This window comes from Camelus dromedarius, chromosome 17 (assembly GCF_036321535.1).
Source record: "Camelus dromedarius isolate mCamDro1 chromosome 17, mCamDro1.pat, whole genome shotgun sequence".
In the NCBI taxonomy this organism is placed as follows: domain Eukaryota; kingdom Metazoa; phylum Chordata; class Mammalia; order Artiodactyla; family Camelidae; genus Camelus; species Camelus dromedarius.
Window position 1 is genome coordinate 37,447,487 of NC_087452.1, and position 60,948 is coordinate 37,508,434.

Genomic DNA, 60,948 nt, shown 5'->3' on the forward strand with positions numbered 1-60,948 from the left:
CCAGCAGGTGGTTGTGGAGGCCCTGAGTTACCCTGTGATGGCCTGTTTGCTTCCCAAGTGATGAGATCACCACATCCTGACTCTGGTGAGCCCTCTAATGGTCAGCAAGTTCTTTCTTCTGTCTAGCCACTGCCTCCCTTGTTTTGACTTAAGCCAGTCCAAAGGCACCTGGTTAGCTGTCCAGGATGCTAGACCGGGATGCTAGGCCAGTGGGTGAAAAACAGGCAAACTTGCAGCTGTTAGGGAGAAAGTGGCTCCACGGCTGGCCACATTCTCTGCTGCCCCCTTGGAGAGGTCACCTCGCCTCAAGGAAGCAGTTTGGTCAGAGCCTCTGAGGCTTTCTGTCTCCACTTTGGGGCAAGTTGAGCCTCACCTAGAAGATGGGGTGGGCTCTGCCCTGTCCCATGCCAGGCCAAGGCCAAGGACAGAGGGCAGGCCTGGACGGCTGGCCCCGCAGATTGGCAGTGGGGAGGCTCTGGGCTGGGACACATGGGGTGGCTTCAGTTGGATTCTCCACACCATGATCCCCACGGCCTTGGGTTCCAGGGTCTGTACAGCAGGAACAACCCCGGCTCAACCCAGACCCCGCTGCACTTCTGATGTGTGTGTTGCTAGTCGAGCGCACAGGGTCCTCTGCTCAGTTTCTGTGAACCTGTTGTCAGGGGTGTTACAGAACTAGCCTTGCCCTGTGTCCTGTGGTGACAAGTGCTGAATTTGGTGACCTCCCTGCCCAGGGCTGTGGCCAGGCCTCCTCACCGTTGCTGGGCAGAGCATAGAGGGCTCGTGCTCTGGAGCCCATGTGTCTGGGTTTGAGACCCAGCCTCCCCACTTCAGGGCAAACTGAGCCTCACCTAGAAGACGGGGTGGGCCCTGCCCTGCCCCACTCAGGGGGCTGCAGCCAAGACTGTGTGGGACGTAAGGCCCTGCCCTGGCAGAGGAGGACTTCTAGGACTGGGGACTCACTCCAACTGCCCTGTGTGCTGAGACGTTGGGCCCAGAGTACCTGCCTCTCCTCTCTCCCTCCTCTGCCTCCTGGAGGCCCCTTTGAGGGCTGCCTCCCAATCCTGCTGCCTGTCCCACTGCCTGAGAGCTGATGGGTTAGAGTGGGTGGGCTGACCCCTGTAAATAGGGGCTTCTTGGTGTGCTACCCCCATCCTGTTCCCCAGGGAGACTGCTGTGTGGGGACAGCCCCCGCCTGTGCCCAGTGCCATCCTCTGTTCCATGCCCACCCGGTGGAGGGGCTAGCACACCTTGCTGGACCACCTCCAACTTGGCTGGGTGTGACAAAAGCCTGGGATGGAACATGGTGCTGTGTGAGTCCCAGAGTGGGGGATGAGGGTCTGGCCAAATGGGCTGCACCTTGAGCCATATGGAGCTGGACATCACCCCCGTGGGCCCAAGACGTGATCATGCACAGTTTTGACTGGGATGCAACCTGTGGGAAGCAACCAGGGCACTCCCAAGTCCTAAAAGCCGCCATGTGCCTGCTCATCACCTCCTGTGGCTTCCCAGAGACTTTCTTTGCTCGTAAGCCCCGAGTGTTCCTCTCTTGCTGGTTTATGCCAAGGCAGGTCACACTGCAGGGCCCAACCATGCAGACACAGGGCTGCAGCAGCCATTCCTTCCAGAACACACTCAGGCTCTGCTGACCCAGAGAAACGTGTCACGGAGCCCGTGCACTTTATATACTTAGGGGAAGAGGTGGCCTGCTGAGCAGCCAGGAGGAGCCACACCTGGCCTCATCCCCTAGGCTGGAGGCACAGCTGAGTCAGGGTATTGGTCTGGGTTCAATCAGAAGACACAATCCACATTTAAAGATTTGTATGATCAGGCACCTAAGATGGCTGCTCTCTGTACATCCCCTGCTCCACCAGTCCCTGCTTCACCTGCTCCTGCTCACATGACTGACCTTCCCTCTTAGCCTAGAGCCTGCTCAGTAAATGCCCCAGTACTTGCCCTTGGGACCAGCTGGTGATTGTTCTAATCAGAACGTTCTCCACTAAGATAGGTTAGCAAAGGGGCAGTGAGGGGCGTGCTCCTCTGCCGGTTTCCCTGGCAACCAGCGAGCCAGTTTGACGTCATTTCCCCCTGTAAGTAAGTTCCGCTTCCGCTGGGCGGCAAGACGCCGCCGCCGCCGCCTCCAGGTCCTGCCCGCTGTCTGCCGCACGCAGTGGGGTGTCGCTCCAGGACCTTGCTTCACACATGTAAGAGTCCCCTGTCCATTAAGCCACTGAAGTGTTTGTCGCTGACCTTGGGCTCTCTTTTAGGGTTTGAGTCTGGGCAAGTACAGGGCTTGCCGGCCTGCGGGGTGCGGCCCAACGACTTGGATAAAAGAATGACTAAGATGTAGTAAAACTCTATGTGGTCCGTAGGGCTGAGGGAGAGGCCCCGGGAGGAAGGAGAAGCTTGGAAGGGGTCCCCACTCGAGGCCCCGTGTTCAGGCCTCAACGGGTGCAGAGAAGTTGGCTGGGTTGCCTCGGCCACGGCTTTCCAGCCACTGGGTCAGCAGGAAGCAGCTCTCTGGGGCACAGACCAGGTGCAGGCACGTTAGCAGATGGCCAGGCCTGTGGACAAGCAGAGCAATTAGGGCGCCAGTGTGGGCAGGAGGCCTGGAGTTTGGAGTTTGCAGTTTGCGGGTGTTACTGAGGCCAAGCTCATACTGCTCATTGCATGACAGGCCAGTAAATGGAGGGATGAGGTGTTGGGGCAAGGAATAGGGACTTTATTCGGAAAGCCAGCCAACCAGTAAAATGGTAGATCAGTGTCCCAAGGAAGTATCTTCCCTGAGTTAGAATTCAGGCTTCTTTTATGCTAAAAGGGGAGGGCGTGGTGTTCATTTCTTCTTTCCTGCAGCCATTCACAGGTGGGCCTGGTCAGAATGTTTCCTGTGAGGTGAACAAAGGTATTTTAGTTTAATGCTCATTACCTGGGTAATCTCTGGCAGGGCTCCCAGAGATTTGCCATTATGTATAATTTAAGCTTCTAGGCCACTTCCTTTCAGGATTAACTCGTAGCAAAAGCAATTGAATACAAAAGCTAAAGTGAAAAAAACAGATCTGATACGGAGCCAGGTTTGTTCTCCTCTGTTGCATTGTGAGGGACAGCAGGCCCAGCCAAGGCCATGTGTCCTGGGCCTGTGGCTGGGAAGGTCTGCACCAGATGCCATTACACCACACTCTGACCAAACCACCCTGCAGCCTCCAGAACTAGCAGAAAGGCCCCTCTCTCTGCAGTGTCCCTCTGAGGCCCTTTACTGGAAAGGCTTGCCTTGATGCTCACTCTGAAGGACAGAAACTTAAAGGAATCCTGTTCATTACTGCAGAGCGTGTGTGAAGGGTGGGTTGGAGGCTGAGCAGCAATAAAGGGGGAGCTGTCACAGAAGGCCTACACACAGCTCTGTCCTGGAACCCATCCACCAAGGAGAAAAGCTCCCAGCAGGCAGATTAGAAAAGTGAGAGGCTGGAACGAACCCAAGTGCCCAGTGAATAGTGCAGGCTGGGTAGGGGCTGGGGTCACAGGAGACCCTGTCTTTGGGGGTGTGAGTGGAGGTCAGATAATGCCAGGGTCTCAGGTGGCCTAGGCACAATGCCCACAGATGGTGGGTTCTCTCTGCAGAGTCATTCAGGGGCAGAATGAAAGCAGGCGGGGTTTGTAATGGTGATCCTGTCACCAAGTGCAGTGGATTGAGTGGTGACTCCAAAGGTTACGTTCATGTCCTCATCCATGGAACCTGTTAACAGTACCTTCTATAGCAAGTTACGTGATTCAGTTAAAGATCTTGGGAGGAGGTGCTTGTCTAGATTATCTGATGAGCCCTGCATGCAGCCACATGCGTTCCTTTTTTAAAAAAACTTCATAAAGAAGTTTAATATACCAGCTGGATTCGTTGAACTGGTATCCTATGCCATTTCTTTACTACCATTGGGTCTTCTCAGTGATAAAATGCCACATTTAAAAAAATGGCTTCTGATTTTTGGAAACTTAGTCACAGCAGGATGCTACATGCTCTTAGAGCCTGTCCCAGTCTTGCACATTAAGAGGTGATGGACCTCCAGAAAGTGAGACACTCAGGCAGCTTTTAAGAGAACAGGTTTTTGTATTGATAGCAGCGGCTTCCAGTAACTTAGGTTCTGTGATGTGCTATTGTATCCTTGGATCCTTTTTTCCTCCAAGGAGGCTGAGAAGAAAGGAGCCAGCAATACAGTTATGGGTATGATCTTTAGATGTTACCCTTTGTTGGACTTGCTGGCATCTTTGGCATTGGGAAAATATCAAGTACATATTGGAGCAAAATTTATGTTTGTAACAGGATTGTTTGCCTCAGGAGGAATCACAGTTCTCTTTGGTGCACTGGACCAAGTTCTAAGAGGACCAGTGTTCATTGCTATCTGTTTTCTAATGGAAATAACTGGTTCAGTAAGTTTTGCTGCAGCAGTAACTGCATCTTCTTCTGTCCTTACAAAGACATTTCCAAACATGGTGGCTGCAGTACTGGGAAGTCTTGAGACTTTTCCTGGACTGAGACCAATGCTGGGGCTTCCTTTAGGTGGCCCCTTGTGTCAGTCCTTTGCCTATGCAGGGCCTTTTATTTTTCTGGGATACACAGTTCTACCCATCAACATGTGCATTTTACATATTTATGGGTCTGATCCAGGAAAACACTTAAAAAGGATGGGAGCCTCTCATACGATAAAAAGAGAAGAACACTCTGATGGATGAAGAGGCCCAGGGGCTCCCTTGGACTTGAGGCCCTCAATTCCAGTTTCCCCACAGGAGCCCCGGGTAACTTGTGACAGTGGGGTACAAGGGGAATGGGAATCCGGGAAAGGCTGCCTCTTTGGTATTTCAACTGGTATTGAGTAGTGCTATCAACTCTTTGGGGAGAAATGGCCGAAATGAAGCCCTGTCAAAATTTATTAGTACTGTCTTTAGTCCTTCAAACACTTGAACAATTGTGAAGATCTTTAAGAAAAATAAAATTGAATTTCAGGTCTTGTCACTGCCATTAAAACAAACTAGACAGGAGACTTGGTTTTACCTGGGTGTGTACTTGAATATTCCGTACCTGAGGTGTCTGACCACTGTCACTGTGCCAAACCAAAGAGCAGCTGCAGCGAGTGGGTCCTCAGTGTGCACCACTTAGAGGTCAGATTCATCTTTGCTTATGGATGGTTTTTTAAAAAGCCTTTTACATGTCTAGTGGTTATGATCCAATGTGTCATAAGTTAATTTAACTGTAAGTTTAGTTTAAATCAAATATGCAAAGTTGACTTGAATTTTGAAAGCAAATTTTGACCGTTTACAGGATTGTTTAAATTACAGTTTCCCAGACATGTGAGCTTTCCCTTCGGTCATCTTGCAGATGCATATTAAGGGCTTAGTGTTAGGATCTGCATACTTGGGGCACTAAAAAGACAAATGACTTATAAATACATTTTGCTTATATTTTGTTCTAGGACTGGCACTGCTGTCAGTGGAAAGTATTTTTTAACTAATCTATTATTGATAAATTAATTATATTTTTGCATTTCAGCTAAAATGAGGACCATAGCTAATATTCTATAAGATACAGTTAATCTGTAAACCTGAAATTCATGTGTTTCATATGCTCTGAACTGTATTTTCCAACTTAAATTAGAAATGCAGTATAGATTTGGAAAAGTCCATATTTTTCTAGCAACTCCACTTTATATTACTTTGTTGGGCTACATATAGAAGGAACTATTTTTATTAAAAGCTAAGAGAGCTGTTAGTTAAGTTTGTCGTATTTGTACATGATTGCAGGTGAGTCCTCATTTAAAGAAAAGATGGGCACTATTTTAAAGTGATCTTTAATATATTTTTATATAAATGAATTTGAAATACAGTTTACTTTGGTCTTTTCTTATCAAGTCCCATAAATCTTGTATTTGTATCTCATAAGTGGAGCCATGACTTAATGTTAACTCTGCTTTTTCTTTTGGGTGGCATAACCTACATTAACATGAAGGCTGAACATTTTTAAACTTTCTTTTCTAGAAATAATAACAATGATTTACTTTATTAATAAAAAGGTACTTTTTTGTTGAGCTTTCATGGGCATTTATAGATGAAGGGAAACAAAGGTTACATGTACTATAGAAATACCGGACACAGTCTGAAGTGGTTAAAGCCCTTTTGAAAAAATTGTCCCCTGATTTGGACTGCCTAATGCTCTTCAAAGTGTTAACAAACCTGCTTTTGTCTCTAGCATAACCCAACAAGTGTCTAAAATGTTGCAAATTAACTGGGTACTACATTCATCCCAGAGATCACAATCAACAGGAAAAGCTGAGAAAATGAATCATACATTAAATAGGAGTGTTGCTAAAATATGTCAAGAGACAAATTTAACTTGGGATAAGGCTTTGCCAGTTTCCCTGGTACAGATTAGAGTGACGCCCAGAAGTAGGCTTAAATTAAGCCCCTTTGAAATATTGCGTGGTAGGCCATTCATTCCAGGCATCTCCCCACGCAGAAGAATCTATAAATGCTCTGAAAGTCCTAGCACTTGCCAGTTATGTTGAAACTTTGTGCACTCTACTAACCTCTGTTCATGAGTTTGCCTCCAACAGGTCTGTCTATCCAACTGAAATAGCCTTACATCCTTCCCAACCCGGAGACTGAGTCCTGCTTAAAACCCGTAGGAAACAAGGGTCTGAACATCAGCTGACTGCAAGGTGGACAGGACCACACGTGGTATTATTTACCACGCAGTCGCCTGTCAGGTTAGCTGGGGTAAAGCCATTGTCTCATCACAAGCAGATTAAAGCAGCACCACCATCATCGGAATCAGAAAATGACCCAACTCCTGAGAGGCCTGGGCAGCGATGGGTTTGTGAACCCTTGGAAGACGTAAGGTTACTCTTTAAAAAAGATAAATATTAAGATTATAATTTCATTGTAGCTGGAAAAACGTCAACCTACTTGTTTAATCTTGTTCAAGTAAAGAGCACAGGGAAAATAGTGTAATTATGGCACAGCCTCAAAGATTTGTATTGGGAACTGGAACGAAGAACCTCAAGTTCAACAAAGTACTGAGGGGTTTCATCAAGTTCAAGTAGATAAAGAAGGAAAGAGGGTTGTACGACTGACTAGAGATTCTAAGAAATGTTCCCTGTCCAAGGCTGATCAGTTCCATACAATGATCAGCCCTCATCGACCCTGTTCAGCAGGAGGCAGTCACCCCTTTTCCCACAAGATTGTGGGATGGACATTGATGGAGGGGAATTGTAGAAAAGAACAAATCTGACTCCATATTAGATCTGTTCCTTTGACTTTAACCCTGTGCTCTGTTTCCCAGGCTTAGTCTTGCTGGTTCTGCACCTTTTGTGAAATAATGTAGCCTATAGGCTGAAATTATAGAGGATAGTCTATTCTCAAGGCTCTGACCTCTAATATATTAACACTTTCCCATTTATATAAGGATAACAAGTTGCAGAATAGAAAATAACATTTGTTTTGTTGGAGGTTTACAGGGACACCATGACCTGACCCTTGTGGACAGCTGCAAAAACAGAGGATTCAAAGAAAAAATAATTCCTACACCAAGAAGTTTGCAACAACCAAGCATAGCCCCTCACACTTTTAGTATAAAAGGAGCCTGAATTGGATGGTTCTCCAGGACATTAGTTTCCCATTTTCTCTGTTTGCTGGCTTTCTGAATAAAGTCACTATTCCTTGCCCCATCATCTTGTATCCCGATTTATGGGCCTGTTGTCCTGTGAGCAGCATAGGATTGGACAAGGTAACAATATCATATGGTATTTTTCTTTCTCTTTTTGGATTACTTCACTTAGGTTGTCGATCTCTAGGTCCATCCGTGTTGCTGCAAATGGCATTGTTTTATTCTTTTTTATGGCTGAGTAGTGTTCCATTGTATAAATATACCACAGCTTCTTTATCCAGTCATCGGTTGATGGACATTTAGATTGTTTCCCTGTCGTGGCTGTTGTATATCAGGCTGTTATGAACATTGGGGTGTATGTATGTTTTCGAATTAGTGTTCCCTCTGGACATACGCCCTGGTGTGGGATTGCTGGATCATATGGTGTATCTGTTTTTAGTGTTTTGAAGAATCTCCATATTGTTTTCCATAATGGCTGCACCAAACTACATTCCTTGTAGGTGGGTTCCATTTTCTCCACACCATCTATAGCCTTTATGGTTTGTGGATTTTTTTCTTTTTACTTGAAAGAATCTTAAAAATTTAACTTCAGTTTCTGAGGTAAAATGTTTTATAGTCTTTCAACTTCAGTAACAATATACAGCAGTATCAGATACCCCTGGCATAAATATGTATATGATACATATATTTCTATAACATTACATCATGTATATTATACATATTGATGCAAAATTGGAAGAGTGTATACAAAGGGGGACATCTAAAAGGCACTGCTGAATGGAGTTAAGATTCCTTACATTTTGTGTACACAACACAGTGTATTCTGCTTAAGTGGATGACTAGTGAATTCAGCTCTCACTTGTGAATTCTCACTTGTGGACGTTTTAATGATAGCCATTGTGACTGTTATGAGCTGATACTTCATTGTAGTTTTGATTTCCAGTTCTTTGATAGTTAGCGATATTGTGCATTTTTTCATGTGGCTATATGGCATTTGTTTGCCTTCATTGGAGAATTGCCTATTTAGGTCTTCTGCCCATTTTTGGATTGGGTTCTTTGTTTTGTTTTGTTTTGTTTTGTCATTAAGTTGTATAAGCTGTTTTATATTGTGGAAATTAAACCTTTGTCAGTCACATCATTTGCAAATATTTTCTGTCAGACCTTACGTTGTCTTTTGATTTTGTTTCTGGTTTACCTGGCTATGCACAAGCTTTAAAGTTTGATTAGGTCCCCTTTAAAAATTTTTGCTTTTATTTCTATTGCCTTAGGAGAATGACCTAAGAAAATATTTGTATGATTTATGCCTATGTGCTCTTCTAGGAGCTTCATGGTATCATGTCTTATTTTAAATTGTTTAAGCTATTTTGAGTTAATTTTTGTGTAGGGTATAAGGGAGTTTTTATTTTTTATTTTTTTTTAATTTTATTTTATTTTATTTTATTTTATTTTATTTTATTTTATTTTATTTTATTTTATTTTAATGTTAGGTACAGTCAGTTACCATATGTCAATTTCTGGTATACAGCATAATGTTCTAGTCATGCATATACATATATATATATATATATATATAAAATTTGTTTTCATATTCTTTTTCATTAAAGGTTACTACAGGACACTGAATATAGTTCCTTTGCCAAACAGAAGTAGCAATTAAAAAAAATCTCTTTTTATGTATAGTGGCTAACTTTTCAAAAATTTTAACTCCCAAATTTATGCTTTCCCACTTCTTTCTCCCAGCAATCAAGATTGTTTACGATGTCTACATGTCTATTTTTGCTTGGTAGACGACTTCATTAGTGTTTTTTTTTTTTTTTACTGTAGAGTTAACATATGAGTGTTACCATATGGTATTTTTCTTTCTCTTTCTGGCTTGCTTAGAGTGACAATTTCCAGGTTCATCCATGTTCCTGCAAATGACATTATTTTATTATTTTTATGGCTGACTAGTATTCCATTATATAAATATACCACAACTTCTTCACCTAGTCATCTGTCGATGGATATTTAGGTTGTTTCCATATCTTGGCTATGGTATATAGTGCTGCTATGAGCATTGGGGTGTACGTATGTTTTCGAATAGAGTTCCCTTTGGATATAAACCTAGGAGTGGTATTGCTGGATTATGTGGTAAGTCTGTTTATAGTGTTTTTGAGGAATCTCCATCCTATTTTCCATAATCGTTGCACCAAACTACATGTCCCCTCAACAGTGTAGGAGTGTTCCGTTTTCTCCACATCCTCTACAGTATTTATGGTTAGTGTTTTTTTTTTTTTTCTTAAAAGAATTTTTTAAAAATTTAACTTCAAATTCTGAGGTAAAATACTTCTTATTCTTTCAACTTCCATAAGAAAATGCAAAGGTGTCAGATATCCCTTGGAAAAATACATATATGATACATATATTTCTATGACATTATATCATGTATATGTAATATGTATATGCAGAATTCAGAGAGTTTTTAGAAAAGGGTACATCAAAAAGGCACTGCTTAATGGAGTTAAAGTTACTTACAATTTATGTACATATACACACTTTATCTGCTTGATTGGGTAGCTACTGACAAGCTTTCACTTGTCAGTTTTCATTTGTGGACATTTTAATGATGGCCATTCTGACTGGTGTGAGGGGATATTTCATTGTAGTTTTGATTTGCATTTTCTGATAAATTAGTGTCATTGTGCATGTTTTCATGTGCTTCTAGGGCATTTGTTTGCCTTCACTGGAGAATTGGTTTAGGTCTTCTGCTCATTTTTGGATTGGCTTTGTTTTTTTCATTATGTTGTGTAAGCCGTTTATAGATTGAAGTTAAACCTATGCCAGTCGCACTATTTGCAAATATTTTTTTGCAGTCCGTAGAGTTTTCATTTTGTTTATAGTTTACTTAGCTATGCACAAGCTTATATGTTTGGTTAGATTCTATTTTTTAATTTTTGCTTTTATTTCTATTGCCTTGGGAGAATGAGCTAAGAAAACATTGTTAGGATTTATGCCTCTGCTTTTCCAGGAGCTTCATGGTATCATGTCTTATATTTAAGTCTTTAAGCCATTTTGAGTTAATTTTTTTGTATGGTATGAGGAAATGTTTAAAATTCATTGATGTACTTGGGGCTGTTGTGCTTTCCTAACACCATTTTCCAAAGAGACTATCTACCTTATTATGTATTTGTGCCTCCTTTGTTGAGGATTAATTGGCTGTAGCTCTGTGTTTTTATTTCTGGGTTCTCTATTTTGTAACATTGATCCATATGTCCTTTTGGTGCCAATACCAAGCTTTCAGTAACTAGCTCTGTAGTATTGTCTGAAGTCTGTGGATTCTGCCTCCAGCTTTGTTCTTTTCTCTCGGGATTGCTTTGGTAATTCTGGGTCTTTTGTGCTTTTAAATACATTTTAGGATTATTTGTTGTAGTTTTATGAACAGTGTCACAGGTAATTTGCTACTGATTGTATTAAATCTGTAGATTGCTTTGGGTAGCATCTCCATTTTAACAATATTAATTTTTCTAGTCCATGACCATGGGTATCATTCCATTTCTTGAATCATTTTCAGTTAACTTTATCAATGTTTTAAAATTTTCAGCATATTAATCTTTCACCTCCTTGGTCAGTTTACTCCTAAGTATTTTATTAATGCTATTTTAAAAAGGATTGTTTGCTTTTCTGATATTTCATTGTTATTGTAAAGAAATGAAAAAGATTTCTATATGTTAATCTTGTATCCTGTTACCTTGCTTAATTTGTTTATCAGTTCTACAATTTTTTGTATGGAGTCTTTAGGGTTTTCTATGGCATCATCTGTATATTTTACCTCTTTTCATGTTTGTATACCTTTAATTTTTTCTTATCTGATTGCTATGGCTAAAATTTCCAATACTGTGTTGAATATAAGTGGAGAGTGTGGGCATCCATGTTTTGCTCCAGATTTTACTGGGAAGGGTTTCAGCTTTTCCCTCTTCAGTATTATGCTGGCTATGCATTTGGCATAATTAGGTTTTATTTTATTTATTTATTTTTTATAAGGAGGTACTGGTAATTGAACCCAGGTCATCATGCGTGCCAAGCACACACTCTGACACTGAGCTATACCCTCCTCCTATAAATAGCTTTTATTATGCAGAGATATGTTCCCTCTGTACCCACTTTGGTAAGAGTTTTTTTTTTTTTTTTTTTTTACCATGAATGGATGTTAAATTTTATCAAATGCTTTTTCTTCATTTGTTGAGATGATTGTGTGGTTTTTGTCTTTTTTGTTGATGTGGTGTATCACATTGATGGATTTGCTGTGTTGAACCATCTTTGTGATCCTGTTTGAATCTGACTTGATCATGGTGTATAATATTTTTTAGGTGTTGCTGGAATTGGTTAGCTAATATTTGTTGAGTTTTGCATCTATATTAATCAAAGATAGTGGCTCATGATTTTCTTTTTTGGTAGTGTTCTTGTCTGATTTTGCTATCAGGGTGATGGTGGCTTCATAGAATGACTTCGGGAGTGTTCCCTCCTCTTCCATCTTTTGGAAGAGTTTGAGACGGATGGGTTGAAGTTCTCCTTTGTATGTTTGGGAGAATTCCCCAGTGAAGCCATCCAGTCCTGGACTTTTGTTTTCAGGGAGGTTTTTTGTTGTTGTTGTTTTGTTTTGTTTTTTAATTACAGATTTCATTTCACTTCTAGTGATTGGTGTGTTCAAATTAGCTATTCTTGATTCTGTTTTGGTGAGTTGAATGTTTCTAGAAACTTGTCCATTTCTTCTAGGTTGTTCAGTTTGTTTTAAAATTGTTCATAGTGTTGTCTTACAGTTTTTTAAAAATTTCTGCAGTATCGATTATAATGTCTCCATTTTCCTATCTTATTTTGTTTATTTGTGTCATCTCTTCTTGGTGAGCCTGGCCAAAGGTTTGTCGATTTTGTTTATCCTTTCAAAAAATCAGCTCTTGGGGTGATTTATTTCGTATTGTTTTTAAAATCTCTTATTTATTTCTTCCCTGATCTTTATTATTTCTTTCTTTATGTTGACTTTAGGTTTTGTTTGTTCTTCTTCTAATTCTTTTAGGTGTTTAAGTTAGGTGGTTCATCTGAAATTTTTTTTTTTTGAGGAAGACCTGTATTGCTATGATCTTCCCTCTTACAACTGCTTTTGCATCCTGTAGATTTGTTTCATTGTATTTTCATTGTGATTTTTCTAAAGGTATTCTTTTCTCCCTAAACAGAGGCCTGGGGATTGAACCCAGGGCCTCGTGCATGCTGAACACATGCTCTAACACTGAGCTGTCCCCCTTACCCCCTCAAAGTATTTTTAAATTTCCTGTTTGATTTCATCATTGTAGTATGTTGTGTAGTCTCCATGTAATTTTTTCCCCTTGTTTCTTTCTGTGTTTGATTTCTAATTTCATGCCATTGTGGTCAGAAAGATGCTTGAAATAGTGTGTTCTCTTAAATTTATTGATACTTGTGTCCCAGTATGTAGTCAGTTCTACAGAATGTTACATGTGCACTTGAAAAGAATGTGTGTTCATTGTATTGGATGTAATATCCTGAAAATATTAAGTCTAACTGTTGTGTCATTTTGGACCTCTATTGCCTTAATCATTTTCTGTCTGGAAGATCTGTCCATTGATGTCAGTGAAGTGTTAAAGTCTCCTATTAATTATATTCCCATCAATTTCTCCCTTTATGTGTGTTAGCATTTGTTTTAAATATTTAGGTGCTTCTATATTGGGTGCATATATGTTATTAAGCATAATAGTCTCTTCTTGTATTGCTCCTTTTATCATTATATAGTGTCCTTTTTTATCTTTCTTTATGGCCTTTGTTTAAAGTCTATTTTGTCTGATACAAGTATCGCTACCCTTGCTTTCTTGTCATTTCTATTTGCATGAAATATCTTTTTCAGTCTGTGTGTCCTTTGTTCTAAAGTGGGTCACTTGGAGGCAGCATATTGTAGGCTCTTGTTTTATTAGCCAATTTGCCACTTTGTCTTTTGATTAGAGGATTTAGTCTATTGACACTTAAGGTAATTATTGATAGGTATACATTGCCTTTTTAAAGCTTATTTTCCAGTTGATTTTATATTTCTTCTTTGTTCCTTTTTCTTTTTGCGGTTTGATAGTTTTCTTTTGTATTATGCTTGAGCTCTCTTCTTTTTTGTTTTTGTGAATCTGTTGTATGTTTTTGATTTGTGGTTACCCTGGATTTCGAGTATGTTAACCCATTACTGTATGTACTTTGCTTTAGACTGGTAGTCATATAAGCTCAAGCACATTTAAAAAAAAAATTAAAAACCAAACATTTTCTTACTCCCCTCCTCCACATTTTATGATTCTTGGCATCCTATTTAAACATCTTCATATTTATCCTTTAGCCATTCATTTTAGTTATAATCACTTTCACACTTTTAAAAAAATCTATGTACTGGCTTATTTAAGTGATTTACTTTCTTACTGTGATTTTTTTCTTTCCTATAGATTATTCTTTTCTATTTGGAGAAGAGCTTTTAGTATTTCTTTTAGGATAGGTTTAGTATTGCTGTATTGTTTTGAGTTTTTGCTTGTCTGAGAAACGTTTTTCTTTGTCCTGTTCTAAATGATAAGCTTGCTGGGTGTAATATCCTAAGTTAGACTGTTTTCCCGTTCAGGACTTTGAATGTATCTTGCTACTTCCTTCTGGCCTGCAATGTTTCTGTAGAGAAATCAGCTGATAGCTTTATGGGGATTCCCTTGTAACTACCTCCTTGTTTTTCTCTTGCTGCCTTTAGAATCCTCTCTTTATCTTTAACTTTTGCTGTATTGATTACAGTATGTCTTGGTGTAGGTGTTTTTGGGTACATCTTATTTGGGACCCTCTGTGTTTCCTGTACTGGGATGTCTGTTTCCTTCTTTAGGTTTGGGAAGTTTTTAGGCATAATTTCTTAAAATACACTTTCAATCCCCTTTTCTCTAGATTTGCACACTTTATATTGGCACATAGATCTTGTTTGTTGCTTTCACTTTTTTTCCCATCTTTTTGTCCACTGTCCTGATTGGGTGATTTCCATTATTTTACCTTCCAGATCACTTATGTGTTCTTCTGCATTATTTAGTTTGTTTGTAATTCCTTTAGCTTGGTTTTCATCTCAGCAACTGAGTTATGTAATTTGTTTCTAGTTCCTTGTTACAGTGATCTGCATTTCTATCAATAGCCTTTCTTAATTCCCTCAGTATTTTTATTACCTCCTTTCTGAACTCAGGGTCTGATAGACTGGAGAAGTCTATTTCATTGTTCTTTCAGGGGATTTCTCTTGTTCTTGTAGTTGGGAGTGGTTCCTCTGCTTCTTTATTTTACTTACATTTCTCTGACTCTATGAATTTAGGGGTAACATTATCTACTGTGGTCCTGAAGGGCTGTTTTTATGTGAGAGCATCCCTGTGTAGACTGAATGAGTCTAGTATTTTTGGTGTGAGGGTTCTTTTTAGCATGGATGACTGCCACGTCTTTCCTCCATCTGTGGTGGCTGTGATCCCCTTGATGCGGGTATGATCGGTGTTGTGGTGAGCCTGCACTGGGTGTTGGGCAGGGCCTCCTCTTTGCTCTGTGGTTGTCACAGCCCTGTTAGGGGCTTGGTCTGCCTCCCAGTTGTTGCGGTAGAAGCCCCCAGGTCTGGTTCTCAGCTGTAGTGAGAGGTAGAAGGGACCGGAGCACTTCTACTGGGAGAGGAGCCACTGAGTATTCCTCCACAGGAGCTGTCCACGGGGAAGTGTGCTCTGTGATGTTGCCTGTCACCTATTGCGGGAGCTCACAAAGTACTATTGTTGGCATTGCCCTTGGCCCACCTCAGCTGTAGGAAAGAAGGCAATTGGCCTGGATGTCCCTCAGATGCTGTGCTCACAGTGCAGGTTCAGATCCCCCATAGTCATGCCCCCAGACCTGCCATGGAAGCTACGGGAGTCAGTGCAGACCCCAGCCCTGCTTCTGCATGCACATGTGCCCACAAAGCCTGCCACTGCTAACAATGGATGCGCCCCAGCCACTGGAGCACCAGTGATCTGCTCAGATGTCCCGCAGGTGCTTCACTGAGAAATACGCCAGCAGCATAAATCCACCAAAGTCAAGCAGCCTCCAGGAATCGTCTCAGATTTCAGCTGCATCTCTGTGTGGGCAGTCCGCCAGCACTTGCATACTCCCAGAGCTCATAGTGGCGGAGCCATACCTGCTGTGAGCACATGGAGAATGAGGCTGCTGTGGTGGCGGTCGGCCCCTCCCTGAGCATGCATTGACAACAGGGCTTCTGTGGTGGACCCAGGCTCCCTCCTGTGTACTCTTCCAGGTGCAGCCTGGGACACAGTCCAGTCTCTCTTGGGTGTTGCTGTGCATCCAGCCCTGATCCTCTCCCCAGGTCTGTCATCTGAAGCCTGTTTCAGCACCCAGCCCTTGTGCACACCAGCAAGGTGGCCAGGAGCCCCTGTACTGGTCTCTCTGTTCTGCCTGCTGCAAGCTGGCTGCTACCCTCACCTCTGAGGCTCCCTATCTGTCCCAGCTGATCTCCCAGCTATTGAAGGGGTTCCCAGGCTGAGGGAACCTTTCTGCTTTCACAGCTCCCTCCCGGGGTACAGGTTCTGTCCAGACTCCTTTTTTGCCTTTGTTTTACCTGATTATGTGGTGATCTTTCTTGCAGCTTTGATTGTATGAGGTCTTCTGTCAGAGTTCAGTACGTGCTCTGAGAATTGTTCAACGTGTAGATGTATTTTTAATGTCTTTGTGGGAGGAGGTGAGCTCCACGTCCTGTTCTGCCGTCTTGATCTCTGCCCCGCAACATGTCTTATTAGATGAGAGTGGCAAGGAGTGTTTTGAGGTACACACAGAGGAAGAGATGATGTGATCAGACAGGCAGAGACTGAAGTGATGTGGCCACCAGACAAGGAACACTGTAGCCATCGGAAGCTGAAAGACGCAAAGAAAGGAGTGGAGGAGGTTCTGGAGGGAGTGTGGCCCTGCTGACACCTTGATTTTGAACTTCTGGCCTCCAGAACTGAGAGAATAACCTTCTGTTTTAAGCCACCCAGTTTGCAAATTCTTACATCAGCTGCTGGAAACAGATACACCAAGGGAGGATAAATGATGCTCAGTGCCCTGTTCCTCAAAAGCAGAATATCGCCAGCTCGGTCCCTGCTGTGTCCCAGCATTGAGGACAGGGCCTGTACACAGTAGGTGCTGAGTTTGTGTTGAATGACTAATAAGGGAAAAATCTTAGGAAATCTCTTAGGAAAGATATATCCCAAAGTTCAAAAATCCTGCTTTTTTTGGTGCAGATGAAGTGAGGTACCAGGGCAGGTGTGTTCGTGGATGGTCTGCGGGGACTGCCTCTCTGTCGCCTGGCTCTTCCTGAGGGTGCTGTGCTCGTCCTGCTGACACCCGCTCAGGTGAGTGCCTGGGGCGGTGACGGAAAGAAAAACCACTTCCTGAAGATTCTGAGGGTGAAATCCAGTGCCCACCCCCATTTGGGCCGCACCCTGTGCTGGGGCCAGCTTCCCCCAAAATGAGCTGCCGGGATGGACTTTGGGACACACGTACAAATGCTGCTTCCAGAATGGTCCTCATAGGCACTTGTTGGGGTCCAGCACACGCCCTGGCCCGGCTGGAGTGGGGAGAACGGGGGCTGCCTGGGCAGTCTGGCTGGAGGGTGAGGCCGAGGCCACTGCCAGCTCACTCAGGAGGAGCAGGAGGGGTGCCATCCTCCTGGTTCTCACAACAGTCCCCAGAGGGGAGCAGTCAGCCCTGCCTCCTGCTGATCCTCGTGCACCAGCATGGCCAGCACTGACCCCAAGGTCACGGCCCCAGCTGTGGTCCCAGCCCCCATGGGGCGGTGCTGCTCAATGGGCCCATCTAATCTTGACTTGCTCTGCCAACCCCTGGCACTGGCTTGGGGGTGCACTCCCACCAGAGCCGGGGGTGCTTCTGCCTGCACAGGCCCCTCACAGCCCCCGGGATGCCTGGGTTCTCACCCCACCTCTCTAGCCTGCAGCAGGCAGAAGGGCCTTGGACAAGTCTCTTCCGTTTTGGGCTTCAGTTTACCCATATGTAACATTGGTTAGCTTATGGAAAAAAATCCCTAAAATGCTCTGTAACAGGCAAGTCCCCACAAGGGAAGGGTTTTGAGGGACCAGTACAACTAGGTTGCAGTAGCAGGGGTGTTGAGGAAAGAGGGTTCCAGGGCGTGCTCCACCCAGGTCTGCTCCACCTCCTCCTTGTCCAGCTGTTAAGGAGCGCAAGGGGGCTGGGCTGGCAGCCAAGGACCAGCCAAGGGAGGATTCTGGCTTCCTGGGACAGACTCACTGAGGCCAAGGGAAGGGTGGGTTAGAGGTTCCAAAGGTGAGCTAGCTCATGAGGTAGCCCTGGTCCCTCTGGCTCCACATGCCTATGCCTCAAGGCTCAGGGAGGCTGCCTGGAGGTGGAGGCCTTGAGGAGAGAAAGGAAGTCTTGCAGAGACCTGTCTACAGACGTGGCTCTGGACAGATGCCTCCCTCACTGGACAGCCCGGCAGAGAGCACGGCCCCCAGGTGACCTCAGGTTTCTGACCTGAGGCTTTGAGGTGAGAGAGGTCTTATCCTGTGCCAGTTTTCAGTGATGGGAAAGAATTTTCCAGAATTTTTGTTAGATTGGGAGAGGAAGTCAAACAGGCATGAACAAGTCACCAATGCTTCTTTCATAAATTCCTTTATGTTGCACTAGTTGTAAACGATTAATGAGTAACAAGAGAGGACAATGACCTGGTTAACATATTATGCAACAATAAATTCTGAGACAAAGTCCAAAAAGTTACGGAGGATTCTATATTAGTTGATTTTAGAAATGGCATAATCCAAACCTATGTTTCAGTAAGTTTTCTTATGTAACCTTAAAAAAACTTCTCACACTCATCATCTGGCTCTGGAAAATCTTTGTAGTAATAACATTTTTACATTAGGGGAAAAAATTAAGTACAGTTGTTAAGCACAGGTTAAAAGGGATGATAGGCACAAACTATAATTACAAATCAATACTTACTCGAAACTCTGAATTTAAACCGTTTAATCAGTGTTTCAGATAAAATTAAAACAGGCTTCAAGAATGGTTTTTAACACCTTTCTTTTGTAATGCACTGTGGAAAATTCTTATTTCTTCAGGAGGAAGAGCCTCAAAAATGGTGTCACCTTGTCCTCTTGAACATGCTGAAGCAGTTTTGGATCTGGTAAAAGAAACACCTGTAGAGAGAGAAGCCCTGTGTTTACAGAGCTTGGGGCTGGGCTGGGCGCGGTTTTAGGGCAAGGGGTGACTTGGAGGGGCTACACCCAGTGTTCACATCACTGGCAGGAACAGGAAGCCAGGGGCTGAGAGAGGTGACAGAGATCCTGAGTGGTCTGAATCATTGCAACTTGACCCTACTTGCTGGAACTCTTTGGGAAACAAAGATTTTCCTGAATAGTGTTTATTGATGAAAATGAATGAATCACCTTATTCAGTGACTCAAAAAAAAATGCACTATTTGTTGGTTTCAGGCTACCAACAGTTACAGTATCTTAATGGATAGGAAAACTTCAAGTTCACTGTCACTGAGGATACTTAGACTTTCTTAGACGGCTTGTGACAGTGTCAATATCATATACCCATTCAATTGCTTTTTCCTGTCTACTCCTTAGGCAAAATTTGGTTAATGAATTTCTGCTACCCATCAATCATGTATTTTGGACATCAGACTGTCCACTACTGGCTGCAAAGTACACGTGTGTATCAACACATGTGATGTGACTGTAGAGTCCACGCTGAATTGTGTTACATGTGGGCATAAGTTCCCTGACTTCAGAGCTCTGCTGAACGAGACCTGGTGATACCAACATTCATACAAATAAAATCTCTTTTACTCAGTAGAATCCCCCATTTCATAGAACCACTGCACGTGCTCTTTCATTCTAACATCTTTTCACTCAGTCCTGCCAATCAGATAAGAACCACCAGAAGACTGGGAGATACCACCTTTCTAAAACAAGTTTCCTAGCAGAATTTATTTTTTAAGAAAATGTCTACTTTTAAAGCAGCAGTTAGAAACTTTGTTCTTATAACATGTAATACTGTTATATCAAATTGTGGATTTAAATAAGTTGAAGAGTTTCTTATTTCTTTAAAAAATAATACAGATTTCTGTGTTACTTAATGGTTTCTCCATTCTTCCAGTTCCAAGGAATACAGAGGTCTCCGTCCTGCATAACGGAGTAAAAGTGGGAGACACAGAGGTGCATCCCTTGCAGGTAAGGCAGGGACTGTTCCAGAAGCCTCTTACAGCAGTCCACCATTTGTATACTGGAAACGCTGGGCTCCTTGTAAAACTTCTCCAGAGAAAATTTCTTCGTTGAAGCCTGCATCAGTTCGTTTTCAATGACCTTCAACCTGTCACGTTAAAAACAAAGATACTATTGCCACAAGCTAGAGCCAAATAAAAGAACATAAAACGTAAAATACATTTTTATATAGTGGCGCTATAACTTTCTACTTCCACCCCTGAAAACGGTACCCGCAAAGCCCAAGTGACAGGCTCAGAGGACGTGCCCACGTTACCATGAAGCACCTATTAAGTTATTTCCACATGTATCTCCACAAGTATTTGTTAAAGCTGTTTTTAGCAGTAATGAGGTAAAAATAATACATTGTTTAAAAGGCTCTTCTGCCCCGTGAGCAGCAGCTGGTGACTGAGGAAAGCAGGAGCTGAGAGCAAGACCCCCAGCTGCGGGGGCCGCCCGGAGTCCAACCCTGACCCAGGGCCAGCCGGGCAGCGCCTCCCCTCTGTGGGGCCACAACGGCCCCCGCTCCACAACGGCTTCAGTGAAGTTAGGCCCGCAGAGTAAACCGCTCAGAGCTGAGCTCAGTGTCTTCAGTACTTTCGTCAGCAGGTGGCAAAGGTCTATGATGTTTGAGTAAATGGTTCTGTCCCCCCAACCTCGGGACATGTGAAAGACGACCCCGCCTTGTCCCGTGCTCACAGGAGGACCCGACCAGCTCTTGCAGCACCTGGGAAGCCATGGAGAAGGTGAGTAAAGCAGAACCGCCCGGGCAAGGGCTCCCAAATGGGGCTGGCTGCAGGACTGCATGGGTTGGAAATGCCTCAGAGGCTCCACGGAGCCACCCTTACTCTCTGCACAAGAGAGAAAAGCAAGCACCATAGCATATCCGTTACCAGAAAAATACCCGAAAACAGAAACGGTCCTTGCAGCCCGTCTGCAAGGCAGCCAGCATACTGAGTCCCTTCTTCAGCAGGACCCAGAACCCTGTCCGGGTGGGTGCTCTGGTTTTTCCTAGAAGGTTACTCCTCCTACACAGTGCTGCTTAGAGAGTCAAGCAGGCGGACAGCAGTTAGGCCGGACAGGGTTCTCAGTTTATTCTCAACCAGGATTTGGCAGGAAGAACCCTAAGGTACCATCAGTGGTAGGGGTTGCCAATTTTTTTCTGTAGAGGGCTTTTTTCCCTTGCTTAAAAAAAAAAAGAGGGGGCGGGGGAATGGCTACTAATTATCTGGCTTAGAAACGAGAGCCCAGCAGCGCCAACTACAACGACACGTCTTCCTACTGACCAAGGAGGGGCCACATTTCCATTCCTTCCACGAGAAGCCTCCGGCCTCCTCCCTGGGTTTCCCTGATCCATAACCAGGAGGGCCCGGCAGCCCCTGGGATGCCATGTTGGGGGAGCGCGGGTCTGGGAGGCGCTCAGGCGCTCTTCAGGGCCGGGCCCCGCACAGGAGACACAGGGAGCAGCCCTTCCCTCCTTGGGTGCCTCTGCTGTCTGCAGCAGACTAATTAAAAATCTTAAAAAAAAATTGCTTTTGGCCTTCTTTCTGGTTTCTTTGCTTCAGTATGTTCGTACCACAAAAAACAAGAGGAGAAGGGAGACAGCCTGAACAAGAGAAGCATCGTGCCTCTTGAGTGCGGCTGGCGGGACGTCCTCCCGCTTCCTGCGGATGCTGAGAAATGGCCAGGCGTTTCCTGGGGGTGACCTGTCTCTCCCTTGACACAGTTATGTCTGCTTTTTTCAGTGAGAAGTTGCACTACTGTCTTTGACATCTGAGTGTGAGTTCCACGATGGCATCTGCCTGTTCCCACTGTCTCTTGTTCGTGACTTACAAGTGCTTTCTGGAGTTCCAGTCCAGGCGGTGGAGCAGTAGGACCACGAGCTCGCCTCTCCTCGCGACTACTGCAAAACCACAACTGGCTGCTAAACAACCACTGGGGAAAAAAAAAGACTGGAAACTAACAAAAAAGGTCTTCAACTGGAAACAGAAAGAGGGAACCACAGCAGGACGGTAGGAAGGGCACGCTCGCTAAATCAGGTCCCATACCCTGGGGTGGGCGACCCACAAGCTGAGTAATAAAGTCGCAGAGGCCTTCCCACAGGAGTGAGTTCTGAGCTGCACGTCAGGCTCCCCAGCCCAGGGTTCTGGCACTGGGAGAGACCCCAGGACATCTGGTTTAGAAGGTCAGTGGGGCTGAACTCCAGGAGCCCCACAGGGCTGGGGGAACAGAAACTTCATCCTCTTGGGAAGTGTACACGCCGGGTCCAAGGGCAGAGGCAGTGATTTCACTGGAGCCTGGGCCAGACTTGCCTGCTGATTTTAGAGGGTCTCCTGGGGAGGTAGGGGACAAGGCCTCACTCACCAGAGGTCCAGGACCAAGCTCCACCCAGCAGTGGGCAGGCACCAGCTCCTCCTGCCAGGAAACCTGCATAAGCCTCTAGTCCAGCCTCACCCACCAGGGGGCAGATACCAGAAATTAGAAAACAAACACTGGCCTGACTCTACACTGGGACCAGCTGGACCCTGGCCCTTGGGTGACAAGAGAGTGTACTGCTGGACGTCTCCCGCAGAGTGCCACCTCTCTCCAAGGCCGAGAAACATAACTAAGCTACCTAAAAATACAAATAGAAAGATAGACAATATGAGGTGGCAGAGGAATATCTCCCAGGCCAAGGCACAAGGTAAAATCCCAGAAGTGATGAGGAGATACACAATTCATCTGAAAAAGAGTTCAAAGTAATGATGGCCAAGATGTTCAGAGAACTTAAGAGGAACACAGATGCACAGAATGAAGTTTTTAGAAAAGAGCTGGAAAATATAAATACCCAAACAGAACTGAAGAATAAAATCACTGAAATGAATAACATACTAGAAGGAACCAAGAATAGACTAAATGAGGCAGAAGAATGGATCAGGGAGCTAGAGGACAGATTAGTGAAAATCACTATCGCAAAACAGAAAAAAGAATTAAACTATCCTCATTTCTTTTCAGAGAACTCTGGGACAACATGGAGTGCACTAATATCTGCAGTACAGGGGTCCCAGAAAGAGGGGAGAGAGGAGACCTGAGAAAACTTTTGAAGAGACAATATCTGAAAACTTCCCCAACCTGGGAAAGGAAACACCCAAGTCAACCCAAAGAGGAACACACCAAGGCACGGTAATCAAATTGACAAAAATTAAGGGTAAGGAGAAAATATTAAAATTGGCAAGAGAAAAGCAACAAATTACGTACAAGGGAACTCCCATAAGGTTACCAGCTGATTTTTCAGCAGAAACTCTCTATAGGGGGTCATGATCTATTTAAGGTGATGGAAGGGGGGAAACTTAGAACCGAGAATACTCTATCCAGCAAGGCTCTAGTTCAGATTTGATGGAGAAATTAGAAGCTTCACAGATAAACAAAAGCTGAAAGATTTCAGCACCACGAAACCAGCTTTACAATAAATGTTAAAGGAACTTCTCTAGTCATCAAGCCATGAGAAAAGAGAACAAAAAGAAGAAAAAGAAAAAAACAAAAGACATACAAAAGATTGCTTTGGCAGTTTGGGGTCATTTATGGTCCCATATGAATTTTGGGATTGTCTGTTCTAGTTCTGGGAAGAACGTCATTCTGACAAGGGCTGTGCTGGGCCTGTACGTTGCTTTGGGCAGCGTGGCCATGTTGATGATGTGGATTTTTCCAATCCAAGAGCACAAGATGTCTTTCCATTTCTTTGTATCTTCAGTTTGCTCCATCAATGTTTACCATTCCCAGAGTATAGGTAACCTCCTTGGTTAAGTTTATTTCTAGGTATTTTGTTGTTTTTGATGCAATGGAAATGTTTATGCCAGTTATAAAATTCTGGTTTTTGAAGTGGAAAAAAAAAAAGTGAATGAAGGGCCACAAATGGCAAAACATCAAAAACAAAAAGCTACAAAGTACTGTACAACATAGGGAATACAGCCAGTATTTTATAACTATAAGTGGAGTACAACCTTTATAAAAATTTGTGAATCACTGTATTGCATGCCTGTAACATATAGTACATCAACTATACTTCAACTTAAATATGATATTGTAAAATAAATACATTAAAAAAAGTACTTTCTGGGCACCTAAATACTCAATAAATGTTAGCTGACTACATGAACATTTTTTTTTAATTGAAGTATAGTTGATTTACAATGTTGTATTAGTTTCAAGTGTACAGAAAAGTGTACTATATATATATACACACATTCGTTTTCTGATCCTTTTCCATTATAGGTTATTATAAGCTACTGACTACAGTTCCCTGTGGACGGTCCTTGTTATCTGTTTTACATACAGTAGTGTATATGTTAATCCCAGACTCCTAATTTATTCCTCTCTCCCATGAACATTCTTTTAAATGTTTATTTCTGCTATATGAAAATACTGAAATTATTTAACCATTTTTATATTTTTGTACATTTCTACTGTTTCCAATTTGTCTAAGTGATTTTTATATGTGAAATAGGGAGCAGAGGACAGGAGAAAATATAGAGTTACCACCGAAGCCGACAGCAAGGAGAGCCCATCCAGGGACAGATGACTTCTCTCTTGGCCCCGGTGAGCCCAGCTTATCACCCTGGACATGAGAGCTGGAAGAGGTGTGACCAGCTCCCGAGGAGTAGATTCCACAGAGGGCGCGCTTCCTACCTTCCGCTGGGCAGCAGCAGTAAGAGACAGAGCGACAAGTCATGCGGTCTAGATGGGGTCTGGGGCCTGTGGGGTCCAGATGGATGCGAACCAGACATTAGCGTGGAATTGTGGCTTTTAAACTTCTTGGCAAGCTGAGGGTCCTGCAGAGGTGCTCAGAAGGCCCCCTTGGGGGGATAGCCTCTAGTTCCTTTCCTCTGTAACTAGAGCACCTGTGAGCTTGTCTCTTGTTTATAAATTGGGTTTCCAGTTAAGAATGCACTTTAAAGAGATGCAGCTAAGAACTGTCTGCAAACTGCTCTCAAAGAGCAAGTGTCAACTCAGGAAAGGGAGCCACAAGCCAGCGGATGAAATAAAGGAGGCTTTACCAGGGAGGGAGCACCGGGTAAAGGAGGAGAGAAACAGAGGGAAGGGAAACTCAGCCCAGAGTCAGAGGTGGGGCAGAGGGAGAAGACTAAGAGGGAGGGGAGGGGGGAGAAGCAGTAACCAGAGGGATGCCTTCCCCACGTCCTTATCAGCCTGGGCTCCTCACCCAACTCCCCCTGCAGTCCACTGACTGCACTCACATCTCCTGCTAGAAACAAATTCCAGGAGGCTGGGGACCAGGCCCTCATCTTTCTACCAGCAGTGGCTTTGACAGTCACAGCAAACGATGGCTGAATGAATGAATGCATGGTAACCAAACCTCCTTAGGCAACATTTAGAAAAACAACCCTCTTGTGAATTTAATACTGTGCCTTTTCTTTGTAGTAGGTACATAAAACATTATGAAGTATCACCCTCCTGCCTACAAAACTGACTATGATACATGATTCCTTCAAAGATACGAAGAAAGCACTGCTTATGAACAAAAAAACTTTTTCACTTCTGGACCTAAACAATTCTCCAGTGAAGACATACAAATGATCAACAGGTACATGAAAAAATGCTCAATATCCCTAATTATCAGAGAAATGCAAATCAAAACTACAATGATGTATCACCGTATACTAGAATGGCCATCATTCAAAAGTCCACAAATGATAAATGCTGGGGAAGCTGTGGAGAAAAGGGAACCTTCCTACACTGCTGGTGGGAATGTAGTTTGGTGTAGCCATTATGGAAAACAGTCTGGCGATTCCTCAAGAAACTCAGATTTAATGTATGATCCAGCAATCCCACTCCTGGGCATATATCCAGAGGGAACCTTAATTCGAAAAGATACAGGCACCCCAGTGTCCACAGCAACACTGTTTACAATAGCCAAGACATGGAAACAACCTAAATGTCCATCCACAGATGACTAGATAAAGAAGTTACAGTATATTTATACAATGGAATACTATTCAGACATAACAAAGAATAAAATAATCCCATTTGCAGCAACATGGATGGCCCTGGAGAATGCCATTCTAAGTGAAGTAAGCCAGAAAGAGAAAGAAAAATACCATATATCACTTGTATGTAGAATCTAAAAAAAAAAAAAAAAAATCAAACTTATTTATAAAACAGACCGACACAGAAAAACTTATGGTTACCAGTGGGGGAATGGGGTAGGATGTGATAAACTGGGAGCTAGAGATTTGCAGATACTAATATATAAAACAGATAAACAAGTTCATGCTTGGGAACTATATTCACAGGGAATATATATAGCACAGGGAACTATATTCAGTATCTTATAGTGACTTACTGTGAAAAAATATGTATGTATGTTCATGTATGACTGAAGCATTATGCAGTACACCAGAAACTGACACACTGTAAATTGACTATACTTCAATTAAAAAAAATACATATATATATATATATATACACAAAAAAAAACCTTTTCACTGCTCAATTTAATGAAAATGCAGATGAAGCTTGCTTTCTAGCAGTAGTTTTCAAAATCTTAAGCAGTGAAAATTTGTTAATCAAGTAGTAACTGATTTCCCCCCCTTGTTGCCCCCCTTTTCCATCTGGAGAATTTCTGATAGTCTTATCTTTCATTCTGCTCCTGAGCTGACTTCTGTAGGAACAAGCCCCTCTTCTCAAATTGAGGTACGTGATGGTTATGCAGTCTGAGGTTATTATACTGAGAAAATGGCCACATCCAACCCCTGGCAGCACAGGGTGGGGAATAAACAAACACGGAATATCCATGAATCAGTTGATTTCCTAAGTTTAACAGTTTTAACGTCCCATACTTACGAGCTTTGAATACCTCAATTTTTAAAGATTAGACTGAAGGACAAGACAGGAGGGGGGCTAACGGCACTCACTCTTCTTTCCTTTTCATCTTCTCTCTGGCCTGCTGGGCTTTGGTGAGAATAAACCACTGCAGGTTTGCTGGATCGCAAAGGATCGGGATGTTAAAATGCCCAAGCTCGTGCAGGCTTGGGGCGTATCTGTCACTGCAATCAAACAGAAAAGAAGAATCACTAAGCCCTCCAGCCCCTAGTCCACCCCTAAAGAATCAATTTTGTCTGATTAATGGAAAAGGAATTCATCAAGAAAACCAATTTTAAAGGAAAATCCACTTTAAAAAGCAAAACTGATGGGAAGTTTTGCTGTCCCCAGAGACACCCGATCAGGAAGACCACACATTCATGGCCCTGTGACCTTTCTCATGGTAAGGCCTGTATTCACAATCTCTATTTACAGGATGTTCTAGTGACTTGATCTTTCAGTCCTCTCGAGTGTTGCCAACAGAGGCAGACACTCCTTCAATTCCAAAGAGTCACACACAGAATTATAAAAGCATTTAAGGCACGTTACACTCACAGCTGATCTGAGTGAATGAATAAAAGTAATTCTGGTTTTAGATACTTACCTGTTAAGGATCATCTGTAAACCGTGCAGACTTCGGGGGTGGAAAGGAACTCTGCTTTTCAGCAGTCTGTTATAGAACACGTCCAGGAGGGAGTAATACTCTTCAAGTGTCAACACTGGCTGTAATTCTTCAATATAAACAACTTGGATACCACCTAGAAGATAGCTTATTTGGTCTTCCAAAAGCATCAGCCTCCTCTGCAGGTCAAAGTAACTTGGTAATCTTTCAAAAAGCTACAGTGTTAAAAAAAAAAAAAAAAGGCAATATTTAGTTTTGTTACTTTAATAGCCAAAATTTAAGACTCCAATAAATGGTATTGAGAAATTTTAACAAGAAAATTATTTTCCTAAAAGAAATGTTTAAGTGATAAGAAAAAGACTATGTAATGCTGGAAATACTAATATTCAAAACAAACCACTGTAAATTTTAGGAATTTTTAGATAGGAGTTGAAGAGCCTGCAGGAAAAAAATATGTTCCAAACAAAAATAAGTCCTAATATTTATTCAGGTAAGAATCTTAAATGAGGTTAGAAAGATTAAATGGTAGAATAAAGAACGGTTTTAGAAATAAAGCATATGTATTTCAACTCCAAGCCTGTTTTTCTTTGGAGTTTAATTCAGCTACATTCATTTATGGAGCCCCTACCAGATACTTTTTAGCACCCAACTGGGCCCTTGGTGTGGAGAGGTTATAAATGAGTTCATCAAGGGGAGTGGGAAGGGATAAACTTGGGAGATTGAGATTTGCAAAACCACTATATATAAAAATAGATTAAGAACAAATTTCTGCTGTATAGCACAGGGAACTATATTCAGTATCTTGTAATAACCTTTAGTGAAAAAATATGAAAACAAATAAATGTATATATATGCAAGACTGGGCCACTGTGCTGTTCACCAGAAACTGCCACATTGTTTCAAGATATTTCAAGAAAAAAACAAAACAAAACCCCCAAACCCGAGTCCATGTCCCTGCTTGCCAGGGGCTCAGGGTCAGGGTGCAGGGACACAAAACAAACAGCACTCAGCGTACTCGGCGCCAGGTCAGGGGGAAGGGATTGGAGGTTCAAGCGAAAGTTTCTAAGCAAGTCTAATGCGATCGATATGAAAAGACAAACAGGATTTAGAGAAGCGTAGATGCTTGTGGGAAAGTTTCAGGGGAAGAAAACAGCACGTGCCATCGTGGAAGCACACACAGGGACAGCAGAGGTGGCTGCTGTGGCCGGAGGGGCGGGGCTGAAGGGGCAGGCAGCGCGGTCAGGGAAGGGCCTGGTGCGCTACGTCAAGGGCTCAGATTTCACACAGAAAGCTGCGGTTAGACAACTTCCAGAGGAGGTGAAAGGGATCAAAAACTCTGCAATAATAAGAGCAATAGTATCAAAATTCTACAAATCATTTATAATATACTTCTAACACTTTGCGAAAAATTACCACCTACTTTTCAATTTTTCTCTCAATGGGTTATTCGTGTGTAAATGGTAACTACATTGTAAAAACTTTTGAGAGAAGTGTACAGCCATAGAGCTTTCATCCAGTTTCCCCAGTGGTGACATCCTGCAAAACCATATACTGTCACAGCCAGGAAATGGACGTGGCTACAATCCACTAACCTCATTCAGATTTCATCGTCTTACTTGCACTTGTGTGTTTAAGTGTATGCAGTTTTATCACGTGTGCGGTTGCATGCCAGACCGCAGGCAAGATGCAGAACGGTTCCGTCACAAGGACCCCTCCTGCTACACTTCCACAGCCACGGACACCTCTGCTTCCCCTCTCCCCGACCCCTGGCAACCACTCCCCCCACCCCGATTGTATTACTTGAAGAGTGTTACGTAAATGGACTCGTACAGCACGCAATCTCGGGAGACTGGCTTCTTTCACTCAGCACATCCCCCCGGGCTGCTGCTGTACCGGCAGTTCACGCCTCCTGTCGCTGGGTGGTGGGCTGCTGCAGGAGGTGCCAGTTTGTACCACCTTCAAACACTGAAGGATATTAGGGTTTTCCCCCTAGTTTTTGGCCACCATGAACATTAGTGTACAGTTTCTGTGTGAACATAATTTTTCACTTCTCTAGTGGAAACGCCCAAGAGGGCAGCTGCCGAACCACGTGGTAAGCAAGTGGTTATAAGAAACTGCCAGACTCTTCCAGAGAGCTTGTGCCATTTTACATTCTCAACAGCAATGGATGAGTGAGATCCAGTTTTCTGCATCCTTGCCAGCATTTGGGGGTGTCATTATTTTTCATTTCAGACATCCTGACAGGTGCACAATGATATCTCACTGCAGGTTCAATTTGCATTTCTCTGCAGCTTTTCATGTGCCTCTGTCATCTGTATGTGCTCGTCTGTGACATATCTGTTCTTGTCTTTTGCCCATTTTCTAACTGCATTTTTTTTTAATTGTTGAGTTTGGAGTGTTCTTTACTTAGATATGTAATTCTTTATATATTTAGATAAGACTGTCAGGTACATGGTTTGCAAGTATTTTTTTAAACAAATATTCGATTTGAACATTTAATCAAAGATACATGAATGGCAAATAAGCACATGAAAATATGCCCATCATCATTCACCATTAGAGAAATGCAAATTAAACTCACAATGAGGTAATACCACACACCTATTAGAGTAGCTAAAGGGAAAAAGATAACCACAGCAAATGTTGGCAGTTCTTAAAATGTATCTGGCTATTCCACTTTTAGGTATTTACCCAAGAGGAAAGGAAATATATGTCCACATAAACATCTGCAGGTAAGTGTTCACAGCAGCTTTATTTCTAGTGGCCCAAAATGGACATAACCCCACATCCATCAATAAGTGAATGGACAAACAAACTACGTGGAAACAACAAGGAATAAATTCTTTATACGTGGAAGAGCATGGATGAATCTCCAAATAATTAAGCTGAGTGAAACCAATCAGATCGTCCCCCAACCTGCGCTTTGATTCTACTTACAGAAACCTCTAGAGATGTAAACTCATCTACAGGGACACAGAGGGGGCCGTGGCTGCCTCGGGAGGGGATGCAGGATGGAGGAGAAGGTTTACAAAGGGTGATGGGTGTGCTTACCATCTTGATAATGGTAATGGTTTCACAGATATTTACATACGTCACACCTCATCAAATTATACATATTAAATATGTGCAGCTTACTGTCAATTATACCACAGTAAATCTGTTCAGAACAAAACAACAGAATGCAGGCCTTAAAAAGCTGTCCTTCAGAAAAGACTATTAAATTTCCAAATAAAAATGGACTTAAAAAAATTAGTCCTCTAAGAATTCTAACTACATAAAATTAAACATCTGATCTACAAACAGCTGAAACTATGATTACAAATTTTTTTCAGTTCACTGACATATTAGCACATGCTAGTTTGAAACAAAAGTCTGTTGACAAATCAGAGATTTTTTTTGCTTTGAGAGCTTTTTCTTACCTTTGTCCAGTGATGATGGACATCCATGGTTCCTAGCATCACGTGGCCCACTGCACTCACCCCGGACCGGTCTGTGAATATTACTGTACATCCTGATGATAAAGCAACAGAGCCTCTGGTCACTGTCCAGACAGGCTTCATTCTTTTAGCACTGTGCAAATACTGAAATTTAGTATACAAATTCAGGATTAAATTTGGTATAAGCTTAAAGGCTGATTTTCTGTCACTTTTATTCAGAGTAACAGATGTAAAACTTCAGCTGTGATTAAGTCACATCTATACAGACTTGTAACACTTAGTCTTCCTTTAAAATTGACAGATGTGTATAGCAGTTAAGGGAGATGTATTTTAAAAGCAAATGGAGGGGAGAGTAGAGCTCAGTGGTAGAGCACATGCTTAGCATGCACGAGGTACTGGGTTCAATCCCCAGTCCCTCCATTAAAAAAAAAAAAAAAAAAAAAAAGCAAAGACATGGAAACAACCTAAACATCCATCAACAGATGACTGGATAAAGAAGCTGTGGTATATTTATACAATGGAAGACTACTCAGCCATAAAAAATAATAAAATGCCATTTGCAGCAACATATATGTCCCTGGAAAATGTTATTCTCAGTGAAGTAAGCCAGAAAGAGAAAGAAAAATACCATACGGTATCACTTACATGTGGAATCTAAAAAAAAAAAAGAGAGAGACAAACGAACTTATCTACAAAACAGAAACAGACTCACAGACATAGAAAACAAACTTACAGTTACCAGGGGAGGGAGTGGGAAGGGATAAATTGGGAGCTCAAGATTTGCAGATACTAATAAATGTAAAATAGATAAACACGTTCATGCTGTATAGCACAGGGAACTACATTCAGTATCTTGTAGTAACTTATGGTGAAAAAGAATATGGAAATGGATATATGTATGTTCCTATGTGACTGAAGTATTGTGCTGTACACCAGAAATTGACACAAGATTGTAAACTGACTATACTTCATAAAAATTGAAGGGAAAAAAAAAGCAAATGGAAATCGTTTACCTTTTGCATTTTTCAGTGTTTCCAAGTTCTGCTGGGCTAGGCGGCCTAGACTGTGCAGCTGGCTACAGCGATGCGCGATGCCCCAGCTCCTCTGCCACCTGGTCCAACAGAGCACACAGCACGTGAGGCCGCGTCCCCGCAGGGGGAAGCTTGTGCTCAGCCCCAGCTGCCCGATCCCCATGAAAGCTGGAGTTTCTTTCTCAAGTCGGCACACTCACTCACTCAGTGAGCCGTTTCCAAATGAACTCACTTCTCAAGAAGCAACCAAATGGAAAATGACTTGTTTACTAGAGGGTAAAAATATTACTACTATATTCAGCTATCCAAAGATTTAGAACTAGCAAACACACGATGTTTCTCTTTTAAAATAAGAGGCTGAAATGGGAAAAACTTGGAAAACAATCTTTTTCTTCTCCACTTTGTTTGATGATGATGATTCTGTCTTAGATTTAAGTTCCAATTAGGAATTCCAGATAGTTTACCAGAGCCCTTTTATCATATTCGAGGGCAAGTGATTTTTATGACATCATGTATCACTTCTTGGCCTTTCGGCTAAGATCAAGTGTACGACATCATGTAATCTGTTTACTTCACAGATGAACATTAAATCTCAGTGACCAGGTGGAACTTGGTGTTCCAATGATGTCACAGAGGTCCTGCTGTGGACATGTAAAGGGCATTCAGTGGTATCAGAAAACCCCACCTTTGAATTGTAATCCTGTGATTTACTAGTTCTGTGGCCTTGAACAAACTGCTTCTAGTCTTCCTACGGTTTCTCTGTCATATGTGCCAAGTAGGGACATTACCCACAGCACAGATAGTGCAAATCAAAGGGTGAAACACATGTAAGGAGTAAGGAAGGCACTCAAACAAACTCTCAAAAAAACTTAGGTTCCTTCTTTGTTCTAACAGCAATTCTGAAGAATGTCATTTCTAATAAAGTGAAAATGGCTTTTAATATTTTCCCTTTAACCCCCAATGTCATCAGTCACAATGCTTCCTTTTGCTGGAGACTTGGTTAATTTCCCAGTAAGTGGAGAACTCTCATGTCCTCAGTCCTCAAACGTTTTGGTCTCAGAACCCCTCTGCACTCTTAAAAACTGAGAGCCCCGAAGAGCTTTTGTTTATGTGGGTTATAGCTACTGATATTTACCAGAGTAAGAATTTGAGCTGAGGAATTTCTCCACTGTATTGTAAAACAATGTTTATTTCTGTTTATGTTTAAGAAACCCTTTCATTTTCCTAACCCCAGTCTGCTTTGACAGATCTCTTAAAATTTATTTATAAAAAGTTATTTTCATGCATATTAATTTGTTTATTTACAAATCTTCAAAAAGGATCTTATTTGGTTTTCAGTTAGAAAAGGCTATGTTAGTAGATCGTGGAATTGGAAGAGCCCCTGTAACCAAAGCTCGGCCTAAAACTAGTGATGCGATGGTAAGAGAGCGGCTACAGACACCCTACACGTCCCCAGTGTAAACGCTTTCCTGCGAAGTCTGAATTAGCTTAGACAACTACGATTTGCATATACAAGAACAGAACATATGCGTACTATCCGTATTCTACAAGCACAGGAGAAAGGTGCAGTCATGGTGCCCAGTCATTTGGTTCAATATAAGAAAAAAGTCTTGATAATAAGGGTTGAAAACAACAAAACAGGCTACTGCGAACAGTAATAGAAATTTAAGCACTCAGACCAGATGACAGTATCTCAGGGCTCTTGGGGGCGGGGTGGGCATGACAATCACGTGACCCCTCCTTTCCCCTTCCTTAGGGTCGTAACAGCTGTTAAAACTTTTTATAATAAACTTCAGCACGTGTGATATCTAGGTTTATAAAAACTTACTTAAAAAGTCATGTTATATGGTGACTATAAATAACACGGTATTACATTTTTGAAATTTGCTGAAAGAGTAGATCTTAAAAGTTCTTATCACAAGAAAAAAAATTTCTGTAACTATGTATGGTGACAGATATTAACTAGACTTACTGTAATCATTTTGCAGTGTATATAAGCAATGAATTATTATGTAATACACCCGAATTGTTACGCCAATTATACCTCAATTAAAAATAAGAAAAAAAGTCATGCTATGTAACACAGAACCAAAGAATACAACATTTTTTCTCTCCCTTCCTCTTTTTAAACTTGAATACCAATCTTACATGATGGGGAAATAATTATCTTTTATACATTATGTGCATATGGAAAAGGATATTTTCTTACAAACTTATTATGTAAAAAACCAGTTATTATGCTAAAAATGTCAGTATCAAAACCTTACTTCACTATTTTAAACAAGAAATTCCTAACAGTTTTCTTAAATAAACATTTGACTGTTTTCATGAAAAGGTAACTGAAGAATATTTAGTTACCAGAATAATTAAGGATGCAAATATTTAACTGTTGAAACCTTTACCCACATGCTTATTTTACTCTCTAAATTAGGTTTTCTCTCCTTCATTACCTGATGTCTGAGAGCTGCAGCTGATGGGACAGTTCATCTTTTAAACGATCTAGTTCTTTTCTAAGCGGCAAACTGTTCTTCAGCTTTTTAACAGCACTTTCCCCGTTGTTATCTAACCAGGACCTAGAAGGGAAAACAGACACACACTTTGCAGTACTAACTGTAACGGGAACATTTCTACTACTCCAAGACGTGCTCAGCACCTTAAAGCAGCCCCCATGTAAACTGAGTTTCCAGTCAAACATTTTACTGAAACTTAAGTACTCTTACCAAGTCTGTTCATGTAGAATAAATACCTACTTCTAAAACAGGTCTCTTAGAGAACTGCCAGCAGCTGTTAAATCACATTCTGGTTATGACAAACAAATCAGATTTTAACTATGCCAAAACTGTCACTAGATTTCCAGAGGTGGGATGATTTTTAAAAACATTAGAGATGCTTCAAACCTCACTTATGGTTATTGCAACTGTCAGCAGGCCACACGAGATGGTCACTACTTCAGTCCCGCACACGCAGGGCGGCCGCCCTCCTCCTACTGAAGCAAACGAGCAGATGCCATTTCAGTACAGCCGGGCTGCGACAAAGTCAATCCGGAGAAGCATCTCAGGGTGCAGGCGACATTTAAAAGGCAATGTTTCCTGACGAAGGAACTCGTGAAGATTACTTTGTGGATTCCTTTATTTTAACCTTGGCTATTAGTGCCCCGAGCTCTCCCCGCTTTCTCCCTCAGCTCTCTATCCCATCCTTCCGCGGCTCAGATCTGACCCATCTCCAAGTCTCCAACCACCCGCACCCCTCGGGTGGGTCCGTTCACCCCTCTGCTTCTCCACACCCAACTGAATGCCAGCTCTTGGCTCATCTCAGCCACTTCAGCCTACGATCACCTCCTCCCCTCTTTTATTTGCTCCCCATCAACCATATAAGAGGCTCAGCAGAAAGGAAAAACAGTCTACAGAGGGAACACGCACATGTTGTGCGGCGCCCATCCCGGGACATCTGACATCTCCTGTGGGATACTGTCGGGGTGGTTGGCCGTTAACAAGTAACACTGCAGAAGGGCTCACGTCCATCTCAGAAATGCGTGCCAAACACGCCTTGTAAAGGTTCCTTTTAATAGTCATCTTAAAGGTTTTAGATGTTGTGATCTACAACATTTAAAAAATTATCAAGACTCACAGAACCAACCAAAACATCTGTATGTACCAAATCTTTCTCCTGAAAGCCTAACAGCGTGTTGTACTGGGAATACGAGGACGACACGTGCAGTAAGGAACAGAGAGATAAGCAGCTGGAACAGAATGTACAAGCTTCTATGAGAACAGAGGAAGAATTAAGTCTGCTTGGAAGGTTCTACAGAGCAGGTGATATGGGACCTGGAACCTGAGAGATGGATCAGATTTTTTCAGGCAGATTGGTGAGAGGGAAGGGAACACCAACCATGCTGGTGCACAGGGAACTGTAAGATGAACCAACGTGCCCAGATCACATGATGTCTGGAGGGAAGGGGGCATGAGATGAGACCGGAGAGGCTTCTGTGTCTGTGACCATAAAAGGTCTTGCACACTGGGGAAAGGAATTGGGAACTTACCCTCCAGGTAAAGGTGTTCCACCTTTTTTTTTTTTTTAATTAAGTATAGTTGATTTACACTGTTGTGCTAGTGTCTGGTGTTCAGCCAGGTGATTCACTTTTATATATATATTTATATATAAATATTCTTTTCCATTCTGGTTTGTTACAGGATGTTGAATATTGTTCCCTGTGCTATACAGTACAACCTTGCTATTTATTTTATATGTAATAGTTTGTTTCTGCTAATCCAAAACTCCTAACTTATCCTTTCCTCACCAGCTTAAAGGTGTTCCTTTAAGGAACATGTTTTTGATTCACTAACTGTGTGTAGTCAGTAATAATTCTTCCCACCCCTCTTTAAGAATACTGGTAAAGATTCTGTCATTTCTGCATGTGTGAGAAATAAGAAAATAAGTAAAAATATCTTACTTTATATCACTGACTACTAATAGCTATCATAATTTTTCAACCTTTTCCTCATTTATTAAGTAATACATGTTAATCAATTTACTTTAAATCATTTAAGAAAAAGGATGATTTGTTGACATATGAATTACCAAATGGCATACTGTGTTTGGTTTGTGGACCAAATGTTTTAAAATATAGACTGAATATAATCTGATGATTATATATTCATGACCTGATTTTTGGAATTTTTACATTTCGTGTATAAAATTTAAGTGGTCTGGTTTAACGATTTTTGTGTTTTGTTTCTAACAAAATGAGATAAAAATGAAAGTTCAAAACACAGTATTTAATTCTCTACCTGTCTATGCAGATATTAAACCTAGCTACAAAGATAAAGACATGTTTTCCAGCTGACCCCTGGGGAGTCAGCAGCCGTCGCGCACAGGGAGCACCCGGATCCTGGTTTCTAAAAATCATTCCCTACCAGAAAGAACCAGGGCCTCTCGGCAAAATGGCTCCACCCAACACTGCATGGCAGGGACAGTCCACATGAGCCTGGAATATCCTGGTGAACCAGAAAGTGAGAGAGCCCTCAGAGGATGATGGGGACAGAGGAGCCTGCTGGAAGGGATGACAAGATTAGAGAATTATCATTTGGAACCACCGTCACAATATGAGATTCGGGCGAAAATCATCAATGAATACTTGAGGTAAGGGGCAAAAATGTGGCAAGTAGAAGGACACATACTTTATCACAGCCCTATGTAGCTCCTCAAAAGAAACTAACTGAAAGGAAAGACAGTGGAAAAAACTGGGAGACACCACCTTAATCACATGGTTCAAGTCAGTATCACTAGTAATAGGCTCAGTCAACATCATATGCCTCCGACATAATCCACTGAAAACAACACACGTCACTTTGGGGGTATACCTGCCAAGTATGCATAATCTGGCTCTAATTATGAAGAAATTATCAGATAAACTCAAAATACTCAAGCTGAGGGACATTCTACAGAATAACACCACAGTGATAAAAGACAAGAAAACACCGAGGAACCATTCCGGATGAAAGGAGACTGCAGACACTGAAGTTACGACGTGCAGTTTGAAGGACACTGACTTGGCCTATGAACAAGAGGAAGCGTGAATAAATGCCTGACAGGAGTTAAAGCACGATCATAAACTTCCCCAGCGTTGTGGAGAAGTCATTCCAATGCTGCAGTCGTCCGACGTGGTATTTCCTGGACATTCGGGCTGATTCAGAACTTAGACATTGAGAGTGAAGTAAAACTACCTGAATAAACTTTAAGTGGAAAAAATGGGAGCCTGACATTTACTGAATGGCAGAAGCTGGCATAACAGTGTTTTCGATGGTTTTTCTAGTCCCATGACACCCTGTTCTTAGTGGGACAGACACTACACAAGGGGTAATTTTGTTTAGATACATACGGATCCTGTTGGGTCCTTCCAGATACAAATTCTACCATTAAAATACATTTTTGTTATATTATTTGATAATCAGAGAATATATGCAAAATATGGAAATACTAAAAGTCACAACACAGAGTAGCATTTCCTACTTTATTTTTAGACCGGTAAATTTTCTAGACTGGCATATAATTAAAAAAACACTTGAAGCGTTAAACATTTCATTTTATCCTTTTTATACAGTATAAAGTGATTCTGCAGTAAGATACAGCACAATTTGCTGGGAAATTCAAAATCACACATGTCCTAGGATGTAGACTGAAATGTAATTACCAGGTACAGTGAGAAAATAGATTAAATGGAGCTTTTTATGACCTGGTAATTCCTCTATGTGGTATCTTTTTAAAAAAAACCTGATTTACTTTCACAATTTCTGTGTTTTATTTCAAAATGGTGAGAGAATTTCAGCCTGCACTTCTCTGCAGAAACAAAAGCAAAATTACTTGACCGTTCACACTAAATAATACTGCTATATTTTTTAACATTACGTTCTGAGATATTAGAAATATCTTAGTATGCTTTCAAGAATAAATTTCGCTCAGGTGAATGCAATTTGTAAATCAGGTGAAGATCAGTTTGATGTAAATTTGCAGAATCATCATCATTTAGTATGTGCTCCTTGTGAGGCCTATTCTATAAACTGCAAATAGAATACAGATGAGTCAAACAATACAAGAATGAAAATAAAGACAAACTGACCAGAATGCCCACGGTGGTGAACAGGTTCTGGCCGAGTTACAGGTACCCTCAATCTGATGAGGGGGCAGTCACTCGACTCATATGATTTGGAAGCTCTCATATAGTTCAACAATTTTATAATTATTTGCAAAATAATTAAAAATTTAAAAAATTAATAAAACAAGGTACCATTCTGGCTTTGATAACATACATTCCTGGAATCCTTACTGGGAAGAACTTAACATGAAACAAAGTGCTGGACCAACCTCATCAGGGGGTCCCTCAAACTGGGCAAGGTCCACATTTGGGAAAATGTCCAGACTGGCTGGAAGGGGCTCTGGGCCTATGTGAACACATTGGAACAGGGAAACCGGGTGAGGCTATGGAGATAAGAGATGAGATCTCCCAAATTTGTACAACTCTCATTACTGGGCATCGGCACTCTAAGGCACGCTGGTAAAGGCAACACAGATTTTTCTGCAGCATTTTATCTCCGTGACAATTTACTCAACGTGCCCAAAGAGCAGGATGTATTCCTCTTGCCCTTTTCACTGCAGAGCTACCCTCTCCCATCCTACCCAGCCTGGACTATCCGCTCTAAAATTACACTCAGTAAGCTAAACTCAGACTCCACGAGGTGTGATGATCTGGTTCGGGAAAGTCACTAAGACAATAGCAATGCTCAAGAAATCAAACCCAGGGGCCTCTAGTCTAAGAATTAAAAACTAAACAAAACAGAAATCTCTAACTAGCAGATTTTAGAAGACAGACATTGAGGAGGAAGACTGAAGGTGATACCAGTCAACTCTCAATCCTCTCCAGCCCAAGAAAAATGCAGGGAAGTAAAAGATATGGACATAGCATTATACCAAGAACCAGCCACAACCCCATCCCAGCTCTTCTGTAAGCAACTCTGAATGCTGTCTGTTTCACTTAGGAGAATTCTGTATTAATTTGAAATCACAGTTTTAAAGCGAATGCAAGATTTCTGTTTTAAACAAGGCTAAAACATGTAATGCTCCACCACTGTTAGTTTTATCTGGCGAAGCTAAGAAAAGAAAGGTTCTATCTGGCTAATAATGGGTTTGTTTCAATGTCTGAGAAGATAGCTACTGACAAGTGGATCTGGATAATGATGGTCAGTACATTAGAAAGTTAAATTTCCACTGATTTCAATTTCTAAAGCTGTGGTCTATTTAACTCATGTTGCTATCCTCTTTAAGAGTGGACAAATCCAAATGAGCTTGTCCTGGTTAACTGTCAACATGAGAACTTGAATTTAAAACAAAGTACACCTCTGGAGGAAATCAAGAATTTATAGTAACACAACTCATCTCTACACAGAAATTTTCCTTAAGACAAAGCAACTGTTGCTAAAAACAGGAGATGTTTTTCAGTAAACACTAATGAAATCAACAGAGGTATTATTTTAAAAAAAAACGGCCCTCTACATCATTGCCAGGTCACTTCTACCCCTACCATCTATATTAAGCTACTTCACATTTCCATTTGAAACCTCAGTTCTCCATCCCGAGCCTCCAGCACTTCGCATCCACACTTACTCAAAAATCCTTTAATTCAGTGTAATCAAAATGCTGGATGGGTTTTACGAATCTATGAAGCAGATTAGCAGAAAGAGAGATGATTAAAACATGTGTCCTACTCTTAAAAAGTTAACTCTCTAAGGGGGAGGGTATAGCTCAGTGGTAGAGCGTGTGCTTAGCATGCACGAGGTCCTGGGTTCAAGCCCCAGAACCTCCATTAAAATAAATAATAAAAAAATAAAATAAACTAAAAACCTAATTAACCTCCCCCTCTAAAGACACAAACAAAAAAACCCACTCTCTAGTATAGTGTAATATAATACAATGGAAAAGAGTGTACTTTGATTAGAGACTGAGGAGTTTTACAGGATGAACTACATACAAATAAGGACACGATAAATACTCGGCTTGGACAAGGAACCCGGTGGGACCCCACTTATCCTGGTGAACTGGCTCTTCAGTTTCCACCCGTTTTCATTACTGTGCCAGTTGCGCAGTCTGAGTTCTGGGTCCTTAGACCCTTTACCAGGGGTAACTTGGGGAGTAGAATTTTTAAAACTTAAACAAAACAACCTCCTGCATGTGTTTGGTATCAAAAGTTCAAAAGGCCAAAAAATCAAATACAATTAGAAGTATTCCGGCAACCTTAAGTAAGAAACATGAAATTTCTTTTTTGTAATGGTTACTGGATTAGCTATACTTAATAGCATTACTTTGCCTGGAAAATTAGACTTTAAACATGGCCGCAAGTACGTTTAGTTAAATAAAAACTCTTACATACGTTAGGGTTGTTTCCGTTCTCCAGACTTGCTCGAGGTCTTCGTCTGGGTCCTTGAATCCAGTGAAGGAGTAGTAAGACTTGTCCCATTTGATGGGCCTGTCAGACATCCCTTTGGCCTCTTTGAGAGGCTGGGAATGCACATTATTATTCAAGCTTTGGACATGTTCAGTAGATAAACTGCAGGAGTTGAGAATATACAATACTGTGCTTAGCAGATCTCTGGTGTGCAAAGTAAATCTGACTGCTCGAAACCCTAGAGAATATAATTCCCCCAAACAATTAATACAGAGGGTCATTCGCTTGACTTTAAAAACATTCTTTAATATAACATTTATAGAACCAAAATCTTTAAAAACACTCCATTACCGATTAAAATTCACCCTATTAGCAAATCAGCTGTAAATAGAAAACTCTGTCCCTTCTCCAAAACTGTGCCACACTACCCTAAGCTTCATGAAGTCCCTGAATTGTTAACCCCCTTTTCTAGTTTAGCACCAGTGGCCAGACCCACCCCAGCCCATGAGGGGGATTCATATTTTCAATGCTCTTCATAAATTTGGTCTCTACAGTCTAAGGGATGGACAAGCTTTCCTATGAGCAAGTGTCCCCCTAGACAGTTTCCAGCGCTCAGTGCAGGGGGGAGGGGGAGGGAAGGGGAGGGCGGAGGGAGGGGGAGGCTATCCTGTGAAAGTGGTTCAGAGGAGAGGGGCCAATTCAGGCTCAGTGGTCACAGAAACTCATCTCAACTTTTCTCTCTGAGTTTGTCCTCATGCTTCCCCATCCAACTAGCTAGTGACTCACTATTTTCAGAAGCGACTCAAAATTCCCTAATTTTAAAAAAAGTTAGTGCTTCATAATCCGATTAAAAAAAAAACTGGGAGTGGGGTGGGGAAGTAATTAGGTATGTATGTATATATATATTTATTTATTTTAATGGAGGTACTGGGGATTGAACCCAGGACCTTGTGCATGCTGAGCATTCTCTCTACCCCTGAGCTATGCCCTCCCTTTCCCAAAAACTGTTTAAATTGGTTTAAAAAATTATAGAAGTATTACATAAGTATATCCTTATTGCAAAATTATATAAAGTCAAGTCTCCTGTTGACAGGCACACAACCTCACACTTCCACTCAATATAACACTATTAAGTTAGGTACACAAGCATTTAGATCTGCACTATCTAAAATCTGATAGCTACTAGCCATACGTGGCTATTTAAAATGAAAGTAATTGAAATTAAATAAAATGTAAAATTCAGCTCCACACTAGCCACACTGCAAGTGCTCAACAGCCACACGGGGCTAGTGCCGGCCACGCCAGACGGCGCGGATACAGGACATTTACATCACCACAGAGAGTTCTCTGGGACGGCCCTGCTCTGCCCTTTTCTGTGCTCTTTATGTTTCATGCGACACATATGCTCATGTATCTGCACACACCCACACCCTGGTGTCAACTGTTCCTTTTAAGTACATAAATGGTACCCGCCTGGATCCATTACTTTGAACTTGCTTTTGTTACTGAGCGTTGGCGACCTTCCCATGTCTGTATGCATACATCAACATCTTTCTTTTTAGTAGCTACACACTAATCTATATAACGAATGTGGCATGATTCATTCACTACTTCCGAAACTGATGTGCATAGAAGTTGATTTTAATTTTTCACTGTTCCACACAAGGCTGAAATGTGTCTTGTCTTGGCCACTGGTGACAGACATCACAGTCTACACCAGTCTCAGAGCTACCTACCATGCTCACCACACAGATTTATGGCGTCTATGATGAGCAAACTAAGATTTTTTTAGTTGAATCACTGCCAGTAAAGTGAGAAATACTAGTTGGAGAATTATTCTAGTTGGTGAAAGAGGAAAAGAAAATTCAAATTCCTGCATTTGATGTTAGGAAGAAATAGTTTATCCTTAGAAGAGATAAGTCAAGGAATAAATCTTAGTTTCTATCTTATCAATCCCATTAATTACTGAATGCAATGCAAAGGCTGCAATACAGTGTGGAATGCCGGTACCAGATCGCATATGTCTTTACTGGGAAATACTACCTAATTAAGTTTGCATTTGATTACTCAGGTTAAATCTTTTTATATGCATATTGGCTATTTATGTGTGTTTTTCCTGAACTGTCAAGTCACTGCCCATTTTTTTGTAACAGAGCTAGTGTTTTCTTTTTGACTTCTAAGAACTCTTTATGTATTAACATTATCTTGTTGTCATATATGCTGAATGTTTGCTCATATTTCTAATTTATTTTTTTATAATCTGTTTTTATTTAATAAATGATTCAAGGTTAACCATCAACTCAAAGTATTTTTCTGTTAGCTGGAGCTGACTACAACTGTTTGTTTCAGCATTAACTCACACAGGAAGCCCTCGGTAAATCTTTAAATTGGTTTAAAGTTCTTGCTAAAAATAAAATTATTTCCTCAAGGATCACTAAAAGGATGGATGTTTACAGAAATGACAGAGCCATATTTGCCCTTAGTTTTAAATATCACTGGATCGTGGCTAAAGCTAGTGACAAAGGACCAAACAGAAGGCTGTATATTAAGACTGACTGGATTTTAGAAACAGCATGAGGCTGGAGTTAAAAGACCTGGGTTCAAGATCTCTACTCTGGTCCCAGGACATCACTAAGTTACAAGTGGGCAAATACTACCCATCTCACAGATCCTTCGAGGACTAAATAAAAAAACATAAGCTATATTTAAAAAAAATATAAACTGTTATCTACATGTTTAATGCTTAAAAATGAACTGAAATAAGAAGGGGACAAATAGGAACACTTCAGTTTTCTGGTAAAAAAAGAAAACTAAACATAAAAAAAAGGCTTATCAAACACAGGCAGCCAGAATTAGAATCTAATTCTAGGAAAACACTCAGTTAAATGATATTATTTTCTACACCCAAGGCTTTAATCCAAAGTTATTCTGGCACTGTCAGACAGAACAGACACGTATCACACGAAGCTTGCAAGGGACACACAAGAAATAAGACACGTACCGGAAGTGCTAAAGTGCTCCTGGCCATCGGAGGAATTCTGGTCTCTTTCTCTTACATAAAACATGAGCTGAGTTGGTTTCAAAGACTTGAAGCCTGGCTTCTGGAGGTTTTCTAAGTAGGCACTTAATCTCTTAAGAGAATTTTCATTGACTTCCTGGAAAAAAATATCAAGGGGCATTTACACACAAAATAGAACAAGGACACATCATAAATTCTCTCCTGACATTTTAAACACATTATTGAGTGTATTAAAGAATTTAGTATTAAAAAAATGTTGGGATGCCATACGTTCTCGGTGAAGGGTAAAACTGTATTCACATCTGACAGCAGGTGACAGAATGAATTCCTTAAGAAAATGTGGCCAGGAAGTACTAGAAGCAAACACAGCTCTGTCCTTTATAACCTACGTGTGGAAAAAGCCTAACTATGACCGAATGTCCCAAAGTAACACATGACTGATAAATCTAATTACATAAAAATTTAAAAAATGTAAAACAGAACACATTAAAAAAAGAACGACACACACACACACACACACACACACACACACACACACACACACACAGTAAGCAGTCTACAGACAAAAACTGGGAGAAAATATATGGAAGTTTTTCATACCAAAGAGCTAATTTTTCTCTGTGTAAAGGTCTTAAGACACACATCCAGAGACTGGTTGAATTATGGTATATTCTTTTGATGGAGTCTGCACCACCCAAAAACAAAAAAAAAAAAGAAGGAACGAATGTGACACAGATGATATTTAGGAACTGATACGGAGTGATTTCCAGGATATATTGTTAAAAGAAGAAAGAAAAAATCCTTGGGGGCGGAGGCCAAGATGGCAGAGTAGAGAGACTCACAACTCACCCTCTCCCACAAATATACCAAGAATTACATCTACAAACCCACTGAATCGCACAGAACACCTACTGAACTCTGACAGAGTGTCTCTCATTTCGAAATACAGGAGGACTCCCACAAAATAGTGAGAGAAAAAGGAAAAAGAAAAAATCAGTGCAGAAATGGTCCTGCAGGGAGTTTGCAAAAGATGAGACTGATGAGAGCTTAACGTCCAGAATATATAAACAGCTCATACAACTGAATAAGAAATAAAACACACAGCCCAATCCAAAAATGGGCAGAAGACCTACAAACAAGCAATACTCCAATGAAAACATACGAATGGCCAGTAGGCACACGAAAAAACGCTCAATATCGCTAATTATCAGAGAAATGCAAATCAAAACTACAATGAGGTATCACCTCACATCGGTCACAACAGCCATCATTCAAAAGTCCACAAACGATAAATGCTGGATAGGGTGTGGAGAAAAGGGAACCCTCCTGCACTGCTGGTGGGAATGTGGTTTGGTGCAGCCGCTATGGAAAACAGTATGGAGATTCCTCAAAAAACTAAAAATACACTATCATAAGATCCAGCAATCCCACTAGTGGTCATATATCCAGAGGGAACCTTAATTCAAGAAGACACATGCACCCCAATGTTCAAAGCAGCACTATTTACCATAGCCAAGACACAGAAACAATCTAAATGTCCACTGACACATGACTGGATAAAGAAGCTATGGTATATTTGTACAATGGAACACTACTCAGACATAAAAAATAATGCCATGTGCAGCAATGTGGATGTACTGGGAGCATGTCATTCTAAGTGAAGCAAGCCAGAAGAGAAAGAAGAATACCACACACCGCTTACATGTGGAATCTAAAAAAAGACAAACAACAAAAAACAGATCAACGAACTGATTTATGAAACAGAAACAGACTGAGAGACACAGAAAACAAACTTATGGTTACCAGGGGAGGAAGGGGGTGGGGAGGGATAAATTGGGAGTTCTATTTGCAGATACTAACTACTATATATAAAATAGATAAACAACAAGTTCATACTGTATAGCACAGGGGACTATATTCTGTACCTTGTAGTAACCTACAATGAAAAAGAATATGAAAATGAATATATATATGTATATGTATGACTGAACTATTATGCAGTACACCAGAAACAGACACAACACTGTAAACTGACTATACTTCAATTAAAAAAAGAACAAGCCTTTTTAAATTAAAAAAAAAAACAAGTCTTAGTTTTAATTTTCATATCTACAGTTCAAAGCACTGATCACACCACCATGACAATCAACGCAAATTTACAGAACTCTTCGTTGTATGCTAGGTCAAAGGTAAATAACCTAAATATGCATACACTAAACATTAGTAAATAAATAAATAAACGTTTACCCTTTCCCGGGGGTGCTGTCCAAAGAAATCTGGATGCACAGCAAAATAGAAAGGCCTTAAGGCGTTGACTGCTTCAGCTCCCGACAAGGCTCTCGAGTACAGAAACCAGTATGGAAATATCTTCCCCAGACATAACCTTTTAAAAAGATGTGGAGTTGTCATTCACCAGCGCGCTGATACACACAAATCCTGACTGTATAAAGTGACAGTAACATTAAAATGACTACGTATGGAAAATACCACAGACACAAGATAGAAACCAAAGTGTAAAACTTTGTGGTTTTCTGAAATCCACAGAAGTTTTAACAAGCAGTCAGTGCCACATGTTTTCTAATGCAATATGATGATGCAATATGAGAACATAATATTTAATAATAATAAAAACATTTCCCCTCAAAAGTCTGCCTTGAACTATTAACTGGCTTCACTGTAAATGACGATTTTCTAAATCATTTTCTTCTTCAGATTAAAAAGAAACCCCAGTATCAATACTGTAATCTTTTCTTTACAGTGAAAAATATTTTGAGAATTGTAATACTTAGCAAGACGTACAAGACGTCTCAGTTCATTTCCTCATTACTAGTATGCTAAAATTATTCTAGTTGGATAACTTAACATTTTGTCCTTAAATTTTGGCATAACTCACCTGGGGGAGTTTTTTTTAAAAAAAGTAGTTTTAAGTCCAAATAAAATTATTTGCAATTTCCGGGAAGCACTTCCATGACATCTAATTTTGAATGTGGTAATTTATCTTTTCCATTCTATGATGGACTATGAAGGATACTGTGCACGTTTTGGTCTCGTATGTGAGGTAAATGTACCCAGTCTTTGGAAAAGTGTTTCATTTTTGAAACGACTGAGGTTACAGAATCATTTCTGAAGATTTTTTTTTTAATAATTGGGAGATCACCATCAGATTTTCAGATGACCTTTTGTTTTCTGCCTTTTTACAGGTCCTTGAACCTTTTATAAAGTCAACATATAGGCTGTGCATTAAGGATTCTAACAGGAGTTTAACAGTAAAGGAAATGAGCAAAGTCCTCGATGGGAGGCAGTGTAAGTGAACGTTGGTGACACCTGCACTCACTCCCCGCCTGAGCCAAGGTCCCCGTTTCCAAACGTCTGATGGACACTTAGCTGTTCTGCCAGCCTCTCAAATGTTATGTGTCTAAAAAAAGGAGCAGAGGTCATCATTTCCTTCCCAGCTCAGCCTGGATACAAAAGGCAAGGAAGCAGTTAGACGGCTCTATCCAGGATTATTGTCCTCACTTCTGTTACCGAGGTGCCGCTTTTCTCAGAGCTGCTCACGCACAGGACCCGAGGGTTACCACTGCCCCAGCTTGCTCAGCGCCCCCTCCCTGTTTTCACTCCTGAAGTCTTGCGTCCTCTCGCTTTACAATGTCCCTTGAAATCACTCCTTCCCATTTTCTCTGCCACCAATGACCACCGCAGAATTGGACTACGTGGCTTTACGATCAGTACGCTCTCCTTTTTTGTTTCCCTAGCCACACTGTGCACAGGTTGATTTTCCTAAAATCCCACGATCACTGTATTCCTGACTGAAACACCTGTGACGGCGTTTCAGCTCCGGCAGATTAAGACCCACTCAGCCTGGTACGTCAAGTGCTCTCCAGTGACTCCCCATCTATCCTTCCAACTTGATCTCCAAGCACTCCTTGCAGAAACCCTCAGCTCCGCCCCCTGTGATCTTCCTCATCCTGCCCTTCTCTATCACTTCTAAGTCCTAATAAACCCTCCCCATGCCCACTTCCCCTGGTCCAAATTGCACTCGCTCACTCATTACTGCCTTCCTACTGTGTGCCAGGAGGCCATGGGCCCTTCCCCTAGAACTCCTCTTTTGTATCCTCATTATAAATAGTCTTTCCCTCTTCTAAACTCTAATAAAAGAAACTGTGTGCCCCATATACATGGAACATAATACCACAATATGGAAATGCTCTAGACTCTTCCTCAACTACCACTGCATCCCTGAGGACAGTGAACATGGTTAATAGGGATTTACTGCTGTCAGGGAGGTCAGTGTGGGTCTGTTGGAGAGCAGGGGCCATGACAGGATGAGAGGGGCCGAGGATTCCTGGGAAAGGCAGAAGGTAGGAAGAGCTTTCAGACCATGGTGCAGGCCTGACGCCTACAGAGGAGAAAGGGGAGAAAGGAACACTGAGGGGGGTCTGCGGCTGCAGCCCCATCCCAAGGGTTCAGCCATGCCACGGGGAGTCCTTGAGCCAAAGCCCCCCACTGCAGGTGCCCTGTGTCCTGCTGGAGGGAGCCTGATTTCGTGTTCCTGCCCTGCTGAGCCACTGAGGGCCTCAGGGCAAATCCGTGTGGACCCACAGGGGCAGGGGGGCTCAGCAGCTACCACCACAGGGCCTGGCACGTGCATTACTGCTCATGTGTGCACAATGAATACACAGTGTTTCATGAAAGGAAAGAAGCCAATCAAGAAAAACTAAATCAAGGAAAAATAAACCCCATACAATATTGTGTCACTTTAGATTGAGCAAATTTGGCATGCGTACATCTAGATGTATAAAGAGGTGTTAGGAAAGGGTTAGATTCTGGAAAAACGAGTCAGTAGAACAGCAGACTTCCTGTGTGAAGGGCCAGAGAACAAGAGTTTCAGGCTTTTCACACGGGAAGCAGCCACAGGCAAGAAATGAAGGAGTGTGGCGGGGCAGATCAAACTTCATTTACACACACGGTCCGTGCAATCAGCTCAGTTGTGAAATCAACATAGTAACCACGACCAACGTTAAAAAACAAAAAACCCCAGAGAATATTTCCCGGAAGAGAAAATATTACCAGATACTGTGTGTGGCAAGGGTAACTCCTGTTAAGAAACTTTTATTTTTATGAGTTGTGATTAAAATATAGTTTTCTGAAGGCCAGGATCAAAGGAGCTGGGAAAGCGTGTCTCCAGTACACAAGTACTATCACTATCGGTGGCGTGGGGCTGAGGAGGTGGGCGGCCCTGAAGGAAATGGCCCAGGAAGTGTTCTAAAGCCCAGTCCTCCTGGCTCCTGCGGATCAGAGCACGAGGACACCACACTTTTCCTGGTGTTCTACAGCTAAACACGATGAACAGCTCAACATCCGACCAACAACCTTTCTGGACATTTTCTAGGATCTCAGTTTCTCTGTTTCTCTCTCTCTCCTTTTTAACAATTTTTTGTCATAAATTCAATCAGAGCAAGTCTCCCTACATTTGGTAATTCTCACCATAAACTGAGTTGGTAGAAAGACTGAGTTGTTCCTTCTAAAGAAATTCCTTTTAACAGTGACCATTTACTGAGATATTCATGTACGTAATAGCCATTTAAAGGCACTAATTATTGCCAAATATGTTTTAGAAATTTAAAACTTCACATGTTATTTTTATTCAACAGATCAAATTTTATTTTGGTTATATACTCTGATCCAGATAAATATTTTATTTAAAAGAAGTTGTGGTATATTTATACAATGGAATACTACTCAGCCATAAAAAGAATAAAATAATGCCATGTGCAGCAACACGGATGGACCTAAAGATCATCATTCTAAGTGAAGACAGAAAGAGAAAGAAAAATACCATATGATATCACTTATATGTGGAATCCAAAAAAAAAAAAAAATAGGACACTAATGAACTCATCTACAAAACAGAAAGACTCACAGACATAGTAAACAATCTTACAGTTACTGGGGAAAGGGGGTGGGAAGGGGTAAATTTGGGAGTCTGAGATTTACAAATGTTAGCCAATATATATAAAAACAGGTTTCATAAAATTTCTTCTGTATAGCACAGGGTACTATGTTCAATATCTTCTAATAACCTTTAATGAAAAAGAATATGAAAACAAACATATGTATATATATGCATGACTGGGGCACTGTGCTGTACACCAGAAACTGACACATTGTAACTGACTGTACTTCAGTTGAAAAATAAAATAAAATAAATACTTTATTTACCTGTTTTGACTTGACTATCAAGAAGCCAGAATGAAATCTAATAAGTAATTGTTTGATCAGTTCTATTTTTTTTTTTTTTAACAAAAGAGCTCCTTTCTCTACAGGGCATCTGGTCTCTATTCTGATTACCCTACATGTGCCTGTTACTGTGCCAACCAAATTTTACTGCTGAACTCCTTAAATCCTTTCTCGAAGTGCTAGATAGGATTTAGATTATACACACATGAACAGCAAATGTAGCAGTCAGATGACCTTATAACACAATTCCAATGTAAAGTGGTTTTCTATACGACAGCCATAGGCTTGCGGGCGATGTGATAAGAACTGTGCTAAGGACAAACTTCTACCTTTTTTCTATCTTAAACTTTTCACACTGAACTGTCCTGAAAGATGGTATTCTTTTCACCTTCTATTCCAAATGGAACTCGTAGAAGAAAGATCTGGATATGCACATGAATTTTTTTTTTTGATTCCTGCCCTCCACCATAATATCCACAAAATATTTAGAATTTGATAAATTAGGATAAATTGAAATTAGCCAAATACATAACAGATTCCACCCCGTCCCTACACTAGTTACAGCTTGAACCACGAAACTTACCTCCTCACAGGTCTCAGGTGGCAAAACATTTCTGAGTACATATGCAGATCAACTCCCGGGCACCCATCAATTGCTGAAAAAGTTAAGCAGATACCAAAAATGAGTAAGTGGAATTTAAAATTAAAAACACGTTGCCATTTACATTAATGCCCCCCCAAATGAAATGCTTAGTTATAAATCTAACAAAATATGTATAGGATCTACATGAGAAAAACTATAAAACTCTCATGAAAGATATTAAAGAATTAAATAAGTGGAAATTCCATGTTAATGGACAGGAAGACTCAATACTGCCAAGACATCAGTTCTTTCCAACTTCATCTGCAGATTCAATGCAATCCCAACATAATTCCAAGCAGGTTCTTTTACAGATATCAACAAACTCATTCTAAAGTTTATATGGAGAGGCAAAAGACTCAGAATAGCCAACTCAATATCGAAGAGGAATAAAGCTGGAGGACTTACACTGCTGGACTTCAAGCCTTACTGTAAAGCTACAGCAATCACGTTAGTGTGGTACTGGTGAAAGAACAAATGGATCAGTGGAAGCGAACAGAGAGCCCAGAAACAGACCTACAAAAATACAGCCAACTGACCTGTGACAAAGGAGCAAAGCCAATACTATGGGGCAACGATAATCTTTTCAACCAATGGTGCTGGAACCACTGGACGTCCACAAGCAAAATTACTAACCCAGTCACAGACCTTCCCAAAAACTAACTCAAAATGGATCAAAGACCTAAATGTAAAATACAAACCCATAAAATTCCTAAAAGATTACCTAGGAGAAAACCTCGATGATCTTAGGTATGACAGATGACTCTAGATACAACACTAAAGGCACGATCCATGGAGGAAAGAACTGAAAAGCTGAATTTTATTAAAATTAAAAACTTGTGCTCTGGGAAGGACAACGTAGAGAAAATGAGAGGACAAACTACGGGAGAAATTATTTGGGAGAAAATATTTGCAAAAGATACACGTATCTGACAAAGGAATGCTATCCAAAACATACAAACAAAACAAAACAAAACAAAAACCCTTAAAACCCAACAATAAAATGGACAATCCGATTAAAAATTCAGACCAAACACGCCTCATGAAAGATGACATACAGATGGCAAATAAGCATGTGAAAATACACTCCACATCATTTGTCAGCAGGGAAATGCAAATTAAAACAGCTATGAGATAGCACTATACACTTATTAGAAAGGCCAAAATCCAAAACACTGACAACATCAAATGCTGGTGAGGATGCAGAACAACAGGAACTCTCTTATCATTGCTGGTAAGAATGAAAAGTGGTACAGCTGCTATGAAAGACAGTCTGGTGCTTTCTTACAAAACTAAAGGTACTCTTACCATATGACCCAACCACCACATTCCTTAGTATTTACACAAATGAACTGAAAACATATGTCTACACACAAACCTGCACATGGATGTTTAGTTTTATTCGTAACTGCCAAAACTTGGAATAACCAAGATATCCTTCAGTAGGTAAACAGATAAACTACAGTACATCCAGACAACTGAATATTATTCAGTGCTATTACTATTATTTCATGAGCCCTCAAAGCCATGAAGAGGCATGGAGGACATGTAAATGCACATTAATAAGTGAAAGAAGCAAAGAAAAAAAAGAAAATGAATACATGTATGTGCATGTATGACTGAAGCATTGTGCTGCACACCAGAAACTGACACAACATTGTAAAATGACTATTCAATAAAACTATATATTAAAAAAAAAGTGAAAGAAGACAATCTGGAAAGATTATATACTGTATGATCCCAACTATATGACATCCTAGAAAAGGCAAAACTATGATGATAGTAAAAAGATGAGTGGTTTGGAGGGGAAGAAGGACGAAGAGGTGGAGCACAGAGGATGTTTAGGGCAGAGTCACTACAACGGTAGATAACACGTCACTGTCCATGTGTCCAAACCTTTGGGGTGTGTAACACCAAGAGGCAATCCTAATGTCAACTATGGCCTTGGGGTGATAATGATGTTACTATAGGTTCACTGATTTTAACACATGTACCCCACAAGGGGTGGGAGTTGTGTGTGGCAGGGAGGGGATATGTGGGAATTCTGCACTTTGCTCACTTTTGCTGGGAACCTAAAACTGCTCTAAAAAATAAAGTCTAGTTTTTAAAAAGGTTAAGTAGGTAAAAGGAACATGATTTGAATCACATGAACTTTTCCAACAATTTAGAGCTTCAGCAAGAATTTCAATGAAACTATAATCTCCAACGTCAACTGACCAAGTGATTTAAAAAATCCTATGAGCAGTCTCTTATAAAAGTCTTGAAAAGCCTTTTATTATTTACACAATAATCACCAGGTAAAAAGTCCTTTTCTGCCCCCTGCTTCTGAAGCTCTGAGCTTTCTCCATGCCTCCATTCTCACAGACTTGCTGAGCAGTATACACACTGAGAACAAACCAAAGGGCTCAAGTCCTGTTCTGTCAAATTTTACACATTAAACATGTTTTTAAAAAATATTTTCATAATTAATGAAATAATTTCATAATTAATATATCTGAACCAAGGTAATGTAATGAAACATAACTGTCATTAATAGAATGATAGGAAGATGTATTTTAAAGAAAAATCAAGAACGGCCTATTAAAAAAAAGTGCATTTTCAAGCAACAGTGCATAGTTGTATTTATCTTCTGGTTGACTGCTGCGGCAAGAGTCTTGTGGATACACTGTGTCACAGGCATTCATTTAAATGTTTAAAAGGGTGATTTTTACTTAACCATTCACCTTGCTATTCTATAACACAGACACCAGAAATACTCCTCCCATTTGGAAGATTTCTGAGAATAAATGGAGACACACTGAGGAAGAAAGAACCATTCTGATTAACGTTTCAGTGCTGCCCATGACGGACTGAAATCTCACCAAAGGTCATCACAAAGTAACTGAACACTGCACTTAGGTAAGACGGCACGGGTACAAGGCTGGAAGCTTGCAAAGAAGAGATGAGAAGCACAACCCTGCCCAGTCCAGACCTAGCTCTCTCTAGGTGATAGGTAGCAAGTTCTTTCCCTTTTTTTCTTATTGCCTAGTCTGTTTACAATGAACAGGTGGAGTACATTCTTAAAAATTAACAACAAAAAAATCAGTGCTTCTAACACACAAAATTAAATGACAAAAATGAATCCAGCAGGGACGAGTGTCATTCACTCAGTATCTAAGACAGGCCCCCAGCTCTGGGAAATGTGTCCAATGACAGTCCTTGATGATGGTCGCAATCTAGCTCAAGAAGAAAACAGCTTTTCCTACTTACACATAATGACGTTCCATTTTTTTACATTATTAAGAAAATTTATGCCACTTAATTGCAAAAATACCAATAAATGAGCTAAAACTGTGGATAAGAAACAAGGAATAGACTCAAGAGGCACATGATCACCCGAGTACAAGTGGGAAACAGATGAAAGAATAATGCAGCCAAGCTCTAACCAAAATCCTTTTTTCGGCAGAAAATGATCCTAAAAGCAGCCCTGAGAAGTCAGAAGGACTGAACAATGAAGGAAGCACTTAGGCCTACGATTACAACATCAGCAAAGTAACCTGTTTTATCGGTCTCTTGCAGCAATGTTTTAGAAGTTCATGAAATCAAAATGTCTCCATCCGATGTGCAAATGTAGGCTGTCCAACAGTCATGCTCCGTGCCGGATTTTCAAAAGCAAGGCATCAAAACAAACAAAATGGGGGAAAGAAACTCACGATCACTGATTTGAAATAAAAGAGGTGTTAGGAAGTTTAAAAGTTCAAGTATACTAAAAAGGTAATAAAATTTTTTGAAATCAACTTAGAAAAGACTGACTGCCTCAAATTTGATTCACAAAGAATTTGAGAGGCAGGCAGCCAAGTTATACTGCTTAGGAGTTTACAGAGCTAAACATCTATGAATAAAAACTGGTAAGAGGCTGATTGAGCCAAGAAAGCCACTTACAAGATTTATCTGGAGTTACTTGAGGATTAGTCTCCGAAGAGTCACTCACAGCAAAGTTGCAAAAATTAGGGTATCTATCCTTAATGACTTTCAAATACTGAGCATAAAATATGTTGTGCAGAGAATTATAGAGCATGTTTTAGAAGTGTTTCCATCAAAAATAATCAAAGCAACAACAAAAAGTTTTGTAGTTCAAAGTACTGGTCTTTACTTGCCCAGAAAAATTACTCATTCACTGTTACTTTGTATTCATAGGGATAATTAAACTTAGTACTGAGCAATGACTAATAAAGAACATTAATACTTGGAAGTGTGACAAGAGATTCTCCCAAAGAAAATAAAATGTTCTCAAATACAAGTCTGAATGTTAAATCAAGGTCTCCAGATAAAGAATTTTAAAAAATTAGGCTATTATAGATTAAGAGTTAGGTGTTTTTCTGCCTCTTTTTTTGGTAAATAGGCTATTTCCTAAAAAAAGGTTCACGCTGCAGTAAAGAGAATGAGAAACTACGCTTTGCTTTCTAGTAAGGTAGCTACTAGCACAGGTGAGCACTACGAACTGAGATGTGTTTTAAGTGTAAAGTGCCTACTGGATTTTAAAGAATGCAAAGTATCACGTTAATAATTTTTTATACTGATTAGATGTCAAAATGGTAACTTATTAAAATTAATTTCACTTGAACTTTTTGCTTTTTTTAAAAAAAAAAGCAAAACACAACCAGCTTTTACCTGTCTTTAATTTTCAACCAGAAAACTTTAAATTCCATCTGTGGCTCACATTATATTTCTACTGGACCACGTTGATGTAGGCCAATTCAAGGCAAATTGAACACGACATTGTCAGAGAAGGCAGTCCGCACAATGGTTAGGGAGGCTGGAGCCTGGAAGATCTGAATTCAGATCTTGACTCCATCACTGCCTAGCTGTGTGAGCAAGGACAAATTGCTTCACCTTCCTGAGTCTGTTTCCTCATCTAGTAAATAAGACAGATGGTCCAGGAGCAGTTGGTTTCTTTAAGATGAATTAGCTTAACTTGTGTGTCGTTGGTAAGCAGGGGGAGAGATGTTACATGCATGTTTCTCCCCAGCATGTTAATGATTGGAAATGACCAGAGGTGGGCTTTCTACAATTACAAAACACTTAATAGAAAAAACACCTGAATGTCCCCTAGCAGTTCTTTCCTTTGGTTTAAGAAGCAGACAGTTAGTGGCTTCAACTGTGTCTGCATTTTTCCACATCAAGCCATCTGGGAAGCTGCCAGTGCAGATGAAAAACCCAGAAATTTCCACATGTCTTGTTTTGAATGGTAGCCTTGGCTAGTGTATTAGTGTGCAGAATGCCAAGATTTCCAGCATATATATCACAGGAAAAATACCTGTGTCGTATGTACTATCACCACAAACTGCCCTAAAATCAAAATATAAAATTTGTCATTAACTTAGAGAATATTTGGGGCTAACACCATACTATAGTCAGCTGGGCAGGAGTAGTTTGCTCAGAAACTTTGTCTTTGCTGTAGAAAATGTCTACTAAGTTACTGAATTTTATTGAAATTTGTCTTGATTTTATAAAAAAGGAAAAATGACAATCCTAATATTGAGAACAAGGACTAACAAACTTACTACAAATGAAACAGCAATAAATATGTGTATCATTGTTGGCTTTTATCTGATGCTCATTAGACTGAAGGTATCTGGACTGTGTATTTAAGAAAAAAAGGCTGCAAGACAGATTTAAAATGCTGGAAATATTAATTAAAGATTGTTTCTAAAAGGTGAAATGTAATCTTGAACATTTTAATTATTTTTGAGCTCTCTGGATATGGAATCCTGCATCTGACTTTTGTACACGTTTCTAGGAGGACATCATGTGAAAGTAGGTGTTACCTCTCTCATAGGATTTTTGTGAAACTTAAGCAGAATAATGTGCGTAAGTGACTTAGCAACATCTGACAAACAGAAAATTCGTAAAAGTGGTAACTGTTGTTACTTAACTCAGAGCGTATAAAAACCTGCAGAATTCTTTTTTTTCCCCTTCTAATGAGAGCTCATCTATAGACAGAGCACACAGTTAAATGCAACATTTTCCCTGAAAACAAATTTTGTGATAGGAAAACTCAGAATTATTGCAATAAGGGATCGATGCCTGAAAGTCTTAGAAAGACATTGTAAGGCTACAGACAAGTCAAAATGCACAAATGAACAATTTAATTTCACAAACTTTAGCTAACACAGTGAATCTACCCCCAAACAAGTAAATACGGCTTATTATTCAAAGACAAAGAAAGTTAGCACTTGCTTAATAATAAAAACACTAAGCTTTCACAGTGGTAGCACTTCTCATTTCAAAATGGAAAAGAATCGAAGTGGGTAAAATAAAGCATATTGTGCCGTGGCAACCGCCTTTTTTATGAATTAATATTGGTTTTTTAAAGACACTGTTTCTCAACTGTGAGGTGGAGGGCCAGTAGGAGAGGGTACATGACTTCTTTTTGCCAACAACCCTCCCTCCTCACCCAGCAGTGGTATTTCTATAGAAAAATGCCTACATACATAATAAGAAAGACATTTATTTAATAATTCTGATCTACACTCAAATAAATTATTATTCTAGGATGACCATTTCCTATTTAAATTCTTGGAAAAAACTGGTTATTTCCCATAAGCTCTCCTTTAAAAGTGGGCTCTGACAACTAAGTAACAGGGAAGATGCGATCAGATCAGGATTCAGTTTTGGAAAAGGCAGAAGAGATAAGAAGGCAAGAAAGAGAAGGAACCATCCTTTAGGGCAAGTGGTTCTCAAGCTTGAGAACCACTGCTTTAAGGAATCCTGATTCTATCACGTTATAGGACGGAAGCGGCTGGTAGGAAACCTTTAAGCTTTAATTCTTTAAATACAGTTGCTTAATACAATTTTAGGAAAAGATCTTTAAATACCCGACTGTATGCTAAAAGTCAAATGAAGATTTTAAGTTTTGCTTGAACTCGTTCTTTGTTTCCTGTGTGGTTTACCCATTTTTTAAGATGAAAAAAAAAAAAAAATCTAAGCGTAAATAAGGTTAAAGGCGGGCAGGCACAGCTGCTTGCCCTCTCCTGTGCCACAGATCTTGGGTTAGTCCTCATCTTTACAAGACCAAGCACCCAATTTTATCACTTTGGCCAGAAATAAACAGGCCCTGGGAAGATGAAAGATAAGGGGCCTGACTGATAATTACCAATGTCAACTTTTAAATTTACTATGAGAAATATAATTGCTAAAAAGGCCAGAAGATTCAGATCTGTGGTTCTTTTCCTTACAGGATCAGCTACACAGAAAATCAAATTACTATCAGCAGATTGAAGAGCCACTGCTTCAGAGTTGAACTGGGGCTCCCATTTGCTAGTGAGAGAGTCCCAACGCCTGGGGCATCCAGGTCAACTGCAAGATTCTGGTCTTCAATTCATACATGAGTGGTTCTTGCCCGTATTCAAGGCAGCCACTATTCTTCCATTAGGAAAAGGCCTCAGGCATACTACAAAATAACTAAAAAGTTTCCTCTGTCTTAACCACACCTGGGAGAAACTCTGGGGCCTTAACTCACCCAACTCATCAACAGGCATTTACCCAAGCATTTATGTGCCAGGCTCTATGCAAGTACTGAGAACAGAAAAACATCAAGACAGTCCCACCTCTCCAAAAACTAGAAGAGAGAGCCGGAGTGAAAGAACACACAAAGCAGACAATTATAAAACACCGCAGCAAGTGAAACGACTTTGCCATGCAGAGTGCGCGGGGAAACTCCCAGCTGATAACACTTAGAACGGCTGGGTTCTGGAAGGTTTTTCCGAGGAGATGGTATCCTCTGGACCTCTGGAGGGCTGGAAGGATGCAGTTCATTTACAAACCATCGTAAATGGCTGCTGTAATCCACTTAATAGTGTAATTACGTTCTATTTCATAAAATGAAAATTTCTGATTTTAACTGTGCTGTTAAATTCTGTGCTGTTAAATAAAGGGAAGCACTAAATCTGTGCAGTTTCAAGTCAAATTTGGTAGAGATATCTAAATTGGTGGAAAAGCCAAATTATGAGTAGGTTAAGAAAAACTTTTGTTTAAATTACTTTTTATAGAAACAATGTTTGCCAAATAGAGGTCTTCGCACTGATCTTTGGCCATTTGGCACAATTTTTATTTGAAAGTAACTTATTTTAACAGAGTTAATAGCCTCAGGCGGCTCTCATTTAAACTGTGACTTTTCTTAGCAACTATCTTGTAAGATTTTAAAAAGTAGTTTGTTCTATCAAGGAGAGATAAAAGCATTCACTGCTTTTCAGTTTAATACTTCTTAGGTAAGAGAAAAAGGCAAAAGCCCCGCAAAAGCAGGAAGCCCTTTGGAAAAAATTAGTAAGTTACAGCAAAGCAAAGTATCTAGGTTTTTAAGCTTCCTTTTCTAAATCTTTTGCTATGAGATGTGAATCACAGCAATTTCCTACGGTAAGTCAAAGGCTTACCGTACCGGGGAAATGTGATAGTTGGAAACAATAAAACGTTAAATCGTCTTAGGTCTCTCATTTCAAAATAAGTTAAAACAGATGCGATACGGGTACTCCAGTCCCTGGCATTGCCTTGGTTCAAAACTTAACCCGACGAGATGAGGTGACTCTGAGCCCTGCCCGCAAAGACCCCCATTTCTGCCCCGAAGGCACAAACGGAACCCCCCTCCACTCCTCCTGCTACTTACATTCCTGCAAGGGTCCGCGCGCCGCTCTTTGACCTGTTCCACCTCCCACCAGACGCCAGGAGTAAGGACGGTTGCTCCTCCCGCAGGGCCGTGCAGGGCGCATGCGCACCGAGGCTCCAGCGCAGCCAACAAGGGCGCGCCGCCAGGCCGGGCGCTCCCGCCAGCTCTCGCCCCACCTGACGACAGACTCCTACCGCTGTGCTCCCTGAGCCCCACCCATGGAATCTCAGCTGGGGGCGCACTGCTCCACCCGGCCGTCGGCGCCGGCCGCGGAGGTTCGCTCGAGAGAAGCCCAGGCCCTCGGCCCGGCCACAGACCGTGCCCTCATTGGCTGAAGCGTGCCGGTCTTCCTCTGCGGCGCCTGCGCGCGGCCCGAGAAGCGGGTTAAAACCCTAGCGGTCCTCAGCCCCGGGTTGACGTCAGCAGCTGGTGCCGGGTGACCGCGCCGCCTTCCCCGCAGCTTAGAAGCACCCCCCGCACCCCTGCCCCCACTCCGCCTTCTTACCTCCCTGTCCGGAGGGGGCTACGCGCACTCCGCTGAAAGCTTTGGGAGACGGGAAAGAGCTCTACGGGATATGAAGGACGAGGCTGGGGGGGAAGGGGGAGTCGGAAGATGATTGGGCGGCAGGTGGCCCGGCCTAGCCTGAGGGTCTGTGGGGAGGGCGGGGAAAGAAGGGCAAGCAGGCACGCGCTGAAGCCGGGAGATGGGAGTCGGGCTGGAGGGCACGCGCATGCGCGGGCCCCGTTCTATAGCCCGGCCCGGGTCGCCCATCCCCGGGTGCAGGGGAGGGACGAGGCTGGCTTGACGGATCAGCCCGCGAGCTTTCGGAGCTGAGAGCTTCAGACTTTAAAGGTCTTATTGAAGGTTGTCCTTTGGCTTTCTTTACATAAATATAGCTAATTAAAATTTTTTTCTTTTCTCTGGGTCGCATTTTCCTTTTGACTTTGCCCCCTTTAACAGCTGGACACTTTGAAACCTTAAGCATTCTCCACCATCAGCTTTTTTTTTTTTTTTTTTTTTTTTTTTTTTACTAATAGCGGTATTTCGCTTTTGTTTACCCCCATAAACTGCCACGGAAGAAATAGGCAAATATAGTTACCGCTCTTTTCCCTCTTCTACCTTTTGGCACTGTTGACTGAGCCGAAAATAAACAAACAAACACACACCTCGTCTCGTTCCAGCCCCAAGGGTTCTTCACTTCTTACTATAAACAATCTGGTCGACTTGTGATCCATTCCATCCAAACCCATTTTTCCTAAAAGCTTAATTTATCATCTCTTGCATCTTCATCCTTTCAAATGTGTCCTTGCCACCAGCATCTAAATGGTCTCATATTTCTTTAGTTCTTTTCTTTGGGTTTCAGTTATGAAAAGACTGATTTATAATTGCCCACTTACTGTTCTCCACTTGTCCTCAAAGGCACCTTAAACTCATGGTAATAATCTCCAAACTCAATTTATTTCCTAGATGCTGAATTTCAGTAATGACAGTCACCCAGTTTGTTCATACTAGAAAACTGGGCCTCTTTCCTGATGTCTCCTTCTGCTTTATTTCCCATCTCCCCTTCACAAGACTATTCATTCCACATTTTATCATAGTAA

General features: G+C 41.2%; 1 protein-coding gene across 3 annotated transcripts; it reads right to left on the reverse strand.

The window, feature by feature from the left end:
• Positions 1–18,315: 18,315 nt before the first annotated feature.
• TCAIM (T cell activation inhibitor, mitochondrial) lies at positions 18,316–60,053 on the reverse strand. Of its 3 annotated transcripts, none has more exons than XM_064496650.1 (11): positions 59,852–60,053; positions 50,649–50,721; positions 46,076–46,211; positions 43,811–43,964; positions 40,795–41,047; positions 34,325–34,447; positions 31,857–31,954; positions 30,826–30,917; positions 27,389–27,621; positions 26,838–26,969; positions 18,316–20,038 (listed from the first exon to the last, which is right to left on the reverse strand). In XM_064496650.1, the coding sequence occupies exons 2-11, from the start codon at positions 50,687–50,689 to the stop codon at positions 19,798–19,800; spliced, it is 1,503 nt and encodes a 500-aa protein (XP_064352720.1). In that variant the 5' UTR covers positions 50,690–50,721; positions 59,852–60,053; the 3' UTR covers positions 18,316–19,797. The 3 variants fall into 3 exon arrangements, with proteins under 3 accessions (XP_064352720.1, XP_010981083.2, XP_064352721.1); XM_010982781.3 differs by lacking the exon at positions 59,852–60,053 and adding an exon at positions 59,347–59,702; XM_064496651.1 differs by lacking the exons at positions 46,076–46,211; positions 59,852–60,053 and adding an exon at positions 59,347–59,365.
• Between the last annotated feature and the right edge of the window lie 895 nt (positions 60,054–60,948).

What these genes read in the sequence shown, in the direction of transcription:
- TCAIM (XM_010982781.3), bottom strand. Translation starts at nt 59,449, where the DNA reads ATGCGCCCTGCACGGCCCTGCGGGAGGAGCAACCGTCCTTACTCCTGG. An exon ending in CACCTGAGACCTGTGAGGAG is followed by an intron (nt 46,212 to 50,648) that starts GTAAGTTTCGTG and finishes TCTTTTTAAAAG; the next exon opens with GTTATGTCTGGGGAAGATAT. An exon ending in AGAACGGAAACAACCCTAAC is followed by an intron (nt 34,448 to 40,794) that starts GTATGTAAGAGT and finishes TTTCCCTTCTAG; the next exon opens with GTCCTGGTTAGATAACAACG.